Source organism: Gasterosteus aculeatus, chromosome Y (genome assembly GCF_964276395.1).
Source record: "Gasterosteus aculeatus chromosome Y, fGasAcu3.hap1.1, whole genome shotgun sequence".
NCBI lineage: Eukaryota > Metazoa > Chordata > Actinopteri > Perciformes > Gasterosteidae > Gasterosteus > Gasterosteus aculeatus.
The window spans coordinates 7681919-7752526 of NC_135709.1; the positions used below are offsets into that span (position 1 = coordinate 7681919).

Here is a 70608-nt window from a genome sequence, read left to right on the forward strand (position 1 = left end):
GCGACACCAATCAGGATCCAGGAGGCACATACACGTTGGATCAGCCCAGTGGTCCCCAACCTTTTTTACCTCACGGACCGGTTTCATGTCAGACAATATTTCGCGGACCGGTCGAGAAGGTCCGACGGGGGGGGTAGTAGTCGTTGCGGGCGGAACGACCGACGGGGGGGTGGTAGTAGTCGTTGCGGGCGGAACGTTGTGGGGGTAGTAGTCGCGCCCTCTGTGTTCGATGGTCGTGCACGGTAAAAGGACAAGAAAAACGCCTGGTGACGCGTAGATTACAAAACAAGTCAGCTCTCAACGTGAAAAAAAAACATGCTGTATAGGCTATTTATGATTGCATGGGTAGTACATGAGTGTTCCTTTAACTTATGTTGTCAGTGTAATTGACAAGCTGCTTAACTGGTTAACTCTTAAATCAACATATTTTTTCAGCCAGTGATAGGACAGGCAATGATGCAGAGAGCACAGGGAGAGGAGAAACACCAGGTCCAATAGAGAGAGGAGAAGCACAGAGGAGCCATGAACCCCAGAACGCGTGTTCTGGGGTTCATGGCTCCTCTGTGCAAGGCAGGACCTGACGTGGAGGACAAGGAGGCCCTCTGGACACTACTGTAAAAAGGAGACTCCATATGTAGATAGTTCTTAATCTGCAATTGTCTTGTTGTGTTGTGTTGACATACTTTTCTTTACTAATTTCTTAGATTTAATAAACTACAAACTACTAACACATTTATTCATTGTCATTGATTGTATATGACTTTTACTGATAACATAATGCAATATAGCCAGGACAGCCTTACAGAGTCGCAACGCTTTGTGTTGCGTTGCTTCGCATCGCGTCGAGGTCTGTATGATCACAAAATTCAGAGTTTACCCACCTCTAATTTTACCACTACAGCACTGATAACAACAATAACCTAACCTTCACCAGTTCAAATGACCAAATACATATGTAAACAAAACACAAGAACTGTCACTTGAACCCAGCTCCGCTCAAAACAATAGTTCCTTCAAAAAGTTATTTTCCGCAACAGTCCTTCCGCTCTCTCCACCAGCTCTGCCTCCCCGTCTCTCCCTCCCGACGTCCTTTTAAGCCACGGCATCCTGCAGTTGATTGGCTGTGGGTGAGGGTGATTAGTGGCTGCAGGTGGGAGCGGGCCTGCATGGTGGGTGTGTCAGAACACCTGTGGGAACACAAATCGAAACACACACACACACCCTCCCCCAAGCAGGCCGAGGCACGTAACACTCCTCCTTCTGACCAGATGTTCCCCGTGAATGTGTCTAATGCTGCTTAGTTTTATCTTGGTAATGATTGGTCATTGCAACCGAATAGCCGCTCTGAATTCAAAATCCTCAATTTCTGTTACTGTAATATCGTTGGCATTTATTTGTTTGCATCCTGAACATTTACCATAAGTGTCTATCAGGTATCCCAGCAGTTCCTGTTCCTTCTCTAATTTGGAAATGGTGTGTGACATTAGCTCAGTGTTTGTGGATTTCTTCGTTGTATGTGTGTGTCTATACTTCTCCTCCTTGATGTTCCTCTGCTGGAACATCTGTTGTTGTCAGCGGTTTGGTCAGATGACACGTAGCTGTCATCCTAGACGTGTGATTTAGCATCACGCTACCTCCTTGGACCTCGGATCACCTCAGTTCCTGTGAGCAGACTGCTCTGCAAACCGGAGGTCCCATTAGGACAAGATTCCCCAATCGGCTGTTGAATAGAGAAGCACAAGTGGTGCAGCTATGTGTGTGCGCGTGTGTGTAGGTGTGTCTAGATGTGCATGTGAGTGTGTGTGTGTGTGTGTGTGTGCTCTCCCAATTCCTGTTGCTCTTCCTTCTGGTTTACCAAACTCTTCAAGCAACCAAGTTCTACCATCTAGTGTGTATATTTAAACATAACTGGAACTCAACATTTTACCCAATTATTCCCCAGTTTTAGCTATTTCTTTTAGTAATTGTGGAGTAATGGTATCATCTGTGTGTCTCATCAGTCCTTGTGTCTGTGAATGAGAAGAGCAATGTCATTACACATTTGTTCCAGGAAGAAAAGTCAGGTTGGTTCTTCCTGCGTTGGCCATCGTCTGCTGTTATTCCAAAAATGACACTTGAGTATCTAAACTCTAACATCTGGTGTTTTCCTAAAAACATTCTAATAAATTTGGGAGTTGTTTCTATGAAAGAAAGACTGTATGTTCTTCTTAACTTTAAGGTTTAAATCAATGACATCTACACATTTCTGTTGTTTAGAACCTTATGATTGTGTCTTACACTCCATGCAATAATGTTCCCAAATCGGCAGATACTCTTGTATTCTGTTCTCTCCCAGTCCCTCATGTTGAGGTAGGTGTTAAAGCATCTCTTCACGTAGCCTTTGGTGATGCTAATCATCCCCCAGCCCACCTTCTGCCTTATCCAACAATGTTGTAAAAACCCCTCAACGCCGTTTCTACCGGGTGTCGTTGCCGATCTGGACTTTATCGCATTGGAGTCGCCGGTTCCTAATTGAAAAGCAAAACAGAGTTAACAATTGTCATGCACATGTATTTGAGGAAAAATGTGTTAGTAAATTTTATCGTAGTGGAATGATTGCTTCCATTCAAACTGTGTGTGATTCTTAGACCTGTTGGGTGACTCTGAGAGTCACCATTGTTTAGGGCTCATCAGAACTCTGTCTCCATCAACGCAAGTGGCATCTGTTGCTGTGGTCACCACATATGGGGAGGTGGAGGCTGGGGTGTGCCCATTCTCTGGTTCTGCCTGGGCTGCATTGGGTAGGGAAACCTTTCTGGAGGAGCACTGGACCGTGTGTTCCCTTCATATTTCACTGGACACGTTCTTGACCAATGTTCCACCTGTCCATATGTATAACACACATCACCCCCATACCCTCCTTGGTAGTATCCACTCCCTCGGTTATAGTCACGGCCCCTGCCTCGGCCTCTCCCTCTGTACTGTGGTGGTTGCTGGTATCCTCTCAATTGGTTTCTCACTGCTGGACCTACGGTTGGATATATGGCTTCTGGAGGAACAGGGTATTGGGGTTGTTCATCACTCACCGACTGTTGTTTCCTGACTCTCCGTTTTTCCGTTGCTTCTGCATCTGCTGCTGCCAGTTGAACCTTCAGAAGCGTTTTCCTCTGTCATCTAAAGCTGTTTTGGTAAATGAACTAATACCAGATCACCATGTTGATGTATTTTGTCTTACTGAAACGTGGTTGTTGAATGGGGAATACTTCTGTTTAAATGAAGCGACTCCTCCGAGTCATGTTAATACTCATATTCCCCAAGGCACAGGCCGAGGGGGGGTGGCGGCAGCTATTTATGACTCCTGCCTTTTAATAAACTTTAAACCTAAGGTGGATTATAACTCGTTTGAAAGCCTGGTTTTCAGTCTTTCGCAACCGACCTGGAAAATAATCCAGCCGGTTCTCTTTGTAATAGTGTACAGGGCCCCAGGTCCTTATTCAGAATTTCTTTCTGAATTTTCACAGTTCTTAACGAGTTTGGTCCTTAAAACGGACAAGGTAATTATTGTGGGTGACTTTAACATTCATGTGGATGTCGACAACGACAGCCTTAGTACTGCATTCCTTTCATTGTTAGATTCAATTGGTTTCTGTCAGTGTGTATATAAACCAACTCACTGTTTTAACCACACTCTCGACTTGGTGCTTGTGTATGGGATTGGGATTGAACATTTAACAATTTTTCCACAGAACCCTCTCCTGTCGGACCATTGTCTGATAACCTTTGAATTTCTACTATCAGAACCACCTCCTCCTGCCAAGGGTTTCTACAGTCGACGCTTATCGGATACCGCTGTAGCCTTATTTAAAGAAGCCATTCCTTCTGCTCTAAGTTCAGTGCCCTGCCTCAAGATACAAGAAGACTCCTGTGAGAACCTCAGTCCGTCCCAGATCGATAATTTTGTCGATACTGCTACAGGCTCTTTGAGAGTGGCGCTGGACGCTATTGCTCCTCTGGAAAGAAGAATAGCAACAAGAAGGAAGTCTGCTCCGTGGTATAACCCTCAAACACGGAACCTAAAGCAAACTGTGTGGAAACTTGAACGATTATGGCGTTCCACCAAATCAGAAGGATCTAGGCTAGTTTGGCAAGACAGCCTTAAAACGTATAAGAAGGCTCTCCGTAATGCAAGAGCATCTTATTACTCATCATTAATAGAGAAAAATAAAAACAACTCCAGGTTTCTCTTCAACACTGTAGCCCGACTGACAGAGAGTCACAGCTCTGTCGAGCCGTGTATTCCTTTGGAACACACTAGTAACGACTTCATGAACTTCTTCAATGATAAGATTCTGACTATCAAAGAGAAAATTGATGGTCTCCTGCCTTCAACCAGTGCCGACCTGTCCTCCGATGTAGGAACCTTGGATGCAGCAGTGGGCCCTGATGCCTGTTTGGATGCCTTCTCTTCCATCAACCTTGATCAACTGACTTCTTTATTTTCAAAGTCTAAATCTTCTACTTGTCTCTTGGATCCGATTCCGACCAAGCTGCTTAAGGAAGTTTTTCCTTTAGTTAGCACATCCTTATTGGATATTATGAATCTGTCTTTGTTGACAGGACATGTACCACAGTCCTTCAAGGTAGCTGTAATTAAACCTCTTCTTAAGAAACCTACTCTTGCTCCAGAGGTGTTGGCTAACTACAGACCTATCTCTAATCTTCCCTTCCTCTCTAAGATCCTTGAGAAATCCGTCGCAAATCAATTATGTGACTTTCTACAAAACGATGCTTTGTTCGAGGATTTCCAGTCAGGATTTCGAGTGCATCACAGTACAGAAACAGCACTGGTGAAAATTACGAATGATCTTCTACTTGCATCGGACCAAGGACTCATCTCTTTTCTTGTCTTGCTGGACCTCAGTGCCGCATTTGATACCATAGACCATTGTATCCTGTTGCAGAGACTAGAACATTTAATTGGTATCAAAGGAACTGCACTCAGCTGGTTTACATCCTACTTATCGGACCGATCCCAGTTTGTGCTTGTAAACGGTGAATCCTCAAAGACCACCAATGTTGGTCACGGAGTCCCACAAGGTTCTGTACTTGGACCGATTTTATTTACCCTCTATATGCTTCCTTTGGGCGATCTTATCAGGAAACACCGCATAAACTTCCATTGTTATGCAGACGATACTCAACTGTATCTGTCGATCAAGCCAGAAGAGACGGACCAGCTAGTTAGACTTCAAGAATGTCTTGGAGACATCAAAACTTGGATGACCGGCAACTTCCTGATGCTAAACTCAGAAAAAACGGAAGTTATCCTGATAGGCCCAGAGCGCCTTTGAAGCCAGCTGTCACGTGATACAGTTTTTATGGATGGAATTGCTCTGTACCCAGCAGCACCGTCAGGAATCTGGGAGTTCTCTTCGACCAGGATATGACCTTCAACTCGCATATAAAGAAGACTTCAAGGACTGCCTATTTTAATCTACGTAACATATCAAAAATCAGGAACTTCCTGTCTCAAAGTGATGCAGAAAAATTAGTTCATGCGTTTGTCACTTCCAGACTGGACTACTGTAATTCTTTGTTATTAGGCTGCTCTTGTAAATCTCTTAAGCCTCTCCAGTTGATTCAGAATGCTGCAGCACGTGTATTAACAAGAACTAAGAAAAGGGATCATATCACTCCTGTATTAACTTCTCTGCACTGGCTCCCTGTTAAATCAAGAATAGATTTTAAGGTACTTCTCCTCACCTACAAGGCAGCTGCGCTCCATAGATGCTGGGTTACTTGTTGTTCCTATGGTTTTAAAAAGTAGGCTGGGGGCCAGAGCCTTCAGTCATCAAGCTCCTCTTTTGTGGAACCAGGTTCCACTTTCAGTCCGGGGGGCAGATTCGTCAGCTCTTTTAAAGTAAAACTTAAAACTTTCCTCTTTGATTCTGCCTATAGTTAGGGCTGGCTCAGGTTAGCCCGGACCAGCCCTTAGTTAAGCTGCTATAGGCTTAGAATGCCGGGGGACTTCATAGGACACACCAAGCTCCTCTCTCACGCTCTCGTTCTACCATAATTCAAGTTTTATTAATGCACATGACTAATTCAGCTTCTTTCCGGGAGTTTTTTTTGTGCTTTCTCCCCTATCAGGTCTCCGTAGATCGTGGTTCCTTTGGGACCCTGGTCCTGACACCTACCGTGGCCATGCTGACGCCTGCTGCTGCCATCATCATCATCATCATCATCATCATTATTTTAGATGTTAATCATTACTGTACTCGTAAACCAACATTACCCTCTCCTAAAGTCTCTGTGCTCTCCCTCCCCACAGGCTTCTGTGGATGGTGGTTCTATCTGATGGTGGTTGCCCCTACAGTGGTCCTGCTGTGCGCCTGGCTTACTACTCACAACTACTTGAATCGTTTCTGTCATAGGAATTGCATGTATTATACATTGTTCATTCTGTACACATGGCATCCATTGTAGTCTGTCCATCCCGGGAGTGGGATCCCTCCTCTGACGTTCTCCCTAAGGTTTCTTCCCTTTTTCCCCTCTTGTAAGGGTTTTTTCATTTTTTGGGGAGTTTTTCCTGTGCCGATGGTGGGTTTCGATGCAGAGGATGTTGTATGTGTACAGACTGTAAAGACCTCTGAGGCAAATTTGTAATTTGCGATTATGGGCTATACAAAATAAAATGAATTGAATTGAATTGCTGCACAGTGTGTTGCCAGATTACTGCAGTAGATTTGTTATTGCCGTGTCTTTCTCCTGTGGCCAAATGCCATTCTGTTTCTGCTCTCCTCAGATATTGAGACATGTCTTCACCTGGTTTCAAACTCAGACCCATCAGGACCCAAAAGACTCCTCTGACCTTATCAAATGGAGCCTCATCCTCTTGGTTGGTGGTTCCCGCTCTTGCTTCTAAGACTCTTAGTGTTACGCACGTACAGCATCCTGTGAGGGGAGGGGAACGTACATCGCGCTGCCAAGAACCCCAGAAGGCCAGAGACCGGGTGTGGGCTTGTGTGGGTGCAAGTAATCACACAAACACAGATGGTTATGGTTTAAACAGGCTATTACTTGCCAGTTTAATAATAATAATAATAATAATAATAGAAGGAAATGGGAGAACGGCTGAGCTGATCCGAAACAAAGAAATTAGCAAAACCCCCACCCCTTACCTGTCCTAACGTCCTACACAAAACACTTATCTAAACTGGCGCTCGAGCAAGGCGCCTTAACCAAAAATATAGGGGGTGGATCGCTCAGATCTAACCTGGTGTGTATAACAGGAGATATTCCTACGGGTGATGTATGCCATGGGCGTCTTTCCTAACACTCGCAAGTGCTTTCCGTTCTCCCTGGGAAGGACAAAAGAAATACAAATGATTAACACTTTCAATAATCCAAAACAATCCACCATGTACAACCAATTCACAATAGCACCCACAACACAACCTTACACCTTGCCTGAGAGATCTGGACTGAACAACCAGGAACACATAAATACAGCTGATGGGACGATGCGATTGGAGGATGGGAAAACAGGAACCAGCTGTAGGAGATAACGGGAGGGCGGATGAGTAATGAAGACAATTAGCTCCACCAGAGGAGGGTTAACACACAGAGCAGAGACATGTACACACACACACACACACACCCACACACAGAACACAGACAAGACCGGTTGTTGTGACAGCAGCCTCCATGTGGGCTATTAAGGCTCTTATATCTCCAAAAGCCAACTCATCATCTATTGTGTGCCTTTCAAAGAGCAGGATCCATAGGTTAGCTCCTCCATCCAATGGCGGCAGTGCCTTCTCCAGTGTTTCCCTGTCTCGATGACTCCAGGGTAGAAATACGCTGGGCTTATAGTGTACGGATAACATAATCTGTGTCTGAAACTTTACCTTCCACCACGTACGGACCTGAGAATCGGGCGGCAAGAGCAGAGCCAGGTGTGGGCAGCAATACCAGCACTTTATCACCTGCCTTTTTGTCAAAGCGTCTCTTCATGTTGACCTGAGAGGAAGAGAGTGACTCCTTGGTTAGCCTTGTAGCCTGGTGCAGACGCTCTCTACAGCTGGTTACAAAATCAAACACATTTTCACAAGAGTTATCACCCACTAGCTTCTCTTTCAACACTTTCAACCGGCCACGCACATTGTGACCGAACACTAGTTCTGCTGGGCTAAACCCTAAGGACTCCTGCTTTGCATCACAAATAGCAAAGAGAACAAAAGGCACACCCTCATCCCAGTCATTACCAGTTCCCTCCTTTCTCATGTCCACTATCAGCTCCTTGGTCTTGTCAGTGTTGAGGGTGAGGTTGTTATCCTCACACCATGACACCAAACTGGCCACTTCCCTCCTGTATGCCGCTACGTTCCCCCCAGTGATAAGTCCTATCACTGCGGTGTCATCAGCAAACTTCAGGACGATGTTATCCTTGTGGGAGGCGACACAGTCGTGGGTGAACAGGGTGTAGAGCAGGGGTGCTCAATACGTCGATCGCGATCTACCAGTCGATCTCCAAGGTACTATTGGTAGATCGCATGACAAGGTGAGGTGACATTGTCATGAACTGACGCTATACAAATAAAGTTGAGTTGTTTTGAATAAAAAAACTAGACGTCAGCCTATCAGCCATCCCGTCACTTGATTGATACACAGGACAACCAGTCAGATGACATCTGATTTTTTTCCCCGTACAATTAGGTCACTGTGCGTGTTCAAACAACGCCCCTGAGCGCTGCAAAGCTAACAAGCTAGTCGTTAGTTACATCCTAATTTTTCGCTCGGTTTTTTCCTCTTAAACGTAAGATAGGGTATAAAAATGAGTGGATGAGTGGAGCTGGACCAAGTAAAAAGAAAAAAACCTATCACTTTCATACGGAATGGGAGGAGGACTTTTTTTTCACGATGACATTTTCAAAGTGCGTTTGTCTCGTCTGCCAGTCTACCGTCGCAATACCAAAGAAGGGAAATGTGGAGCGGCATTTTCGGACTCTTCATGGAAAATACGACACTGAATTCCCGCCGAAAAGCGAGCTGAGAAAGACAAAGGTGAAGGAGCTAAAATCCCAGTTATTGGGACAGCAGTCATTTTTCACACAAGCTACTTCTAAAGCGAAAGCTGCCACCGAAGCATCATTCCGAGTAAGTCACATCATCGTTAAAAACAAGAAGTCATTCCAAGATGGAGAGATGGTAAAAGAGGCATTCGTTGAAGCAGCGGACTCATTGTTCCGGGACTTTAAAAATAAAGCAGAAATCCTGTCTCCGATCAAAGCTCTCCAGCTGTCAAGGAGTACAGTTACATGGCGTTGTGAAGCCATGGCTGAGGACTTAACGCAGCAAATGTGGAAGGACATCGGAGATTGCGAGTGTTTCTCACTGCAGTTGGATGAATCTACGGACGTGAGTGACACAGCCCAGATGTGCGTTTTCATTCGTATGGTGTTCAGTGATATGACTGCAAGAGAGGATCTGTTAACATTACTGCCCATGAAAGAAAAGACGCGAGGAGAGGACATATTTCTGTTGTTCAAAAACTTTATTGAGAAAACCCAGCTGCCGGTGTACAAATTGGTGTCTATCACCACAGATGGCGCACCTGCAATGATTGGTCACTTGAATGGATTTATTGCCAAGTGTAGGCAGGACGATGCTTTCCCAGACTTTCTGAATTACCATTGCATAATCCACCAACAAGCATTATGTGCTAAAATGCTCAACATGAAAGAAATCATGGATGTCGCAACGAAGATCGCCTGTGCTATTCGAGCCCAGTCTCTTCAAAGACGGTTATTCCGTGCACATCTGGAGCAGGCTGACTGCGACCACGCTGACTTGTTGCTACACACTGACGTGAGGTGGCTTAGCCGAGGGAAATTCCTGCAAAGATTTCGAGAGCTCTGCCCGGAGATTAAGGAGTTTTTCCGTGCAACTGGGCATGCAGAATACAAGCAACTAACTGACGGTGAGTGGCTGTTAGACATGGCATTTTTAACTGACCTGACAAACATGTTGAACAACCTCAATCTAGAGCTGCAAGGAAAAGACAAAACAGTGATCAATATGATCAGCTCAGTTAATGCTTTCAAACGCAAACTGCAACATCTGTCCTCAAAGCTGCAGCGCCATGATTTGGAAAACTTCCAGAACCTAGCGTCAGAGCTGGAGATGCAAGGGAAGGCCTGTGTGCGACTTGACAGTGCACGCTACACAGAACAGATTGACAACTGTCTGTCAGAGTTTGAAAAACGCTTTCAAGACTTTTCTTTGCTCGAGCCAGTTGCAACATTCATGTGTTTTCCTTTTTGGGAAGATATGGAGATTGATTCACTCTCATCAAAAATTGCAACACTGTTTCACCTGAACTCTTCTGGAGTGGAAGATGAGATATTCACACTACAAGCTGACATTGAGCTGAAGTCCAGAGCTCATGGACAATTCTGGAACTTACTAGCAGAGGAAAAGTATCCCAACATGAGGAAATGTGCTACCTCCTTGACTGCATTTTTCGGCTCCACTTATTTATGTGAGTCAGCCTTTTCCTACATGAAGATAATTAAGTACAAGTACCGCTCCACTGTGACTGATGAGCATTTGGAAATGTGCTTGAGGCTGGCTGTCAGCAGCTACTGTCTGGACTATGTATCCCTGGCTGATTCAATTCAGTGCAAGTCATCAGAGTGAGCTCAGGTGATGGCAAAAAATGTACATAATTATGTTGTTCAGTCTGTTCAGTTCTGAATTATGTTGTGTTGTGCAACATATGTGGTTATACATCAACATAAGTTGTAAGAATCCTCAATATATTTCTCAATAAATATAATGGGTAGATCATTTTGACTTGGTCATTTCAAAAGTAGCTCCCATGCTGAAAAAGTGTGAGCACCCCTGGTGTAGAGGATGGGGCTGAGGACACAACCCTGTGGGGTGGCGATGTTGGTGAAGATGCTGGCTGAAGTCCTGTTTCCAATCCTGACAGACTGAGGCCTGCCAGTCAGAAAGTTGTTTGGGTTTTAAGTAGAAGTGAAAGCCTAGTCATGGAATTTATAGTACGTGTAATAATGTTTAGTGAATTGTAGTTTGTGTTATAAGATATCAGTTATTACATTAACATATCAGATGAAGTGAATGCAATTTGAATCAAACACAATGTATAGTCATGTAAATCATATAAACACTGTACACATTAACATTCTGTCACAATGTGATGTTAAAACCTGGGGACGGATGCTAATTGCCGTACTTTATGGATTTCTCCCAATTTTATCCCCAAAGAGGGTTTTTTGGGAGTTTTTTTTCCTGTCAGGTAGTAAATGAACAACTTAATGTAAGGCAGCCGACTGAGGCAAATGTCTTGAGAATTGAACCACATGAGCTGTCTTAGATCTTATGATGAAGTGTGATGAACGGTGATTATTAATGATGTGTTGTAATTAAGGTGTACTAGTTATAAGATGAAGACTTAAACAATGTATGCTTTGTTATATTCACTCATTGAGGCATAAAGCCAACTGTAGAAGGAACGTTTTAAAGGCTCACAAATCTACAGTATGTTTACACACTGAGCCCAACATCCTCTTTGAAGATCACTTCCAAAATCAACACAAAACAAAGGTCCCTCGCATCAGCTTTAAAATAAAATTGTAATCTAGAATAATGAATACAAAAAAAAATTCAATACCTAATAGATGAAACAGAAAAGATGTATTATTGAACTTCAGCATTATTCTTTATTTTGGATGAGGAGGAATTTTATCATTAAAACAAAAATAAAAATAACTTTTAACTAACCTGTAGTGAATCTACTGTAAAAGCCCAGACATGAACTGTACCACAAGTTTATGTATGTATGTGTGTGTGCTGTGGGAGGCGTGCAGGGACCCTCACAGTGGAGACACTCAGTGGTCTCAGGTCACTGACTTCCTCCCAGTGAGGCTGCTAATGTGTCTTCTCAGCCTCCTCTTGCTGCCCGTTGAGTTGATCTGATCACTTAACTTTAACTTTATTCCCTTGTTTTATACTAACCCATAGCCTTATTCTACTAACCCATTGCATTAGCATTTAATTTTACTTTATGTTATTACTTGTGCACTGCTGTCTACTGTCACGCACCAACCGGCAAGACAAATTCCTTGTATGTTTTACATATTTTGGCAATAAATGTTGATTCCTGAGTCACTCGCCAAAACGTGCCACCAGAAGGAGGCAAAGTCACATTTGCGAAACCTTTTCTTTCCCATGCTTCGAATGGTTTTACGTGAAGCACTCTGAACAAATGTGTGAACTCGCTTTGCCTACGTTCTCCAGGGCATTTGGAGAGCAGCGCTGCAGCAGCTCCTCGACCTCCGACCTCACAGCCCGGACAGGAGACGACGAACAAATCAAACCGGCGGCCTCAACGAACATCCCCAATTCCAACAGCAGCCTTCATTGGGAGGGTGAAGGCCCTAACCCTAACAGCAACGACCTGGACTCATTCTCCCCCATATCCAACTCCCCTAATCTGAATACAGCGGGTTCAGAGACTTTAACCCGCCGACGTAAACGGGAAGGTCAACCAGAAACCACCGCAGGCTAAACCCTTTTATGAATGGAATGGAATAATATCGCGTAACCCAACAATCACATGACATGAGGACCAAAAGCTGGACTTCTCAACTATCACACTTTAAAAAGAGTAATTGATCCTGATCTAAATCAAAGGTTAACAAACACACATTGAACGCAGTTCATGATATCATTCCAACTTGTTTTGAGTTGAAGAGAAGAAAATCCCACAGAAGTTTGTATCGAGAACAATCTACTACTATTTTGGTTTTATGAGTCAACAAGGTTCAACTAACACAACATTGTGTGCGATTTAACCCCGCTGTAGTTTACCTAGTTCACAATCTTGTTGTTATAGAAACATTTTCCATAGGACTATGTCAGCTGAAGGGATCATACAAAACCCCGCAATAGATGAATTTGTCATATGAAAATTATGAGAGTAACAAAATGTGTTGTGTGCTCAACCTTTGTGGGAGGTAAATTCAAAACACCTCAGCTATCTTCACATGTTTACAATGAAATGACCGAAGAGCAGTCCAATAATATAAAAAAGGCATCATCAAGACATTTTCAATGGACACGTTTCATAAAATTCCTTGTGAGTGACATTTTGATAATCATACAAAATGTAATTCTAAAATTCCTACATTCCTACAGTGCAGCGCAGTACAGTACAAAGGCTAAACAAACGTATAAATACATGACCTTCTTCAAGACAGTCGAGCATCATTGTCCCTGATTTCACGTATATAAAAAAGAGACTGCCTTGAAGATGATCATACATTAGAGCAGGACCAAAAACAACATTTAAAAAAATTAAATACACAGAATAATCTGCAAAAGTTCTACCAGAAAAGTCCATCTATGTGTGTGTATGTTCCACTCGAAGACTAAGAAAAAAAACAGAAGAGAGAAAAAAAAAGGCAAAAGATTGAAAACCAGACAAAAGTAGTCCTGTGTTTATGCGCTGGCCTCCTTTGGTGTCCCGCTGATGTCTGGAATCTGATCTGCGAAGGACTGAGTCATCCACTGTCCGTCTGGCAGCTGGCCCTCTGGTATTTGTGACGTGGTCGCCTCCTGAGCGCCTTCTGAAGGAGAAGTCAGAAACAACTTACTGACTGCCACTCAGTGGTTTTTATTCTTAGATATATTCCCTTTTCTTCCTTTAATTTGTCTATTCCTTGTCATTGCATGTACTGTGTTTTGTTATGGAGTGGTAAAAAGCATACATGGCAAATAAGGCTCATTGGGATTTAATCCACATTTTTACACATGCAGCAGCTCGGTAAATGGATTTCTCCCCTCCGACTTAACTTTAATGGGGAAGTCAGGTTTCTCTGTCCGGATTCATTTTGTTATGCTGTTTAAGAAACAAGCTCACTGCAGAAAGCCGCCTGTAATCCGGTTGTTAAAATAAATTTAATAAAACGTGCAGAGCGGAACACACTCAACTGCGTTACCCGTGTTGTCTGCACTCGAGAACGTGCAGTGGCCGTTGGTCTGGCTTGGAGCCCCGGCCCCTTCGGCCCCTCCGGCCCCTTCGGCTCCTCTCTCCGCATACACTCCACCTAAGGCATCTTCGTACCCAGGATCGTAATGCTCCTCCTTTATGGCCATCCTCTTGGCGTCCTCTATTCACGTGAACAAAAAAAACAAAGAAAGAAGGAAAAGAGTGAATGCCAAACGTCACTTAATGGGATTATGACATTAGGGTGCTGGCACCAGATCTGGGGCAATGATGTCACTGCCTATAAGCATGTAACTACTTATTTCTAAATGGTTACATGGCAGGTTTATTGTCACTTTCATCCGTAACTGTGCTTACCTTTAGCCAACAACAGGTCAAAGGAGTAATCAACCTCTTCGACCTCAGTCGGTTTCTGGACGCCCTTCAGCTGGTCTCGGAGCTCCCTCAGTTTGATGTAGAAGTGGACTTTGTCCTGAGCTCGAGGGAACTGAGCACAGCGAGCGCTGGATGAAGGCATCAGGTACAGAGCCTGTGTGGGGGAGGGGGGGTCGCGTCAATACTTCTACGAAAGGCTGTGGAGTTTCTAGAAGGTTCAATTCAATTATGAATATTTAAGGTGCATATAACTGTTTTTAAAGGACCCATCGTATGCCCATTTTTTCACAAGTTGATATGGTTCCTTGGGGTCTCAATTAAATGTTTGTAACATATTTTGGTCAAAATACCACAAGAATCATTTCAAACAGCACCCTTTTTACCCTGTCAAAAACACCTCCCCACAGATTGACCTGTTTTGAGTGCTTGTTCCTTTAAATGCTAATGAGCCAGCTCCCCCCTCTCCTCTCCCCCCTCCCCCCTGGGTCGAGTGGTGGTGGGGGGCGGTCCAAGGCCATGGAGGCAGACTCCCTACATGGGCGTGCTTCAAAATCTACTTAGTCGTTGGTGGTGATCCTATTGGACGCACTCAAGCATATCGTTTCTGACACCACAACACAATACCACACCACAACAAGCCGTGTGAGATGTTTTTTTCCAGTGTTTTTGTGTTGGGAGACATGCCAGATACCCAAATTAACGTATAGAAGCACTAAAAAAGTGGAATTTTCATAATTTGGCCCCTTTAATATTGCTTTTTATTAGAAACCTCATTATGAGACTGTCACGGATATTTGAGAATAATGAAGCAGTGAGGGACTCACCACCTCACAGTCGGGGATCTTGTGCGGCTGCAAACCAAAATTAAGTTTCTTTGGTTTCTTACCAAACATCTCTCTGCAGAACATTTCATAAATGCCTTTGGGGGATGAGAGAAGAACAGAAAATGTGACTTCAGTTAACATTCACGAATCATTTCACTGCAACTGTGGCTCTGTCGTAGAGTGCTTACATTTTCCATTAAAAACAGCAATAAGAGGCTTGAACGTCTTCAGCTTCTCTACAAGGATTTTGCCTCCTTCACGCAACTCTTTACTGTTGAGATGGAAACAAAAGAAAAATGGCATCAGAACAAAAGTCTAATTTGTGCAAACAGGAATCTCAGCTGATTTAAGATAAAGATGCCCCCTCCTGGCGCTACATATAGATCTTCAAACATTACCTTGAGAGATCTTTACTCCCTGGCGTCGCTCTGGCCACCATGTTGGTGAAGCCCATTTTGTACTTGCCAGGCAGTGTGGTGTCGTGCATGTGGTTCAGTAGCTCCTCTGTGAACCCGGACAGAAAGAGGCACTTCCCTGAAATGCAAAGTCACCTCGTCATTTCTCTCTATGGTCAACACAAGCAGATGTATAGTTAATGGTACAGCACATCCAGCTTAATTTAGAACGTAGGGGGAGGAAAGAACAAAAATATTCCGGCCATCATGTTTTCAATCTTAATTTTTAAGGTGCAGAAGTCAAACGGGGCCTCGAAAAATAGAACCACTCACGTAACAATCAAAATCATTCAGGCAATTGGTGTCTTGCATTTTGAGGAGTTTTTGTCAAGGCCAATCGACCTTTTGTCTCCTAAACGACGGTGGAGTGGTCAGCGCAGCCGACTAGAGGTTAAATTCCCCTTCTCAGGCCTGATTTTGCCAGCGTGCATCTCTTCTCCAAGGCCATCAAACATCCAGGCGACCTGAAATCGGACTAAGTTTCTTTTTCTTTAAACCAAGCTAGTCTGCTAACTTTGTTGTTGATTCTAGTGTCTTAAGTTACTTTGATTGCTGTTTGCTTTAGTTCTTGCCGTTTTACTTCCAGTTCTCTCTGTTTGAGGTTAACTTGGCTCGTAGTTTGCTTAAACTCTTTCACTTTTTTAGTCCCAGTTGGTGCTCTAGACCAGTGTTTTTCAACCAGTGTGCTGCGAGAGGCTGTCAGGTGTGCCGTGAAAAAAAATCATTTTTTACATACTGTCACTTCATTGGTGAAAAAAAAAAGAGCCAACTTGTGTGTTTGTGTCGTCCCGCTGTTGGTGGTATGAAGGCTCAATACTCCCCTCTGCCTGTGGGTGGCGGTACGCAACGTAATTAATAGGCAGATTTGCTGAGGCGACCATTTAAAAAAGTGAGATTAAGAGATGGGCATAAAGCCTGCCATCTTGGCATTATGATGATGTCACGTTTAATAAAACACAACAAATAGAACAACGCGTATCCCTGATTTCTTAGAGTATATTATGCTCATGCTGAAACTATGTTTGGTTTGATTTTCATATCATTTCCGGTTGTTGGTGTGCCGTGAGATTTTTTCTGTGTCTGAAGTGTGTCTTGACGCAAAAAAGGTTGAAAAACACTGCTCTAGACTGTACTATTAACTGCCAGTGTGCCTTCCTAACTCTGCTAGGTTTGACCTGATCTAAGTCTGTTTTGCCTTCACTTCTGAATCAAATAAGACTTACAAATAAGAAGATCCCATTTTGTCAAAACGCTACATGGTGATTGTTCACTGATTAGGGTGTCAGGCAATTGGTGTCTTGCATTTTGAGGAGTTTCTGTCGAGGCCAATCAACCTTTTGTCTCCTTAACGACGGGGGAGTGGTCAGCGCAGCCGTAGCCGACTTCCACTAACGAGGGAGTATTTAACTAGAAATAGAGTGAAGCGTTAGCTTCAGCGTTTTCTTATCCTCGCAGCACGAAGACGAGCAGGACAAAGACTAGGGAGTCTTTCGTGGAGTCTTCGAGGCGGCTGAATGCGGCGCCTTCTTCTAGTTTTAATTATGTGTTTGACCCCTTTACCCGTACCTGTCCGAACCTCTTCCCGCAGATACTACAGGCCTCATGCTAGATCTTCTCTCTATGGTAACCTTTCCTCTCTCACCTATCCCACCCGCTCCACACACGTCCAGCATCTCATCACAGGAGGCCTCTGGAACTGCCAGTCAGCTACTCGCAAGGCAGACTTCATCTCCGGCTTCGCTATCCAGCAGTCGCTTGACTTCCTCGCTCTTACCGAGACCTGGATCACACCTGAGAACACATCCACCCCAGCCGCTCTCTCCTCCGCCTTCTCCTTCAGCCACACTCCCAGGCCCACTGGTAGGGGTGGTGGCACAGGTCTACTCATTTCACCCAAATGGAGCTTTTCTCTTTACCCTCTTCTACCATCCACCCCACTGTCTTTCGAATTCCATGCTGTAACAGTTACTCACCTGGTGCAATTAACCATTGTTGTCCTTTACCGTATGTCCTTGGGTCATTTCTTGGAAGAACTGGACATTCTCCTGTCCAACTTCCCTGAAAATGCCCCCCCGCTCATCCTCCTGAGTGACTTCAACATGGAGACAGAGAAGTCATCTGACCTCTTACTCCTACTTTCTTCTTTCGCTCTGTCCCTCTCCTCCTACTCACAAAGCCGGCAATCACCTTGACTACATCTTTACTAGAAACTGCTCTACCACTAAACTCTCTGTAACTCCACTTCATGTGTCTGACCACTTCTTCATCTCTTACTCTCTCCCACTCTCTATAACTAACGACCCTGCCCCATTGACTGACCCTGTACCTGTTCGTCGCAACATTCGCTCCCTCTCTCCCTCCTCTCTGGCATCCTCTGTTCTATCTGCTCTCCCTCCTACTGACTCCTTCTCACTCTTGCATCCGAACGCTGCTGCTGAGACTCTTCTCTCAACTCTTTCCTCCTCTCTAGACTCTCTCTGTCCTCTTACGACCCGACGGACTGGCAAATCCTTTCCGGCTCCGTGTCGGTCTCAACCGGTGCCATGAGGGCCACCATGGGAGCACCGGAAAGAAGATGGCGTAAATATAAACGACCTGACGACCTGCTTGAATTTCAATCTCTTCTCTCCTCTCTTTCTGCTTCTATCTCTGCTGCCAAAAGCTCTTTCTACCAATCCAGAATGGAATCTTAATTTTCTAATCCCAAAAAACTCTTTTCGATCTTCTCCAACCGCCTCGAACCCCCTCCTCGCCTCTCCACCCTTCTTCCGGGTGACTGTGTCCACTACTTTACCAAGAAAATAGCTTCTTCCCTTTCTGTCCAAAACCCTTGAACGTGCGATCTTTAACCAACTCTCCTCCTATCTCCACCATAACAACCTCCTTGACACCCACCAGTCAGGCTTCAAGGCAGGCCATTCCACAGAGACTGCTCTCCTTGCTGTCTCAGAGCAACTCCACATGCTAGAGCCGCCTCTCTCTCCTCTGTCCTCATCCTTCTGGACCTCTCTGCTGCATTCGACACAGTCAACCACCAGATCCTTATTTCCTCCCTTCAGGAACTTGGTGTCTCAGGCTCTGCTCTCTCCCTTCTCTCGTCCTACCTCGACAGCCGCACCTACCGGGTAACCTGGCGAGGATCTGTGTCGGAACCTTGTCCTCTTACTACGGGAGTTCATCAGGGTTCCGTCCTGGGTCCCCTTCTCTTCTCGCTCTACACCAACTCTCTCGGCGCTGTCATTTGCTCGCATGGCTTCTCCTACCACAGCCATGCCGATGACACCCAACTATTTCTCTCCTTCCCTCCCATATCTGTCTGTCTGACTGACATCTCTCAGTGGATGTCCGCCCACCATCTAGAAATCAACCTCGACAAGACTGAACTACTTCTCTTTCCAGGAAAAGACTCTCCGACCCAGGACTTGACTGTCAACTTTGGCAACTCTGTGTTAACGTCCACTCTAGCCGTTAGGAACCTCGGCGTGACACTCGACAGCCGACTCTCCCTGACTCTCAACATCACTGCGACAACACGATCCTGTAGATACACGCTCTACAACATCAGGAGAATACGTCCTCTTCTCACTCAGAAGGCTGCCCGGGTACTGATTCAGGCTCTTGTCATCTCACGCCTGGACTACTGCAACTCCCTCCTGCCAGGTCTCCCTGCTACCTACATTCGACCTCTGCAGCTCATCCAGAATGAAGCAGCTCGACTGGTCTTTAATCTTCCGAAATTCTCCCACACTACTTCACTCCTCCGCTCTCTTCACTGGCTACCGGTGGCTCATCCAGTTCTAACCATTGGTGCTCACCTACCATGCTGTGAATGGATGGGGTCCAGCTTACATCCAGGACATGGTCAAACCCTACATCCCGACCTGCACTCTCCGCTCTGCATCTGCAAAACTGCTTGTTCCTCCTCACTGGGAGCAAAACACTCGACTAGATCAACACTCTTTGCTGTCCTGCTCCTAAATGGTGGAACGAGCTCTCTGAAGACATCAGGACCACAGAGAGCCTTCACATCTTCAGACTAAAGACACACCTCTTCAGACTCTACCTCCACTAAAACACTACCACTTAAATTGTACTTATAACGGCTCTTATCTATAGCAAATTGTAAATTGGCTTATTTGAGGAAATTGCACTTTCTTGTTTCTTGTTCTTCTGAGTTTGTACCCTATGGTTGAATGCACTTATTGTAAGTCGCTTTGGATAAAAGCGTCAGCTAAATGACATGTAATGTAATGTAATTCTCATCAGACAACTTACAGAAATGATTTCCAGGACCTGGAAACCACCGTCCAATGAAAGCTGCCATCAATCCTGGGTTGATACCAATCTGGTGAATAAAGCGGCGCACGTTTTTTTAAAGCGTTCAAAAACACAAATCATTTGGCTCCACTCAAACAGCTGAACAGGGAAGCTTACGATGACGTAGTCGAGATTGTACTCCAGCAGGTCCGGTAGAGTTTTTGTCATGACTTCCTCCTCCGACATTCCCTTGAAGCGGTCGATTTTCCTCTTCACCTTCTTGAAGCTCTCGTCGATCTTCTCTAGCTTGCCGTCTCCCTGAGCGCCGGCGGCCTTCTTGGGCTTAGGACCGGGTTTGGCTTTCGGGGCATTTGTGTCCTTTGGCGTCGTGGGAACTTTCTGAGTTTTTGGTGCTTTAGGAACTTTTGGAGGTTTTGGCGGTTTCGGTGCTTTGGGTTCCTTGAGTTGAGCTGGTCTGCCTCTTTTTTTGGCCGGGGCTGCAAGAAAAGTTCAGAGAGGTGACGTCAGACGGATGAACTGCCTGAATCTTAGCCATTTCCTGGTTGATTGTTGCGCACCCTCTACAAATCAAATCAAACCTCCATGCAAACCACAATACCAGTCAAAGATATTTAAAAAAGCTTATTAACAGAACCATTGGCATGACACTGTCATGCAGTATTACTAAACTTTTGTCAACACTTTATGCTTAATTAAGAATCCTGGGATCTGAGCCCAGAACCAGCCTATAAACAGTGAGGGAGTTCAAAGGCGATCATAGTACGTTTAGCCAGGTTCTCCGGTTCCTGCTGATCCATCATGGGTTCTAGATAAGACAAGTGTGCCATGGCTGCCTCTCCTGTCTGCCCCTCTGGGTAGTGAGACGGATGGTTGAAGCCTGAATATTGGGCCTGGAGAGCATGAAACTGCTGTGCAGACTGAACCCTGTGAGAAAGAATGATTTTTAAACAAACAGGGGAGGTATTAATACAACGTGTGAAGTTGCAGCGGGATGGGCTGCAGGACTCAAGCAGAGTTAGACCAGTGGGCTGTGTAACCACACAATTTGAGCACTGTGTGCTGTCTTGCTTTGTTACACAGTGATGATGCATCATTTGGTTTGATAGATTCTTAAATATAACGGATGGCAGTTTTCATTTATGATAAGGCGTGCATTGAACTTTAGCACATACGCTAACAATATCTAGCATCTTTCATGCTAGTGTAACGGGTGTTTGACTCCACTTGCCATCGCTACAAATAATGACAGGGTGTCACGTGGGTGCCCTCTAGTGCAGGGGTCTTCAACGTTTTTCAAGCCAAGGTCCCCCAAACTGATGGCGAGGTGGAGCAGGGACCCCCTATTCTACGGAGTTTGGTCCGCCATCTTTTATTTTTGAGCTTCACGCTCTTTAGACGTGAGCATAAACACGATCTGATTGGCTGGTGCCTGCGCTGTCGTATTCGCATGAAAGGAGCTGTGAGTGAACCGGTGCCCAGCTTGAGAGCCGCTGAGGGAAGCTGAATGTGTCTGTTGCGGACTGACAGATAATGTCTTCTCCATCAATTTATCCGTTCGCTTCAATATGTTGGATTCATGTTAATGTGTATGTAAAGACCATAAATAAAATTCTGATTCTGAAGACATTTACATTTGTGGGGAAAAAAATTGTTTTAAAAAATTGTCTTATCAACCAAAAATTTGTTGAAGACCTCTGCGTAGTGGGTCCCTGCGGACGTGGGTGTGACACCCTGTAGCTAAAGTTAGTCTGCTGCAACTAAGTTGGCTGTAGAAAGTCCCCTTTGCAATGCTAATTCAACCAGCTCATGTGTTTTATTTTGTTTAACAGTTATGATGCCACGAGGTACTTTATGAAGACGCTAACCTCTGTATATTCGCCAGGGTGTCCAATGTCGCAAAATAAACGGCTGATTGGAGTCGAATGTGGTCCGTGTCCTGGTAACACAACGCAAGAGAGACTACAACCGCTACACTAGCAATATTTAAGTAGTTGTAATAGTTATGCATCATGCACATTCCTTGTATGTGAACACCTGCTGAATAAACTGGATTCTGATTTTATCAATTATCAAGAGTTGATTAATCCTCATGAAGGAAATTCCTTTATGTTAACTTTATTGTTAGGTCCACATTGTCATTGCCATTTAATTTTAGATTGTGTGGCTGGTTTGATTCAGTTGGAATCAGATGGAGACAATTTAGAGAGTATTGTTTGATTTGTTATTTTATCAAATAAGATGATTTACAACTTGCTATATTCTTAAAAACGACTGCCTGTCTTCATTTTAGCGAGGATGAAGTATGAGCATCACTTTTGAAAATATGTGTGTTGCATGTTGATGATTTAAAAACAGATAACAATAAATCCCCCTGGAGAGGTGTGTCTGTTTCACACCAGATGGAGAACCTACACTGTATGAAAGCTACCGGTCAACGAAGGTTATGGAAATAAGGACACTGTAAGAAATGTTAAATCCTATTGAGCGAAAATATTCCACTGAACAGACGCTTCCCTTTACTTTGCCTCTTTTAGAATAAAGTAAAACTCCAGGTTACAACCAAGCAATACACACAGCATTGAAAATCATCATTAACGCAACGACCCAAACACAAATGGTAAAACAAAACTCAAAAAGGGGCACACATGTTTCCTTTCATTTTCATCCCACTTTGCCATTCAGAGGTCTGCAGATGTAGTTGAGTGGACCACCTTGTGGCGGAGGAAGACTCACCACTGTTGAAGATACTCCGGGGAGACAACAGGGAATCCATTCAGCTTGTCTTCCATCTTTTGGGTGGTTTGACTTTATCAAATAAATCAATAGGCAAATTGAGGAAACATAGCTGGGGGATGTACACGTTGGTTTAGCATATTGAGGGTCTGGCAGTGTATGAATCTGAATGCATGTGCCGGGGCATTTCACATAAAGGGTGGCGGTAGCAACAAAAGACAAACCACGAGATAAACAAGACCAAACAAAAGAATGACGACGGAGATAACACAACAAAACAAAGTTAAACAGCGTCACGTAGAGCGTACGAACAGTGTATATTATTCACAGCAGAATCCACTTCTTACGTCACACTCGCACCTTGTTCCACGGCAATGCTAACCAGCGAGCTAAACCCCAATGGAAACCGGTTCACGTTATTCATTTTCAAACCGCTTCAAAATGGCGTTACGCTGCTAGTAGGTAGATGTATGGGTGTGCTGGTGTCTCATTGGAATCACAGAGGTTTCATATTCCGGGAGATAATCTGAATTGTATTGTTAAAAGCAATTCAGCAGCAGTGCCACAAGTGCAGCTAATAAACAGCTAGCTGTTGAGCTAATTTAGGTTTGGTTTCAAATCGAGCGAGATTCCTCGCATAGAAATCGCTCCGACTTTACCAGTATTTAAAAACGTAGACGTACCTGTTGTGGGTAATGTTTATATGAGTATCTTCGGTACGTAAAACTGTTATTTTTCCATCTACCCTGCTATTCTATTCACAAGATATGAGGAGTAACACAGGCAACAAAGACATGACAGTCCTGCCAGTCAACTTTGACACCAGACGATCCCAAGTCTAAGACGTAGGTGTGCAAGAATAAACATAGGTTTGACTCTAGAAGAACAAATGACTAAAAGGGACCTAAACAATAGTATTTAGTTTCATACATCTATATGCAATAAAATGTTCTCAATACGGCGTTTTTTTTTACAGAAAACTACACTGTAAATGTAAAACCAAACGAAACCCTACCTCCCCTATAGAATAGTTGGTATGAGCTGTTCGGCTTTTAAAGTCTGCTGGCGAGGCTCCTACAGTGGGCGATGTTTAAAGGGTTTGTTGGCAGCTTGCAGGAATGACGATTTTCTGCATATACCCAGTGAGCACAAGACGTAATTTAAACGTTGAAATATGGTTGAAATCGGGTTGAAATGAGGTCTGAACGTCTAAGACCTCATTTAAAAGTCTTTTCAACCGTCTAAAAATGGGATGAAACATCAACGTGCCAGAAAACGTTAATTTGTTGATAAATGTGTCATATTGTAACGTAAGGTTGAAAGAGAGACGATATTAACGTTAAGATTTTCAGAATAATTAATGAACTGGTCGGCGAAATTTGGTCTACGCGAAGACGTAATTTCAACGTATTTACTATTTCGCTTAAAACGTCATAAATATGAAACTACGGACTGCGTGCTGTCAATAAGATGCGTTTAAGACATAATAATGCGGGCAGGTTCAAACATTACCTGTAAACACGTGACTCCGCTCACATCTGTAACGCGCATGCGCGAGTTCTTAGACGCCTGCAGAGCTCCGACCGGACGCAGCACGAAGCGAAGTTACGGCAGCAGAGCGACATGAACGGGCTGATAGAACCACGACTACCGGCTCCAATGCTCTGTAAGTACGGGAGTGTTTGAATGAAGCACACATGGAACTATAACCGGGTGTTTTACTTGTGCTGCCGACTCGATACAGGAAAGACGGCCCTTTTTGTTAAGCTAGTTAGCGTTAGCGCAGGTAGTTTGCTAGTTAGCATGCTAGCTTGGAGCATGCTAGCGTGCAGCATGATGACCTGGACCAAAAGTAAACATTCCAGACATTTTTGTGCGTGTTTGGTGTTACTAATGCGTTAGATTGTTGCTGTACCCATAAATATTATTGCATTTCACATTGAAAAAAATACGTTTTTAAAGCAATGGTGGCTAAGTTGCATTGCAAGGGTGAAGGGCTGAATTCAACAAGTTGTGCTCTGTAAACAAGAGGCCGAAACATTGTAAGTTACTGCTGCTTAAAGCATGATACTGTGTAATATACCTGGACATGTTACTCCAGAAATACCATAAGTTGCAGATGAATTGTTATCTTGTTTATAATGTAATAAGTAAACCATCTATAAATGAGTGTTCTAACGCACCTGCTGCTGTTATTATTATTAGTTTATTACTGTCATCATAAACCCAAATGACCAACTTTGCCTTTGTGCTTTCCCTCCTCACAGGTTTCTGCGGGTGGTGGTTGCATCTGATGGAGGTTACGTCTGATGATGGTTGTCCCTGCACTGGTCCTGCCTTACCCCTGGCTTAATAATCCACAATATTAGAATCATTTATGTTGTAGGAATCGGATGTACTGTACATCTTTTAAGTTGTTCACACCTTCTTCCCTACTGTTTTCCCCTCAGGTTTCTCCAGGTTGAAGGTTTTTTACATTTTGGGGTTTAGGGGACAGGGTGTTGCATGTTTACAGATTGCAAAGCTGAACAAAATAAAATGATTTGAATTGAATAAACACGTTGACCAGAGGAATCTGCTTTGTGCACTCTGACTCCCTTTACACAAAGAATCCTCAAGTGAGGATGAGGGAGATGCAGCTGATTTCAGGTATACTATCCCAACTCAAGTGAGGCACATCTTGTTACAGAATCTATAATGAAGTTCCAATGATTCAGAAAAATGGTCTACAAACACAGAATTGTTGAACACAGAAATGTTGTTTCTGCACTTTTAATTCCATAATTTATTTTCCTGAAAAATATATTTTATTTCTGTATTGTTTTTAATTAGCAAAAGTGCTGTTATATGTATAGTGTTATATTTATAATAAATACAAATCAATAAAATAATGTGTTTGTCCTTGTAAAGGGATGTTAACATGACAACTGTGACTAAGTATGTAACTTGTAAGTTTCCAGTGAGCAATTTATCCGTTGAAAGAACGTTTAAAAGACGTCTATGGCCCGACGTTGAAAAGAGGTTGCAAATTGGTTCAAAAGTGAAAGTTGTTTCAACGTCTATTCATAGACGTCTTTTCAACGTCTATTCATAGACGCTGAAAAGACGTTTACGTTTAGACCACATTTCAACCAGCGAGCATTTCAACGTTGAAACAACGTTTAAAAGACGTCTATGCCCGACGTTGAAAACACGTTGCAAAATGGTTTAATAGTGAAAGTTGTTTCAACGTCTATTCGTAGACGTTGAAAAGACGTTCGCGTATAGACCCGTTTTCAACGTGATTTATAATATCGGTGGTAAACTTACAAATGTGGACGTAGTTTCTTTTTAAACCTCTAAAATAATGATATAGCACACAAGAGAAGACGAAATATTACCGTATTAAAAAATCACGTTGAAATGTGGTCTAAACATAGACGTCTTTTCAACGTCTACGAATAGACGTTGAAACAACTTTCACTTTTAAACCATTTTGCAACGTCTTTTCAACGTCGGGCCATAGACGTCTTTTAAACGTCTTTTCAACGTTGAAATGCTCGCTGGTTGAAATGTGGTCTAAACGTAAACGTCTTTTCAACGTCTATGAATAGACGTTGAAACAACTTTCACTTTTGAACCAATTTGCAACGTCTTTTCAACGTCGGGCCATAGACGTCTTTTAAACGTTGTTTCAACGGATAAATTGCTCGCTGGAAACGTACAAGTTACATACTTAGTCACAGTTGTCATGTTAACAGCCTTTAACAAGGACAAACACATTATTTTATTAATTTGCATTTATTATAAATATAACACTACACATATAACACTTTTCCTAATTAAAAATACAAAAATAAAATATATATTTCAGGGAAATTAACTATGGATTTAAAAGTGCAGAAACAACATTTCTGTGTTCAACAACAACAATTCTGTGTTTGTAGACCATTTTTCTGAATCATTTGAACTTCATTTTTAGATTCTGTAACAAGATGTGGCTGTGAGTCACTTGAGTTGGGATAGTATACCTGAAATCAGCTGCATCTCCTTCATCCTCACTTGATGATTCTTTGTGTAAAGGGAGTCAGAGTGCAGAGAACAGCCCTCAATTGCAGATTTCTCTGGTCAACGTGTTTATTCAATTCAAATCATTTTATTTTGTTCAGCTTTGCAATCTGTAAACATGCAACATCCTGTCCTAAAACCCCCAAAATGTAAAAAACCTTCAACCAGGAGAAACCTGAGGAGAAAACAGCAAGGCAGTAGGTGTGTAGAGCATGAACAATTTAAAGATGTACAGTACATCCAATTCCTACGACAGAAATGATTCTAATATTGTGGATTACTAAGCCAGGGGTAAGGCAGGACCAGTGCAGGGACAACCATCATCAGACGTAACCTCCATCAGATGCAACCACCACCCACAGAAACCTGTGAGGAGGGAAAGCACAAAGGCAAAGTTGGTCATTTGGGTTTATGATGACAGTAATAAACTAGTAATAATAACAGCAGCAGGTGTGTTAGAATCCTAATTTATAGATTGTTTACTTATTACATTATCAACAAGATAACAATTCATCTGCAACTTATGGTATTTCTGGAGTAACATTTCCAGGTATATTACACAGTATCATGCTTTAAGCAGCAGTAACTTACAATGTGTTGTCCCTCTTGTTTACAGAGCACAACTTGTTGAATTCAGCCCTTCACCCTTGCAATCTGTATTTAGCCCCCATTGCTTTAAAAACGTATTTTCAATGTGAAATGCAATACCATTTATGGGTACAGCAACAACCTAACGCATTAGTAACACCAAACACACGAAAAATTTTCTGGGATGTTTACTTTTGGTCCAGGTCATCATGCTGCACGCTAGCATGCTCCAAGCTAGCATGCTAACTAGCAAACTACCTGCGCTAACGCTAACTAGCTTAACAAAAAGGGCCGTCTTTCCCGTATCGGGTGGGCAGCACAAGTAAAACACCCGGTTATAGTTCCAGGTGTGCTTCATTCAAACACTCGCGTACTTACAGAGCATTGGAGCCGGTAGTCGTGGTTCTATCAGCCCGTTCATGTCGCTCTGCTGCCGTAACTTCGCCTCGTGCTGCGTCCGGTCGGAGCTCTGCAGGCGTCTAAGAACTCGCGCATGCGCGTTACAGATGTCAGCGGAGTAACGTGTTTACAAGTAATGTTTGAACCTGCCCGCATTATTATGCCTTAAACGCATCTTATTAACAGCACGCAGTCCGTAGTTTCATATTTATAACGTTTTAAGTGAAATATTAAATACGTTGAAATTACGTCTTCGCGTAGACCAAATTTCGCCGACCAGTTCATTAATTATTATGAAAATCTTAACGTTAATATCGTCTATCTTTCAACCTTACGTTACATTATGACACATTTGTCAACAAATTGATGTTTTCTTGCACGTTGATGTTTTATCCCATTTTTAGCCGGTTGAAAAGACGTTGAAATGAGGTCTTAGACGTTCAGACCTCATTTCAACCCGATTTCAACCATATTTCAACGTTTAAATTACGTCTTGTGCTCACTGGGTTTATTCTTTCCTTCCCAGTTTGTCAATTGTGTGTGTTTGTGTGTTTCTGAGAGAGATACATTTTGACCAGATGAGTGCTGGTTACAGGTCATAAAGAGTGTTAAACTCCACTTTGCAGCTTAGCATTGCTTCTCCAGTTAGTTTCTCTAGTTGTTTCAACATGTAACATGTTATTGCAAACACTGTAAACACATTAATCAACTAACATTTGAATTGTAAGTTTAAGTATTCTTCATCTTTGTCATCATAATCATCATCACCCACAACACTGCTCACAAATATAACAAATGGGCCTGATAATACAGGCAACTAAATACCGATCAGACCATCTTAAGAAAAGAGGTAGTAAAACTCCAAACTATGGTTTACATTTGGTGCATTCATCATTTTGAGTCTTCATACTTAAACAAAACGTTGCTTGATCCCAGCAGGAGGATATAGTTCCAGGTAACAACCCTCTCCTCCCCATGTTGGCTTATTTATACCTCTGTGTTTACATCGTGGTGGGTGTTGGATCGTTGCCTGTCACTGCTCCTCTGTCTCCTGCTTGAGTCTCTGCTTGATTACAGCACTGGGAGCATTGGAGCTGGTGGATGCAAACAAAGGGCTCACAAAGGTTTGAATAATTGACTGGTACATTTGGCCTTTGGCTTTAAGAGACGCCACCGCGAGAACTGACTTTAAGATGGCGCCGTTGATGGCCGCCACGGTGCTTCGGTGCGCTTCGGTGCGCTTCGTTTTTTGTTGTTTTTGTTGTTAATTACGTTTGATGCTGCGATTCCCGGAGCTCTTTCACCAGAGATGAGCTCTTGAACATCCGTGGAACAACTCCAGCGGAGTTACTTCCAACTTTCCTGCTTTCTTCCGTGGAATTACTGGACATTCTAGTCAAAGGTGCGCTCACCTTTCGTCACGCGGTGAGACGAGAGGAAAACGGGCCGGCTCGCTGGTGAGACTTCGCAGGCGTGGTTCTCGCACTCCGCTGCCATGCATCTTTCTCTCCAACGTGCGCTCGCTGTGCAACAAACTGGACGAAATTCAGCTGCTGATGAGGAGAGACAGAGACTTCTCTACATCCTCCGTCTTGTGCTTCACGGAGACGTGGCTCTGCGGATCGATACCGGACTCCGCGCTCCAGCTGGCGGGCTTCCAGCTGCTCCGAGCGGACCGCGACACGGAGCTCTCCGGCAAGACGAAGGGTGGAGGAATCTGCTTCTACTTCAACAACAGCTGGTGCAACGACGTAACGGTGATCCTACAACACTGTTCTCCTGATCTGGAAACTTTCTTCATCAACTGCAAACCCTTTTATTCCCCCCGTGAGTTCGCTTCATTCATCCTGGTCGGTGTTTACATGCCGCCGGCGGGCAACGTTCACGAGGCACAGCGGACACTCGCCGACCAGATACGGCGTGTGGAGCGGACCAACCCGGACTCTTTAGTTATTGTCCTCGGGGACTTTAACAAAGGAAATCTCAGCCATGAACTTCCTAAATACAGACAGTTTATTAAATGCCCCACCAGAGAGGAGAACACGCTGGATCACTGTTACACCACAGTAAGCAGGGCTTATCACGCCGTCCCTCGTGCTGCACTGGGACACTCTGACCACGTCATGGTCCATCTGATTCCTGCATACAGGCAGAAACTAAAGCTCTGCAAACCTGTGGTGAGGGAATTCAAGAAGTGGACCAGTGAGGCGCTGGAGGATCTTCGGGCGTGCTTTGACTGCACAGACTGGGATGTTTTCAGGACTGCTACTGACAGTCTGGATGAGTTCACAGAGGCTGTAACTTCCTACATCGGCTTCTGTGAGGACAGCTGTGTACCATCATGCACCAGGATGAGTTACAACAATGACAAACCCTGGTTCACAGCGGAACTCAGAACACTACGCCTGCAGAAGGATCAGGCATTTAGGAGTGGGGACAAAGACTTGTACACAGAGGCAAAATACAAGTTTAGCAAGGCGGTGAGAGATGCTAAACGACTGTACTCTGAGAAACTCCAACAACAGTTCTCAGCAAGTGACTCTGCTTCGGTCTGGAGAGGCCTCAAACACCTCACCAACTACAAGCCAAAAACCCCCCACTCCATGAATGACCTCCGCCTGGCAGACGAGCTCAATGAGTTCTACTGCAGATTTGGAAGACAATGTCCTGATCCCATCCCCCACAGCTCCACCAACCTGCTGCAGTCCCCCTCCCCTCCCTCCCCCAGCCCATCAGGTGCTCACGCCTCTTCAACTATATCGCCTTCCCCTCCCCCACCAGCAACGACGCTCTCTATTCTGGAGAGAGACGTTAACCGGCTCTTTAGAAGACTAAATCCCCGTAAGGCAGCCGGTCCGGACTCCGTCTCCCCTCACTCCCTGAAGCATTGTGCTGACCAGCTGTCTCCGGTGTTCACTGACATCTTTAACACCTCCCTGGAGACATGCCACGTACCAGCCTGCTTCAAGGCCTCCACCATCATCCCTGTCCCCAAGAAGCCCAGGATCACAGGACTCAATGACTACAGGCCCGTCGCCCTGACCTCTGTAGTCATGAAGTCTTTTGAACGGCTAGTCCTGTCCCACCTGAAGTCCCTCACCGACCCCGTCCTGGACCCCCTGCAGTTCGCCTACAGAGCCAACAGGTCTGTGGACGATGCTGTCAACATGGCCCTCCACTACATCCTCCAGCATCTGGACTCCCCAGGAACCTACGCCAGGATCCTGTTTGTGGACTTCAGCTCTGCTTTCAACACCATCATCCCGTCTCTGCTGCAGGACAAACTCTCCCAGCTGCACGTGCCCGACTCCACCTGCAAGTGGATCACAGACTTCCTGTCTGACAGGAAGCAGCACGTGAAGCTGGGTAAACATGTCTCAGCCTCTCGGACCATCAGCACCGGTTCCCCCCAAGGCTGCGTTCTCTCCCCTCTGCTCTTCTCCCTGTACACCAACAGCTGCACCTCCAGCCACCAGTCCGTCAAGCTCCTGAAGTTTGCGGATGACACCACCCTCATTGGACTAATCTCTGGTGGGGACGAGTCCGCCTACAGGTGGGAGTCTGACCATCTGGTGTTGTGGTGCAGCCAGAACAACCTGGAGCTCAACGCTCTAAAGACAGTGGAGATGGTTGTGGATTTCCGGCGGAACAGAGCCCCACCCTCCCCCATCACCCTGTGTGACTCCCCCATCACTATTGTGGATTCCTTCCGTTTCCTGGGCTCCATCATCACCCAGGACCTCAAGTGGGAGCTGAACATCAGCTCCATCACCAAGAAGGCTCAGCAGAGGCTGTTCTTCCTGAGGCAGCTGAAGAAACTCAACCTGCCAAAGACGATGATGGTCCACTTCTACACGGCCATCATGGAGTCCATCCTCTGCTCCTCCATCACCGCCTGGTACGCTGCAGCCACAGCCAAGGACAAGGGCAGGCTTCAGCGTGTCATCCGCTCTGCAGAGAGGGTGATCGGCTGCAATCTGTCGTCCCTGCAGGACTTGTTTGCTTCCAGGTCTCTGAAGCGAGCTAAAAAGATCGTGGCCGACCCCTCCCACCTCGGACAAAAACTGTTTGTGCCCCTTCCATCTGGCAGGAGGCTGATGTCCATCAGGACTAAGACCTCCCGCCACACGAACAGTTTCTTCCCGTCGGCAGTCGGGCTCATCAACAGAGCCCGGTCCCCCACTGCCTGACTATAACACTCCACCGGTCACTCCCCCTCACACTGCACATGCCACTTTAACTGCAATTCATCACTTGGTCACTTGTCACTTTGTCTCTTGTCTGTTACTTGTTCGTTAGTGCACTTTATGCTTAATATTTTTCTTTTTAACTTTTTAATATTTAAATTTTTTAAACTTTATTCCCTTGTTTTATACTAACCCATAGCCTTAGCCTTATTCTACTAACCCATTGCATTAGCATTTCATTCCACTTTATTTTATTACTTGTGCACTGTTGTCTTATCTGTCTACTGTCGCGCACTAACCGCCAAGACAAATTCCTTGTATGTTTGACATATTTTGGCTAATAAATGTTTCATGATTCCTGATTCCTGAGAAAGAATCTCTTTAAGTCCCTTCAGATACGCATACGTCCGTCATTAGAGGAGCCCTCCATGACACATGGGATCACTCCAAGTTAAAATTTATGTAATCAACACCGTAGACTCAATGCTTGGAGAGATGATCTCATAGTAGATATTAATCACAGCGAATGAGTGATCTGTAAAATTCTTCCTGATGATGATAACAGGACCAAATGCAATAATGTTGGTAGTTTGCTCACTGAATGCTGGAACATCAACAAGAATAATTATTCTAGGAGAACATATTTAACCTGGCATCCCCTTTAGCTGCAAAGCACTGCAGACTGTGTATACTGTAAATCCTGATCGCTTCGCATCAGGCGGCGTCCTCGATTAATCTGCCCCGGCTCCAGGCTGGGAGATTCATTAAGCTGCACTAACCTTAAGCTTTGCACTCTTCACACTTCTTTCTGATGGCTTGTGTGTTTCCTCGGGTTGTGCGTTTGTGCTTTTGAAAATGAGACAATAAACGTAACCAGCTTTAGAAGAGAATTAATAACTCTGTAATTATTGATTGGAAACTCCCATGTACAATTTTTACAGCTGATAAATCATAACATTTCGGTCTTTCAAATTACAAAAATAAGTCACTGGACACGTGTACCATACAAAATGCAATAAATAGTGATAAAAAAAGACACCAAAAACATGGAGTCTGTTTGAGAGTTAGAAAATGTAACCGCGGCGGGCACTTCTCTTGTGCGTCTCAGCGCGAGGCCTCAGGAGGAAGGACCTCTCTTTAGTTGCGGTGTCATCAGAAGGCTTTTCGCCCTCGTTGGTGCGTCATGCTACTTGTACAGCTGATATCCGGTGTCTGCTCAGCGAACCTCTCCGGGTGCAGCGCTCCCGCGTCGTCCGCTGACCGCCCTACAAAGTCCATTTCTGCGAGACACCGCAGAGCAAACCGAGAAGATGAGCCACGCAGTTCTGGAAACCACCCAAAATATGTTTTAATTGGACCATCGGCACCTCGAGGAAGGCTAAGGTCGTTGTTTTTACAAGCGTGCTTTTAAGCAGATCAACAGACTGTTACATTTGAAAATGAGCTCAGTGTGACCCGTGCACTCCAAAATCTAACAATCAACAAGAAAGGAAATATTAGAAAAGCTTTTAGAAAGCACGTAGAAAAGCGGCTGAATCGTTCAAGGCAGCCAACATGCTCAGGGTATCTAACCAATGTGGGGTTTTTAATATTTCCGCTTTTGTCAATTCGGCGTGCATGGATTTCCCGTTTGTGAAATACGCAGACGAACCCCTTTGTGTTCGTAACTTGTTGACCATCTGATAACTTATAAAAAGGCGGTATTTTGTTTTGTACCTTCTCTTCCTGGATGGTTATGGATCTTGGAGTGCTTGGACTGCCTTCCTGGTTAGACTTCCAAATAGATGCTAGAAATCTCTCAAAGTGGGTTGCGGTAATTTTTTACTTTTACGAGTTTATGCTCCTGAAACTGCAATTCCATCCGGTTCAGTCCGACTCTGCTGAGAACGACGTGGCGACTTCACTACCTGTGTGCTACTGCAGACCGGCCCGTTCGCTCCCCTACCCTCGGCCTCTCTCAGTTGGTGGAGTTGCTGCTTTGCCTCGCGTCCCCACGCAGCTCGGCACAGCTTTCGTACTCTGGATCCACCTGCTCCTCTTTGATTGCCATCCTCTTAGCGTCCTCTGCAGAACCAAGGAAGCTTAAAGGAGTTAGATATTCCTAAGAGACGTGAACGTCGGTACAAATAGACATAAAAGAGGCTGAAATGGGCCATTCACCTTTTGCTAAGTGCAGGTCGAACGAGTAATGCGTCTCCTCCACCTCGACCTTGGGCATCAGGCCTTTCATCTGGTCCCGCAGCTCCTTCAGCTTGATGTAGAAGTGAACCTTGTCCTGCGCGCGGGGGAACTGGGCGCAGCGAGGGCTGGAGGACGGCATCAAGTAGCAGACCTGCGGGGAGTGAAGTACGCCGTGAGTGTGCTGGTCGTTCATTCTGAGAGGGACGGAGGCGCTGTTTCAACGTACCGTTTCAGTTTCTGGGATTTTGTACGGCTGCAAGCCAAAGTCGAGATTCTTTGCCTTCACCCCGAAGGTTTCTTTGCAGAAGATTTCGTAAATGCCTGAAGAAATCAACAAAATGTCAACGTGCTGCTCACCTCGCCCAATGGCTTAATGAATAAGCCTCCGAAACGCTTCAAAGTTCAGTAGTTTTGCTGCTCCAATAAATGTACCTTTTCCATTAAAAGCTGCTATTAATGGTTTGTACTTCCGCAGCTTGTCAAGTAACTGTCGACCTCCTTCTCGAATCTCCTTGCTGGGACAAAAAAACAGAACCAGAAGAACATTATCCATGTTTGTTTCCAGGGACTTTTTTGGAATTCCACTGTTGCGATGCTGCTGAATTTCTATTAACTTAGAAGTTCAATGCAATTTTCTTGATATTCACCTGGAGAGGTCCTTGCTGCCGGGCGTGGTCCTCTCCACCATGTTGGTGAAGCCGATACTATATTTCTCCGGCAGACTTTGGTCGTGCATGAAGTTGAGCTGCTCGTCAGTTAGACCGGAGAGAAACAGACATTTCCCTGGAGGGGAAAGAAGAAAGGAGTCAAACATTTAGTTTGCCAGGTCGGCTAGTCACACCCAGAACAGCGTTTTAATATTTTGAGGGGTTTTAGGTTATTGTTGCTTCGCTGACTCTACAGAATTACTTCAGCCGGTTCGTTTTCAAGCATAACTTTGTGGTAGACGGTCAGTGTTTTTTTATGTTAAAACATTGTATATCAAAAAATGTTCGCCGGCCTCATCAGAACAACAATAAATAGGGCGCAAAAAAAAAGAAGAAACAATGGTGGTCATGTTACACTTTAGAAAGGTTTATGTAAATCCTTTCAGCGGAGTCTCCTTTTGAGAAAACCTGTAAAACTGTTCTTTCTGCTCATTCTCTGCTGGTTGCAGTGAATCACTGGAGTTCAAATGCTGAAAAACATTTCCACAGCTACACACAAAACAAATAGTTTCAGAAAACGTATTTTTTAATTCAGATGCATTTAAATATCTGGACCTTTAAAATCTCATTGCGTGGATTTGAAATGATATGTCTGAACAGATCTGAGCTGTTTGTAATGATGGAAGGCGAAGAACGGGTTTAATTCTTGCATCGTGAAACAGGATTTCCACTCACAGAAATGGTTTCCCGGGTTTGGATAATGGCGTCCTTTGAAGGCTGACAATAGTCCTGGGTTAATTCCAATCTGAGGAGAAGCATGGAGGTGTTGCCATGGAAACAGACGGGAAAATGACATGTTGTTTGTGTCAAAATATTTTCTGTACAATTGAAACCCATTCGCTACTTGCAAAAATGAAAAAGTCTCACTATAAGAATGTCGAGATTGTAGGTGATGACGTCGGGGAGGGTTTTGGCCATAACCTCAGCCACCGACATGCCGTTGAAGCGGTTGAGAGCCCTCTTGGCTTTCTTCGCGGCCTCGACCTCATTCTCCCCGTCCTGCATCTTGCCGTCCTCGGCCGGCTGCTTCGGCGGTCGGCCCCTCTTCTTCTTCACCGGCATCGCAGCTAGGACAGAGAGGAGGAAAATGTAGAAATTACCCCAAAAGGATTTATGAGCCATTGAATCTTGCATTCACATTGGGTAGGATCATGTTGGCATGGTGGCCTTCTTAACCCTTTGATATTAGTTTGTACAAAAGTGTTGATTTAGGCATGAATATATCTATCAATGCTGTTTGCCACTTCCTTGCCTTACCAGGTATGTGTTATTTACGACAGGTAATAGTGACATAAGGCTGTTTTTTTATTTTAGTGCACACGAGAAAGTGGGGTTGGAAAGTGAAACTTGTTCTGACTGAAACAAGTAAAACTTGTTGTAACAATAATGGTGTAATAAACAATATATGCATTGTAATTGGTAGTGGGTCGTTCGAGATACTTGGACAGAAATCCCCTGCTGCCACGTTAAAATGTATCTTTGCTGAATACTCGGATCAATAACCTCTTCCCTACCTTGGGAGGGGGCAGCCGGCTGAGGTTGGTACTGAACACTCGGCTCTAGTTGCTGTATTGTATGTTGGTGCTGAGGGTGGTGCAGGTGAGCAGGATACTGCTGCTCCTGCTGCTGCTGCTCCCTGGCGTGCGGCTGGTAGCTCAGGTCCTGGTAGTGTATTTGGGTCGGGGGGTTATAGTTCTGGTAAAAAGGTTCCTGGTAGACGGACGGTTCCCGGTGGACAGACAGCTCGGCCATTACGAGGTCATCTCTGGGCCCTTCTGCGTAGTGGCCCATGTTGTGATAAGACATCACATACTGCGCCTCAGGGTGCTGCTGGCTGGACTGGTACCTAGAAAACAGAGGGTGCACAACCGAAGACGAGATGAGGAGGAAGGTCAAGGGAGAATCAATTAAACAGGATCCTGGACAAAGCAAGAAAGGACAAACTATGTCTGGTACTCGATGGGGTGGGGGAGGCAACCTTACAAGACACGATACTTACAAACACACATGCGCTGATATACACCTGTTTGTATTCTCTGCATTTCATTCAGCTCTGTGAGTACTTTTCCTTGCTTTTTTATTTTTTCACACGTACAACACTTATTGCATCCGGGTCGGTTCAACACCGACTTTGCTGTGCGCTCGGGGAAGACCGACCACGATGGAATGAATGTGCAAACTGTGACGGTGGAAGAAGAGGAAGTCCACTACAGGTCCAGAGCCTCTTGCATGGTTCTGTTCATCACGGCAGGAGTGTGCATGATGTCTGTGGCAGCTAGTGTAATAACTGTTCAGTAACGAGTCAGATAATAAGAAATATGATGTACATTTATCAAACTAGCTACAGAGTACAGATAATGCAATATCATCAAAGTTACTATTGCAAGTTAATCAAATAGATAGTATTGATAGTATTGTTAAATGGTTATCACCCTTAATAACTACACTGCCACTTGGTACAAGCCTAAATACAAGGAATACAAGGATGTATGGTGTCGTGTGTCAAATGTTATTTCTTTTTTTCCCTCTCCATCTCATGCATGAAAATGAAGACGTCAGGGAGATAACATGAGAAGTTTTCTACGACCTGCCACCTCCAGCACCAACTCACCACTGCTGAAAATAATCCGTGGGTACCGTCAGTGATGTATACTGGTTTTCTTCCATCTTAACTGTTGACTTATTTCAATACATTAACATTCATTCTGCTGCCAAAAAAAGCGTCAACACATACTGGAGATGTGAGTGTGGAGTTTGCAGCACATACGGTACACAAAGACGACTTGTGGACGCCGCTACAAGAAGATGGAAGGCTTAGCTAACAGTTAGCTAACAACGCTACGCGGTTCCACAGACGTCTTCAGACCGTGAGCCACCTCTGGCTTAACGAGACACTAAGGTATTTGAGGGAACTACCGTACCTGTCATACATTTTGTTCTTTGGTTTTCAAATAGGAAGACTTGGGGCTGGCAATCCTCCCAAACAAAGACCAATTAAACGCTTAATGATTCCTTTAGCGCAGGTCGAGTGAAGGCTTACCCCCGTCGTAGCCCCGCCCCCCACCGCCGCCAGCTGTATTGTCCCGCCCCTTAATATTCTCTGGCTGTTTTAACCATAGACATAATATACATAGACGCCGCATTGGCCGCTACCGCCTATTGGCACTGACGAGAAATGCAGCCGCCATCTTGGAACGGTCCTCCGCTCTGCTCAGTGTAATCTGTTTGCAGGTGCAATCAGCTGTGAGCGCATTCAATTAATCATACCTCACTGAATACCCAACTGATTTTCACGTGTTGTTTTTGCTGCAAAGGTCATACATGCAGCTATGACACAGGGCACATAGTTCGGCGTGTTTTAATATTCATTGTGGACTTAACAGTAATGTTATATTCTGATATATGATGTGATGTAGACTATGATAGGTATTTTGCAAATCATACTACTACTATAATTTTGATAGAGAAGCAGAAACAGATAGTAGTAGTAAAGTCAGACATTTAATACGTTAAAAACCAATATAGAATTAGAAATAAAATGAATTGAATATTTGCAAGCACACACAAATAACTTCAACAGAACGCCGGGTGTTTGCACCAAAGAGGGTCTAACTAACTAACTATCACACACACTGAGTGAGTTTGGCAATGTGGTGCAGCCTTAGCTTGAGAAACACAGACACAACCAATGACAACAAGTCTGAATGATGGTTGTCGATGCCAAACTGTGTCTCTTCAATGTGTTCCCCAAGCAAAAAAACATCATCCGTTCCAATCTCCTCTCGGACGATGTGTGTGACTGTCGACACCTTAGGAGCTTGTGTTGTTGAAGCTCGGCGGATCACCCTCTCTGCAGCTCTCAGCACCTTATAATAATAATTAAAAAATAACACATATTTATATAGCACTTTACACAGTGCTCAAAGACCCTTTACATAACAGACAAAACAAAGCAACTGTAATATACAAAGATTAAAATATAAAAAAAAAAAAAGATAAATCAAACCTTTACTGTGCCTTGTGATGGAATTACTAGGCCGCCGTGGTTTTTCAGGGCTAGAAGGTGGTAGTTCTTGATACGAGAGGTATCTTACTTTTGTTGAATTACATGTGAAGAATACAGTGTGTTGGGCAAGTTGCTTTCACATTGAACTCAGCTAAGCTATCAGTTACTCTGCCATGAATAAAGCTTCACTACACAAAAGCTACTACACAGTGAAATGCAGCAAGCTAAGTATCACAAACACAGCAGCTAGTTCACTACATAGCAAGCTACTTTAAGATGCGTTAATTCCACATGACAAGAAAGTTGTGTGGCCAATGTTATACCAGTAATAGGTTATATTTCTACAATAACATTATTGTGTCCGTTTGAATCTAAGTGTTATGGAATATAACTTATCAAGTCTCAGTTCATAATCATGTGAAAAACAGCCGGGGAAGTAAACATAGCCAAGCTAGCTGACTGCGATTTCACTACAGTAAGATACTTGCTCCTTCTCTACTCGATGTGGTAATATTCTTTTCAAAACACAACAAATAGGACGGTAATATTAAATCTTACTTGTGAAAGGTTATCCCCCGAGCCCTGCTGGCGATGGTCCGCCGATTAGCGCAGAAATAAGCAGCACAGTGCTGTGGCATCCTGTATCTTCTGCTGCTACGCAACTACGAGCACGACCGCTCCAAGATGGCGGCCGTATTTCTCGCGACCAGAAGCCAATGCGGCGTCTATGTATATGGTTTTAACCATAGACATAATATACATAGACGCCGCATTGGCTTCTGGTCGCGAGAAATACGGCGACAGAAATGGGAGAAGCTAAAATTAATTTTAATATATTTGCTGAAAACAGCTGAAACAAATTTGAGAAATTGCAAAAAAATACAGAAATGAATATTAAAACATTGCTGTTAATACAGGCTTAAGAAAAGCTGGAATTATTTGAAAGAACTGCTGAAAATACAGAAATGTGAAGCTAAATTTCAATACAATTTCTAAAAAAACATAAGTTGCAGGAGCTTAAATGAATTAAAAAATACAGAAATAACAAAACCTAAGATGAATAAAAAGAGGTTTTAAATTGTTTGTAGTAATATTAGTAGTTGTATTAGTTATAGTTGTAATTGTGGTATTAGTAGTACTAGCAGTAGAAGTCGGTTTAGTATCAATAGCAGTAGAAACAGCTAGAATACTAATACTATTAGCCATAGTATTTGTAATAACATTAGTAGTAGTTGTAGTATTAATAGCAGTAGAAATTCTAGTAGTATGGTAGAAGTATCAGTTGTAGTACTAGAAGTACTAGTAATATAGTGGTTGTAGTAGTATTTGAAAGAGCAATACGTATTTCAACGAAACCGCTTCATTCTGAGCTTCATGGTTAATGTACAGATAATCATTGAGGCCTCCTCACAAACATTACAGTAAAAAGTCCTTCCATGGGGCTTTTGTTTTGAAATTATTGGATTGCGTGGGGTGGAGGGGGGGAGATAGAGAGAGGGAGGGTGAGGAAGGGGGTGGGGGGGGGTAGAGAGAGGAGGAGAAATAGACAGACAGACTGACCAAAGCTATGAGCCAGAACTTCCGCATCCAGCTACAGGCCAGCTCCCACCAGATCGGACCGAGGAACTGGTAAGCAACAAATACCAGTACATTATTCCTGAGAGTCTCTGAATTCCAATCCCATAACTAATGTGTTTATACCAGCAGTAAAAGTGCTGCAGGGCAGAGAAAAGCAAAGAGAAAGAAAATACTTAATGTGATGATGTTGAAGTATCTAAAACCTGTTTGTTCTTATGTGTATTCCTGAGACAAATAGAGACACGGAGGCCCGTGGACCAGAGGCTGTGGGGGGAGGGGACAAAATGAGTGGAGCAGGGAGGAGGCCTTCAAAAGGCGTGATGGTGATTGGATGGAGGAGAGAGGGAGGAGGACAAGCGGAGGATGGTGGATCCCTTTTCAACGGACAACAGGTCATATTCAAACAAACACAAACACACAGCCATAGGATGATGGGGAACAGTAGAGAAGTAACAACGCATGAGTGACTGATGTGAAAGAGTTTAACTCAACAAGTTGTTACTACAATTTTGGTTTAACTATAAGAGGTAATAAATCTAAAGGAGCTAAAGGAAATTTATGAAGTAACTCCCTAATCGTTCTGAGAGAACATGAATTGGTGACTTGCACTGAAATGTTTCTACTGAGAGACTCAAGGTCAGAAATAAGAGATGCACAGGCATTCTTTAAAACATAGGTCACTAACTGGCGGACCGCGGTCCGGGTCCGGACCCAGAGGCCGTCCCATCCGGACCCGGACCGCCAGCCAAAACAGAAGGTTGTGATTTAAAACCTGACGGCGTTTTTATTTTTTTTACCCGGCGGCGCGGCGCGGCTTTTGCAGTATTTACGGTAGTGGTTTAGCGGATGAGGAAACGAACAGACCAATTGCATGCGAGTTAAGCCATCCCACGTGATACCACTCAGCCAATCAAATCTATGCATTCTCGGCGGTAAACATTACGTCTCAAGACAGCGCTGCGGCCACGCTGAGAGATGAGAAAGTTAGAGAAAGAAAAAGAAAGATAGCGACACATTTAGAAAACAAAGGGAGAGAAACGGACGACTGTGCCGGAGAAAGTTGAGGACAAGTCGATTGAGACAGCAAAGGGAGAGAAACGGACAACTGCGCCGGAGAAAGTTGAGGAAAAGGCGAGTGAGACAGAGAAAGGGAGAGAAACATAAAGAACAAATGTCGCTCTCCAAAAAAAGAAAAGTTGACAGCGAAAATAGAGCATTTAATCCGGAATGGACAGACTCATTTCTGTTCATACTTCCCACAGGGAGCACAAAACCAGTGTGTCTTATATGTTCAGAAACCGTGGCACTTATTAAAAGTGGCAATGTGAAACGCCATTATGAGACAAAACATAAAGGTTTTGAACAAACATACCCACTCAAATCCGAAGTGAGATCACAGAAAATAAGTGGCCTCACAGCCCAATATGAACAGTCAACCAGGATCCTGAGCCACACGTTCACTGCCCAACAACGTGCTCATGAGTGTTCCCTCAGAGTTGCTTGGATTTTGGGGCAACACAAAAAGCCATTTACTGATGGAGGGCTTGTCAAAGAATGCATGAGTGTCGTCGCTGAAACATTACTTGACGGAAAACCAAAACAAGAGCTTTGTGATAAGATAAAGCAAATACCCATGTCAGCATCATCTGCCACAAAGAAAGGTGAAATATTAACTCATGATGTGCTAACCCAGCTAAATGAAGCCATACATAAGGCACCATGTGTAGGCTTAGCTGTGGATGAGTCCACTGACATCTGTGACAATGCTCAGCTGTTAGTGTATGTCAGGTTTTTCAACACAGACCAGAAAGCATTCTGTGAAGACCTGCTAGGTGTCACTCCCCTTCAAACCAGTACAAGAGGAGAAGATATCTACCTGGCCATTAAGGAGATGTTGACGAAGAGAGGAATAGAGCCAACACAAGTGGTTTCAATAGTTCAAGTTCAAGTTCAATTTTATTTATATAGCACATTTAAAAACAACCTCAGTTGACCAAAGTGCGTAACAAGCTTGCAAAGCAGCGATACAATAAAACACAGACAGAGCACAATGTACAATACAAAATATCTGACAGTAGAGAAGAACAAAGTCAAAATATCAAAGCTCAACTTGAATTAAAAGCCAATGAATAAAAGTGGGTCTCAAGGAGGGACTTGAACTTTGCAATGGTCCGAGCTGTTCTTACATGGATAGGTAAACTATTCCAGAGGTTTGGAGCAGCCACTGAAAAGGCTCGGTCACCTCTGGTTTTTAACCGGGATCCAGGCACATTGAGGAGCATCTGATTAGACAACCTCAGTGCTTTGATAGGTGTGTGGACATGTAAGAGCTCCGACAAGTAGGAAGGCGACAACCCATTTAAAATTTTAAAAACAATTAATACAATTTTAAATTCAATCCTGAAACAAACAGGAAGCCAGTGGAGGGTGGCCAAAGCCGGTGTAATGTGGTCGCGTTTTTTTGTCCTGGTCAAAAGTCGAGCTGCTGCGTTCTGGACTAACTGCAAGCGACGAAGGGATGACTGATCCAACCCAAAATACAGTGAATTGCAGTAGTCTAAGCGGGACGTAATGAATGCATGTATGACTCTCTCAAAGTCTTTGCGTAGCAGATAGGGCTTGACTTTAGCCAGAAGTCTCAGCTGGAAGAAGCTAGTTTTGACAACAGAACTAATCTGTTTGTCAAGTTTAAAAGCACTGTCAAAAATCACTCCCAGATTTCTGGTAAAAGGACGAATTTGGGAGCCTAAAATACTGAGAGTATCTACACAGGCACTGAGATGTTCAGCACGTCCAAACACAACAACCTCGGTCTTACTGTCATTAAGACAGAGAAAATTCTGATCCATCCATACTTTGAGATCACTGAAGCAGTTTATCAGCGGCTTGATAGTGTCCTTCTTATTGCTTTTTACAGGCAAGTAAATTTGTACATCATCAGCAAAACAATGGAAAGAGATGTTGCGTTTTTTTTAAATGGACCCTAAGGGCAGCATATACAGAGAAAATAGCATTGGTCCCAAAATGGAACCTTGGGGGACCCCACAGGACAGAGGGGCAACAGATGAAGAGCAGTTACCAATGTGGACAGAAAAACTCCTATCTGTCAAGTAGGATTCAAACCATTTTAAGGCTATACCTGTAATGCCAACACTTTGCTTGAGTCGGGATAAAAGGATAGAGTGGTTGACAGTGTCAAAGGCAGCAGTCAAATCTAAGAGCACTAAAACAGCAGAATTTCCTGAATCTACAGCTAAGAGGAGGTCGTTGTAGACTCTTAGAAGGGCAGTTTCAGTGCTGTGGCGGGGCTTAAAGCCAGACTGAAACTTTTCATGAATACTAAAATCATCTAAAAATGATTGAAGTTGATTAAAAACCACCTTCTCCAAGACCTTGGATAAAAAAGGTAATTTAGAAATAGGTCTAAAGTTAGACAAAACTAACGGATCCAGATTTTTCTTTTTTAAGAGTGGTTGCACAACAGCATGTTTAAAAGCGGCTGGAACACACCCTGAGCTGAGAGATGAGTTAACCAAGGATAAAATACTGGACCCAACAGTGTTAAAAACATCTTTAAGTAAGCGTGCAGGGATACTATCCAGTAGGCAGTTAGCCAGACGAAGCTGTTTGACTATGTCAGAAAGAAGGTTTAGTGAAACTGGCTCAAACTGCTGAAAGACAGCTGGGCATGAAAAAGTAACAGAGGGGCCATCGGAAGAAACAGGGGATGAAAAGCTCAGGCCAGCAATTTTATCTATGAAATGTTTCAGGAAGTTTTCACATAACAATGTGGATGGCACAGCACAGTCATTTTCACAAGGATTAATAAGTGAGTTAAACACTTTAAAAAGAACCTGAGGCCTCTGGGTGTTACTAGCAACCAGGTGAGATAAATAATGAGTTTTAGCAGATTTAACTGCTCCCTGGTATTTATGTAATAAATCTTTTAAAATTTGAAGTGACACTTGGAGTTTGTCCTTCTTCCACTTTCTCTCAGCTGATCTGCAAGCCCGTCTGAGAGAGCGGGTATTTTCATTCAGCCAAGGTTCTTTTAGAGGTTTTATGCGTTTCTCCCTCAGTGGGGCAACAGAGTTAAGTATCTCAGTACAAGTAGAGTCAAAGATGCTGACGAGTTCCTACACATTAAGAAAATCACCAAGATTGTAAAGCACTGAGTTTTTAAAAGCAGCAGAAAACTGTGAGGCAGTTTGAGGGTTAATTGCACGGACACAGCACGCAGGGGAAACAGACAAAGTGTCCGAGCAGGGGACAACCATAGTAAATACAACGGGTAGGTGATCTGAAATGCATGTGTCGCATATTTCACTAATGGCAACATCTAAGCCATATGACAGTACAAGGTCCAACGTATGTCCTTTTTCGTGAGTCGGGCCAGTAACAGACTGCGTGAGACTGAAAGAGTCAATAAGATCGAGAAAAGTTTGATCCTCACTGGCTGGAGGCGCGGCACGATCCAGCGGGCGCAAGTTAGAAAAATCCACACCACCTTGTCGGAACCGAGCGTACCTGGGAGAAGCCAAGTGCTGGCTCGGTCCGTGGTGCCGTCAGGAGAAGGTGGGCCTCAGAGATAACCTGTGGGCCAGGGACAATGGGACGAAGCCAGCGGTCTCTCATCCCCAGCAAGCGCCCGGCAGCAGGAACGTAGCATCCATCAGGGCACGTCACAGAGGTGAGCGCCAAGTAAGTCTTGAATCTGACCAGCACACCTCCGCGCTTTCCCCGTCGACTGTAGCGTTTCTTACGGGAAAGGGCAGCATGTGAGCGGCGCAGGTGCTCAGGTATATCCGACAGCAGAGGAGGAATCCTCGAGGTCGAGTGATCTCCCAAAACATGTCTTTCAGACAATGAGTCAGCAGCTAGTCGAATGTTGATAAGTGCATGGCGATCATAAACTAGTAAAGCAGAGACATCTTGACTGAATGAACAGATAAATAGAGCGATAGCAAACAATAGACTAAGCACACGAAACGGAGACAGACGGCTTGCCATGTACACTAGCGCCATCTTGGTTCTCTGACTCATTAGGACTATCAGTATGAAGCCACAGATGGAGCCCCTGCTATGATAGGGATAGAGAAAGGAGCTGTAGCAAGACTGAAAGAGGACAATCCAGAGCTCATAGCTTCCATTGCATCATTCACCAATCTGTCCTCTGTGCCTTCCTGTCAGATGAGCATGCTGAAGTGATGAATACAATGATGAAAATGATCAATTTTCTCAGGGCATCCTCTTCCACCCAGCATCGCATGCTGAGGGAATTCCTCAGAGAAGTTGATGCCAATGCTGATGATCTTTTGCTGCACAATAATGTGAGACGGCTCAGCAAAGGGAAGGTCTTAGCGCGCTTTTGGTCCATCAGCAGGGAAGTAGCATCTTTTTTGGCAGAGCTAAGACATCAGAAGGCAACGCAGTTTTCTCTCTTTTTAAGAAATGAGAAACAGATGGATAATGTGGCCTTTTTGGTTGATATCACTACACATCTGAATGAACTGAATTTGAGGCTACAGGGCAAGGACAATTCAATTTGTGAACTGATGACCGCTGTCCGCTCCTTTCAAAAGAAACTTGAGTTGTTCAAGGAAGACCTGCAGGGAGACTGTGCACACTTCCCAGCAGTGCAGTGATAATCAAAAGTTATTTTCATGGGCTTAGTTGGGGGTTCGCTGTCTTGTCTTGATTTAAGAGTTAGGTAAGGAGCAGGCAGACACGAGTCTGACAGGATGGGGAGTCAGTTTATGTCCTGGCTGAGGAATGTAAGGTCTGCGGGTCAACTAGAAGATTTACCAGCCAAAGGGGGGTTAGAGACACACCAACACTATTCAACATACACACTCTGTTTACGATGTTTACGTTAAGTCAGGAGTCTGGACATTGGATGTGACCGGATCTTAGATGCGGGAGGTGGAAGGTCCTCCTCTACGCCAGTTTAGGGCCAATAGAAATATTTCCTTCTCTGTCTTTCAAGGGTTATAAAACATGATGTTCTTGCTGATGTTAGTTAGTTGTTCTTCCGGCCTGTGTGCTGCCTGAACTGGTCCTGCCTTTGCAAACGCAGCGCTGATACTTGACCTGTGATCTGACAAATAAATTTCCCAGAACGAGAGAAGTCATTCGGCTGAATTTTTGATAACCCCGACCAGGCTCCAAATCTTGAACACGTATTCTTACAGCAGGAACAGGTACAGGGACAGAGAGATGTGTCTTCTTTTGTTGACTTCATTGATAAGCTGATCGTAAACTTCAGCAACCGTTTTGACAGCTTCAGCTTTGGACAGCAGCTCACCATGTTCATTCAGAACCCATTTATCGTCACGGATGTCAGGGGGTTCTCAGAGGAAGTCACACAGCACTTTAAATGGGTAAATCCTGGGCCTCTCCAGATGCAACTGGTTGATATCCAAGCAGATGTGTCCCTGAGAGAGCAGTTTCTAAGAACTGACCCTTCCACTTTCTGTCTCCAAACGGTCGGACAGCTTTTCCAGGTCTGAGGAAAGTTGCCATATACATCTTGACCATGTTTGGCTCCACCTACAACTGCAAGGCAGCTTTCTCCACGATGAATATCATCAAAAATAAATATTGTTCGAGGCTTACCAATGAGCACCTCCACATGTGCATGCGGATGGCCCTGACTCCATTCAAGCCCAGGTTTAAAGTCCTGGCAGGACAAGCTAGAGCTCAATTCTCCCACTGACCAACAAAGTGGGGAAGTGGGATGCAAGACTCATGCTCTAAAACTGTTAAATTGTTAAGATGTGTTAAGATTTATTATCTGTAAAATCGTTTGAGACTGAAAGAGAAACTGGGACATTTAAGCTCTTCCTCCCTTTATTTATTTTTTCTGAAGTTAAGCACTTTATTTGATTATTATTATTTATTATTACATGCACCATTTTCATTTAGCATTTATTTTATTTTAAAAATGCAGCCCTACTTTTATTTAGTTCATGAGAGAGCATTATACATATCTGCAGTCACACATAAGTCCAGTTCTATGTTACATGATAATAAATATTGTTAAAAAGTGTTTTAATCGTACCGAATTCCTTTGATTTGAAAGGTATTGATTATATGCAGATGTTTATACAACTACCAGGCTACTTAAATATATATCACACTAAATAGTTAGACATTATGATCTTCTGGACCTTTGCTTCAAAAAAAAAAAAAAAATTTCTCTAACTGGACCTCTTAACATTTTAGTTGAATACCCCTGTCATAGACGCTTCAAAACAAAGGACTTCTGTTCATGGCCTTGGTTCATATCTTATTCGGTACGAAAGTTCCGGATCCACGTTTTTGCTTTATGTCAATTTATTATGATTTGCACCGGCCACTGAGGAGGATCTTGTGTGTGTGTGTGTGTGTGTGTGCTACCCTCAGCTTCACCTGGGTTCTTATCTCAACCTGCTTTGCAGCTTCTCGTAGCTGGCACGGAGAATGTCCTTCACATGTGTATAAAAACTCAGCGTTTTTACTGCTCGGAGACGTCATTACACCGAGCGCTGAGATACGTGCTGGTGTGTTGGACCTCCTGCTTGCAAGCAATAATTAGAGCCAGATATCTGCGGAGAATTGCTCATGTAATCTTTTTCTCTTATAAATAAATGTTAACTTTTTGACTTTAATTGATCAACCTGCTGCGATTCTTCTCATCAACCAACTCGGGGGGATCGGAGATCCTGACAATTGATAGATACTAAATGTTGTTATCGCAGCATGTACAGGGAAGAGTAGAATAAAAAGATACACATTATATACAATATAATAAGATACATACAATATAATAAGATAAAAATATTAAATTATTAAATAAAATAAATTAAGTAAACTAAACTGAAACAAAAGAATAACCTTCAAGAATAGATAGCAATAATTAATAATTTGTAAAATGAGAAGAGGAAGAGCAGCAACATCACACCAGTACAGGGTTATTATTGTCATTATTTAGCCAGGGATGATTTATTGTAGAGTGTTATTTTGCACTGGGCAGGAATGATCTCCTGTATTGGTCCTTGTGACGGCGGAGCTGAAGGAGTCTGTTGGAGAACGTGCTCCGCTGTCCCTGTAGCAGGTGGTGGAGGGGGTAGTCAGGATTATCCAATATGGATAACAGTTTCTTCAGTGACCTCCCCTCCAACACCTTTCCCAAGCTGTCCTGTTTGCAGCCAATGATGGAGCCGGCCTTCTTAACAAGTTTGTTAAGTCTGTTGGTGTCACCGGCTCCAATGCTGCAGTCTGAAAAGGGTCATTTGGGCAATGTTTTGATAACCGACCACAGCCAGTGGAGAGAGAGCACCAGCGGACTGACAGCAGCCCCGCCGCCCCATGTTTAAAGACATACAACAGTAGATAAGTATATAGATAAATTGTTTGACTAATACTACACACTAAAAAAGGTTGGGTTAAAAATAACCCAATTTGGGTTGTTTTATAACTCAACCGCTGGGTCACTATTGCACCAACCCAGCAGTAGTTAATTTTACCCAGCACTATGGGTTGGTCATTTTAACCCAACAGATGAGTTAAATATTCTACCCAAATGCTGGGTCAAATTAACTACAATTCTGGGTTGTTTCAGCTACATATAGTGGTTATATATTCTACCCAAATGCTGGGTCAAATTAACTACAATTCTGGGTTCATTCAACTACACACTATTTGTTGTCTATAAAACTGTTCAACTACAAACCTGTAACAAAATACATGCTAGATTTGTTCATGCAAAGGATATATCATAATTAACACTTGACAATATTGGAATTCTAAAATTAATATATCATAAAATATCCACAATATAAAATTAATTGTAAGTTTAAATCACTATCAACAAAATGGGGCTGCAACTAATGATTATTTACATTATCGATTAATCTGTCCATTTTGTAAATGATTAATCAATTAGTTATCAAAAAATGTTGAAAAAGATGACATCCTCAAATCTCTTGTTGTGTCCACAAAGAGACACTCAGTTTATTATCGTAAAAAAACAAGTCTAACAAGTGTTCATTTTTACTAATAAGCTGTCCTTGAGGCTCTACTTGCAAGTAATCGACTTTGGAGGAACTTGACTAACTTGGAACCCGCTCCTGGCATTTTATAAACAACAGTCTGCAGGAATTCCCACACATGTTCACATTGCTTCGGGTATTTGATATCCAACACAAAGAATGCCTTGAAGCAGACATCGATTGCCTGAAGCAGTGTGTCGTGTACCAGAGCCTGTCCAGCAATGATGACAAAGGCCTGGGATGCTTGATGTTTGTCGTTTCCCAGTGTCAGTACATACGGGTGCGGTCTGGATACCTTGGCCTCGAACCATGTTCGTTCCAGGCTAAAAAAGAAGATAAAATAAGATGGAGCTGTATTACTTGTGCAGTTTAAAAAGAGTATAAACTATTGAACCGAACAGTTTTTGTATTTTTCATTTTGTATTGCAGGTTTATTGATCACTAGATAGCAATGACTTGGAATGAAGTCCTTTATTATTTTGTGTCTGATCTACCGTTAAACAAAATGGTGGAAAAACAGTGGTCTGGTGTAGTTTCTGACTGTGAAACCTGTAGCTTGGTGAACACAGGTGTGTCTGATTGTGTGGATGAGAGGAGACTGTTTGATCGGACAGGTGTGTTAATGAGGGAGACTGGTGATGAAGGTTATTACAGTTAATACCGATGTTAACGGATCACTGCTGTATGTGCGTGTGTGTGGTTGTGAACGATCCTCGGTGTGTGACTGAAGGTTTCAGCCTCCCAGCGGTGACTGATGTTTATCATGGTGTGAATACAGTCGGAGGAGAAAGGGCTGCAGGCAGCGAAACTGAAAACTGACGGAAAACATTGTAGTCGGTTGATCAGGTGAATGTTCAATTTCCCAAATCAAAGTTTTCCTCTGGATGTAAACATGCTGTAAAAAGGAGCACACGGTTCTTGGAGCCGGAGATCAGCAGAGGAGCTAACTCTGTTTTCAGCTTCTGCTAGTCGTCTTGCGGCTCCTTTTTAGCAGTAGTTAATGAAAACAGTCAGTTTTTTTAACACTGTAAAACTTGTGTTACATAAAGGAATAATACAGCATTAGTCGCCCCTGTGTCTGTTCTAATTCTGCCTCTGTCCTGAACTTTCACTGTCTGCCGCTGCCTGTCCCAAAGTATAGTGAAACAAACCTGGGTAATGTGTGTGTGGGTGTGCTCAAATTCCTACACCCAGGAACGTTATTAACACAGCTGGGGTACTTACAGGCTTATGGTCAATGAATGCAATGCTGCATTCCTCAGTTGTGTGGCGAACCATTTTTGCACCGCGGCCACGGCCAACTTTGTAAGACAAAGGAGGAAGCAAGGCTGGTAATTGCCTCAAGGCAAGTTCACCAACAGCATCTGTAGGAAGACATTTTAGGTATCAATATGATGTGGAATGCCACCTGTGATTTTGTCATTCAGTATCCAACTAAAATAAAACCTATGCTGTTACATGCAGCCAATTCCCTCCCTGCAGAATCCACACACACACACACAGCACATACTGTTAGACCAGAGACATGTCAGTACACACTGAGAGCCAAAGCCTACTGAGGCCCCCCTACTGAGAATAAGACCCTGTCTTAGTCCAGTTGTTTGAGTTGTTACCTCGGTCAATAGTTCAGGGCAGAGTAACGTGTTCCCCAGCTAGGCTAGTGTCCCCGTTGAAAGCTTTCTCCCCTGGTTGGACAAGTGTAGCCTAGTGAGCGAGACCGGCTTCTCTGGGGGAAACCTTACATTGACACAAACCAACATTGACATTTGCAAGGTCTGCAAACAAGAATATATTACCTGTAGTTAATCCATCCAGGGGCAATGCCAACTTCCTCTCCAGTCTTGCCAGGTGCAAGATCTTCTCAACATAAATGGGTAGTCAGGTTTCAAACAACTTTGATGCAGCCCCGATCGATGGTCCAGTCGTTGTCCCTAATGCACTTGGCCCTGTAGACTGCCGTGTCCCGCATGTAGGCTCTACCTGACTGAGGGGCTGAGAATTGTTTCTCAACCATTCTTTAAATTGTGACGCACGTTCCTCTGATATGTTACATTCTGTAAAAAATAACACAAGAATGTTGTCAGTCACTAAAATATGGATGTTTTGCTTCATCAAAGGATTTTAAAGTTTTATAACTACCTGGTATGAGAGCCCTTTCAAGAGTGCAATCGTCTGGCATTTGAGTCTGTGCTGCCCTTGGAGACCTGCCGATTGATCTCAGTCTCTTTCGTATGTTCCGCAGCCTTTCCTCCAGGAATCCAGTAGCTGGCCGGTGGTTCCGTTCTGGGGTGTACCATATTTCCTGCCAAAAAATCAAAATCTTTGATGAATGGGATTAGGCACATTTTGATCTTGATAGCGTGTGCAATGGTTAGAACAGGGTTTGACCTTTTTCAAAAAACACTCACGCTGCCACTGTTTGAGGAGTCTCTCAAGCTGGGAAATGATTGAACCAAACTGGATGCCATGGCCTTTTTACTCTCTTTCGTAGGACTGTAAAATAGAAAAAACATCATCACACAGGTGAAAAGAGAAACGTACTATTGAATTTTTTGGCATATTTAACAGGAACCATATTCAACATAAAAAAACTGAATACAAAAATCTGTTTAAGTACTTCTCTCCACTCTAACATGTTTATAATTTATTATCTGGACAGTAGTTTTATTAGTTTGATTTTATAGATGTGTCTTCTCTATATCATTATGTTTAGGAAGAAAGTACAAACCAATAGTCCGCTTCGCCATTGACCATTGTTTACAGGAGACACCGCTATGTACAATCTGTGGATTCCCGATAACCCCGAAGACCCGCCTCTTTTCACACATTAGCCTATCATCCGTGGTGATCCACCCCTTATCTTATCACAAAGCTCTTGTTTTGGTTTTCTGTCAAGTAATGTTTCAGCGACGACACTCATGCATTCTTTGACAAGCCCTCCATCAGTAAATGGCTTTTTGTGTTGCCCCAAAATCCAAGCAACTCTGAGGGAACACTCATGAGCACGTTGTTGGGCAGTGAACGTGTGGCTCAGGATCCTGGTTGACTGTTCATATTGGGCTGTGAGGCCACTTATTTTCTGTGATCTCACTTCGGATTTGAGTGGGTATGTTTGTTCAAAACCTTTATGTTTTGTCTCATAATGGCGTTTCACATTGCCACTTTTAATAAGTGCCACGGTTTCTGAACATATAAGACACACTGGTTTTGTGCTCCCTGTGGGAAGTATGAACAGAAATGAGTCTGTCCATTCCGGATTAAATGCTCTATTTTCGCTGTCAACTTTTCTTTTTTTGGAGAGCGACATTTGTTCCTTATGTTTCTCTCCCTTTCTCTGTCTCACTCGCCTTTTCCTCAACTTTCTCCGGCACAGTCGTCCGTTTCTCTCCCTTTGTTTTCTAAATGTATCGCTATCTTTCTTTTTCTTTCTCTAACGTTCTCATCTCTCAGCGCGGCCGCAGCGCTGTCTTGAGACGTAATGTTTACCGCCGAGAATTCATAGATTTGATTGGCTGAGTGGTATCACGTGGGATGGCTTAACTCGCATGCAATTGGTCTGTTCGTTTCCTCATCCGCTAAACCACTACCGTAAATACTGCAAAAGCCGCGCCGCGCCGCCGGGTAAAAAAAATAAAAACGCCGTCAGGTTTTAAATCACAACCTTCTGTTTTGGCTGGCGGTCCGGGTCTGGATGGGACGGCCTTCTTTTTTCTTTTTAAAGAATTGCTCAGGTATTAATTTGGCTCGTACACCACCAATCCACAACGTACTCCTTACTTTATCTTATTCAAAATGCAGAATTAGATACAACAGGTTTCTGCTTACCTTATTTTGAGGCCGACCTGGGAGTACGTCGCGTTCAGCAGGTGTTAGATCGAATCCGCCTGTGCAGGAAAACCTCTCATCCCGGACGAGCCCCCAAATTGTCAGGATCTCCAATCCCCCCGAGTTGGTTGATGAGAAGAATCGCAGCACGTTGATCAATTAAAGTCAAAAAGTTAACATTTATTTATAAGAGAAAAAGATTACATGAGCAATTCTCCGCAGATATCTGGCTCTAACTATTACTTGCAAGCAGGAGGTCCAACACACCGGACGTATCTCAGCGCTCGGTGTAATGACGTCTCCGAGCAGTAAAAACGCTGAGTTTTTATACACATGTGAAGGACATTCTCCGTGCCAGTTACGAGAAGCTGCAAAGCAGGTTGAGATAAGAACCCAGGTGAAGCTGAGGGTAGCACACACACACACACAAGATTCTCCTCAGTGGCCGGTGCAAATCATAATAAATTGACATAAAGCAAAAACGTGGATCCGGAACTTTCGTACCGAATAAGATATGAACCAAGGCCATGAACAGAAGTACTTTGTTTTGAAGCGTCTATGAGCTCGTGTTGACCGCCCTCCCTTCTCAGGACACAGCTGCAAAGCAACATTTTGTATAATGCTGCTCTTTGCACATCAGGGTCAAATACAGGACACTTGAGACACGGCTTTAGCACAAAACAATGTTATAATATATTTTACCAGTACATGCATCTCACACTATCTATCTATCTTCATGAACAAATACAGAAGCCGTGTGCAAAAGAAGGCTGGCTAAGGGACGTGAGTGTTGACATAATGGAAGACATCGGTGGGTCCCCGAGGTAGCATGCTAGCATTAGCAGATCAAATCGATCAACATGGGTTTTCTGCAGATACGATTTTGACACATATTGAGGGTTTTGGGGAAATACTAGGGCGGATAAGTGCTCTTTTGCACACGGCTCTGTTGTCTGTTCTGAATGTCAGATGTAGCCACGCCACCTGATTTGCATATAAGAACGTGAAATGTAAAACGGCATTATGAAATAAGTCTCTGGAAATGAAAAACAGAATTATGAAATAAAAGACTCTGGAAATGAAAAGTGGCATTATGAAATAAACGTACTGTGGAAGTTGCGTTTTGAATTAAAGGCAATTCCGCGAGTTGAGAACAGCAGCGTGTATCTCGTTTATTTTTACCACAACAACAAACTCTAAAGATGGCGCAGCCCTGTAACCTCACAAGCAAGGGTCTCTACGTCACAAAATAACAAAACATTTAAAGGGACCGTGATCCCGGAACAGTCGCAATTGCGTGTACAACAAAAACGAGAACAAAGGTGAATTATGCAGTCACATTCACTACACACGTCCCCCCAGAATTCACCATACAAGAAAAATAATCAGTTGGGAGGTGGCCGTATCAACCGACCAGAACGGCTGTTTCAGAGGGGGTCGAGGAGCCCCAACCGTGGCAGGTGTACCACCGCGACACGGGCGTGGGGCGTTGAGTGTGGGAGTCCCGGGAGGGAGGGACACAGGGGGTGGGCACAGAGCTGGAGGACGCCCGCGTCGTGGGGGCTGGGCCGATTCAATGGGCCTAGCAACGTCCAAATGAGCTGGTTTGAGGCGGTCGATGGAGAATTGCTCCGGTTTACCACCCATGTTCACCACAAAATGTTTGTCTCCAGTCTCCAAAACCCGGAATGGGCCCTCGTAGGGCGGGCGTAGCGGTCCCCTGTGAGCGTCGTGGCGAATAAAGACATATTCAGCCGTCTGAAGCCCAGCGGGGACGTGCGACTGAGGGAGGCCGTGACGGGAAGTAGGGACAGGTGGAGAAAAGCTTTGCATTGTCCAGTAGTGCGGCCCGCTGTAAGGTCGCAGACCAGGGAACAGTGGAAGTAGGGACAAAATCCCCTGGAACCCTCAGTGGCTGGCCATAGACAAGCTCCGCGGACGAGGACTGCAGGTCTTCCTTCGGTGCAGTCCTGATGCCAAGCATCACCCACGGGAGATTGTCGACCCAGTTGCCGTCTTTGAGGCCGGCGCGAAGAGAAGCCTTCATCGACCTGTGAAATCGCTCACAGAGCCCGTTAGCCTGCGGGTGGTATGCAGTCGTGCGGTGGTGTTTCGTTCCGAGGCTCTGGGCCACCGCGTTCCACAGCTCGGACGTGAACTGCGCGCCCCGGTCAGAGGATATGTCCGAAGGGGTGCCAAAACGGGCAACGCAGGTGCCGATAAATGCCCGGGTCATCTCGACAGCGGTCAACAATGTCAGTGGTACAGCCTCGGGCCAACGGGTGGTCCTGTCAACCATGGTCAACAGGTAATTGAAACCATGAGAGGAAGGCAGAGGGCCCACTAGATCCACGTTGACATGGTCAAACCGCCTCTCTGGCACTGGGAACAACTCTAACGGAGCTTTGGCATCAAAGACGCGTCGTCTCCACCCCGTGGGAACGATCGGCCGAGGACTGCCTGTGGAGACGTCGCACACGAGCGTGGTTTTGGCTTCACCAAAAACCACATCCTCTAGTCTCAAACCTGTAGTCGAGGTTCTCAGGGTGTGCACGTCCGGGTCTGTGGTCTGATCCGCTGCCATGCGGCTGTAATCCAGACAGAAATGGACTGCTCCTGCCACAGCCCGTGACAGGCAGTCAGCCACCTGGTTGTCCTTACCGACCACGTGCTGTAAATTCGTGGTGAACTCGGAAATGTAGGACAGATGACGTTGCTGGCGGGCGGACCATGGCTCGGCCACCTTGGCCATGGCGAAAACCAGCGACTTGTGGTCGACAAAGGCGGTGAAGTGTCGACCTTCCAGCAGGAAACGAAAGTGCCTGATGGCGAGGTAGAGACCGAGAAAGTGCTGTACTTACGCTCGCTAGCGCGCAGCTAGCGGCTAAAGAAAGCAAACGGCTGCCAGGCCCCGCCTACCCACTGCTCGTAGACGGCACCGACAGCGTAGTCCGAGGCATCCGAGGTGATGGCGACAGAGGCTGTGGCTGAAGGATGTGCCAGCATGGTGGCCCGCGCCAGGGCTGCCTTAGTGTCCACGAATGCTTTGTCCCTGCCCTCAGTCCAGTCCACGGCGTGCGTGGGCTTACCCTTCAAGGCCTCATGCAATGGCTGCATGAGCTGAGCGGCTCGAGGGATGAAATGGTGGTAAAAGTTCACCATGCCAAGGAACTCCTGCAGGGCTTTCACGGGGAACTGTGTGACCGCCTCCACCTTTGATGGGAGCGGGACTGCACCATCCTTGGTGACTCTATGTCCTAGGAAGTCAATGGTGGAGAGACCAAACTGGCACTTAGCAGGATTAACAATAAGGCCATGTTGGTTGAGCCGCTCGAAAAGTGCTCGGAGGTGCGACAGGTGCTGAGCTTTGGACGTGCTCGCTACAAGAATGTCGTCCAAATACACAAAAAGAAAAGGCAGGTCGCGTAAAAGTCCATGAGGCGCTGAAAAGATTGGGCTGAGTTTTTAAGGCCGAACGGCATCCTTAGGAACTCAAAAAGGCTGAACGGTGTAATCACTGCTGTTTTTGGAATGTCCAGTGAGTGCATGGGAACCTGATGATAGCCCCAGACGAGGTCCACCTTAGAAAAAATCACCATACCAGCCAGGTGTGCTGAAAAATCCTGTATGTTCGGGACTGGGTATCGGTCAGGCGTTGTTGCCTCATTAAGCCGCCGGTAGTCGCCGCATGGGCGCCAGCCGCCACCAGGTTTGGGGACGATGTGAAGAGGTGGCGCCCACGGGCTGGCGGACCGGCAAACTATTCCAAGGCGTTCCATGTTAGAAAACTCGGCCTTAGCAACGGCAAGCTTGGTCGGGTCGGGGCGCTGAGCACGGGCGTTCCACACCATGCTTCACGGCAGATGCAGAGAAAGTGGGCTGGGTGAGTTCTGGAAAACCAGCCAGTAGACGGTGGAAGTCGTCTGATGGGGAGAGCATGCTAGACAATCGTATGGAGTCAGCCCCACTCAGCGTGCACGTGTAAGAGCAGAACGTGACAGCGTCGATCAAACGGCGGTTCTTCACATCCACCAACAGTCCATGCGCACACAAAAAATCAGCGCCAAGGAGGGGAACAGCGACTTTAGCCGTGACAAAATCCCAGCCGAACCGAAGCACAACTCAATGTACCTTGTTCCATACGTGCGGATGGGGGTCCCATTAGCAGCTTCCATCGGGGGGCCATGGCTGTTGGTTACCATGTCCAAACGGGATGCAGGCAGAACACTCCTCTGTGCACCCGTGTCGCACAGGAAACGTCGTCCGGAGATGCTGTCACGGATAAAAAGCAGCCTGCCTACGCGGCCAACACTCATGGCCACTAATGAGCGCCGGCCCCGGCGTTTCCCAGACCGCCGAAACTGCATGGCGAGCGGCATTTAAGGGCCTTCGGTCCAAACTTCTCGTGATAGAAGCACAAGCCTGAAGAAGACTGCTGGGGGCCTGAAGCTTGCTGACGCCCTGAAGATGGCTGCTGACGAGAAGAGGTTGCTGCGACAAGGGTGGAATCCTCCAATCCATTGTCACAGGAGCGACGTGTGGGAAGAAACGCAGCCGTGACACAGTGTCCTTGGCTTGCCAGGAAAAATTTATCAGCCTCTTCAGCCAGTTTTCGACAGTCAGTGATTGTGGTGTTGGCCAATGCAGCTCTGACTTGGGAAGGCAGCTGACGCAGGAAAAGCTGAATGAAAAGAAAATCGGGTGTGTGCTCACCCAGAAGATCCAGCATACGGTCCATGAGCTCAGACGGTTTGCTGTCACCCAGTCCTTGGAGGGAGAAAAGCCTGCTAGCTCTCTCGGCGTCGGACAGTTCAAAAGTCTTTAACAGGTGCGCTTTCAGCGCTGCATATTTCTCCGTATCTGGAGGACGTTTAAGGAGGCTCACCACTCGGGCCGCTGTTGAGCTACCGAGAGCCGACACAACGTAGTAGTACCGCGTTGTATCAGCGGTGATCTCCCGCACCGCGAACTGCGCTTCAGTCTGGGCAAACCATGCCGACGCTGACGATTCCCAGAACTCGGGGAGCTTGAGGGTGACAGCGTTCGCGGTAATGGTCGAGTCGTGTTTGCGAATACTTCAGGCAAACGAACGTCGGGACCACTGCCACCACCAGTGTGGAAGTTGCGTTTGGAAAGAAAGGCAATTCCGCGAGTTGAGAACAGCAGCGTGTGTCTCGTTTATTTTTACCACAACAACAAACTCTAAAGATGGCGCAGCCCTGTAACCTCACAAGCAAGGGTCTCTACGTCATAAATAACAAAACGTTTAAAGGGACCGTGATCCCGGAACAGTCGCAATTGCGTGTACAACAAAACGAGAACAAAGGTGAATTATGCAGTCACATTCACTACAGTACCATGAAATAATTAAATGTATTTAATATTTATGTATTTATTGCCTCATTTATTTATTTCATGATGTATTTCAAATGCATATTTCATGTATTTACGTATTTATTCATTTATTTAATTTAGACTAAAACGGCATTCTATATTAGGCAGCTACGAACCATATCAGCACATGTTTAGAGCGGGATGAGACAGCTGCTGTAGAAAAACTGTATGTGGCACAGAAAGGAAGAATAGAATAGCCGAATCAAAGCTACTGATTGTGCAGAATTTCTTCCAAGTGGCTGTTGATTTTTATGCCTGATCACAAACATCAACATGGCAATTTCAAGTTATTGACCTACTAGCCGATGATCAAATATTAAATTACTTTCTTTCTAGTTAGAGATGTAAATATTTATATTAATAAATGTACACTCTGGTGAGGTTGGTTTTTGTGTTTTCTCTGTTCAGGTATATCTTCAACAGCTAAAAACGGGCCTTTATAAAGAGTTTCTCAGTCTTGCGTACCGTCTCAGTTGTCGGTGAGGCCGGCGGGGCGGATCCCACATTCGAGTCAAAGAGAAAATAAAGCAACACCATAACAATAATAACAATTCGGCCGATTCGTACAATTCGCTAGCAAGCTCCCCCGTGGATACATACCATTAAGGTAGGTGAATCCGTAGTCGTGCTATCAAGGCAACGCCGCTCCGTCCGGCTGCTGTTTAGCACGCGTCGCTGTAGCTACCGGACAACCAAGCTAGCATGCGTGAAGATGCTACCTAACGTTAAGTCTGTGCTAACGGTTGTGCAGCAAGGGCCGTTTTTTACCAAACCTCCAAGATTACAACGCCGTGTTTTCCGCACTGTTAAATGGAATCTTAGCCACACGCCGGCTGTTGAAGATACTGCTTCGTGGCTGCAGTTGTTAGTGGAAATACTGTTTAAAAAAACGGAGAAATTCGGATTTCAAATCCGTCCTCCCAGACCGAAGTTAGCTAACGTTAGTAGCCACGATGAAAGGGGGTTTGAGATTTAGGGAATGTAGTGACTACTGGTTGACATATTTCGTCATGAAGCTATCGTTTCAACCTAACTTACAGTTGTGCAACATAATTAGTTGTTACACTAATTAGGGGTTAGGTGTCTTGCGCAGGGACACTTCGACTTGAGAAATGTGGCAGTCGGGACTCGAACCACCAAACTGGCGGTTCCCAGCACACCCGCTCTACCCCCTGCGCCACGACGACCTTCAGTTCTATATCATTTCCCACTTCAGACTCTTACACAACTTTCCTTATTCTGCAGATTACGATGTTTTCATTTAATCAATGAGATGTTATCTTTGAAATTCGATTCTTGTGACATTCATCTTTTCCCACTGCAATCTGCGTCATCTCGTCTATAGATCGGATGGTTCAGAAATTTACCAATTAACTGTAAGACTTTGTTTTGAAAAGACTACTCTTCATGTTTTGGACATTTTGGCATTTTGCTTATTTTTAGTGATACAAAGATCCTACATCCTCTCTCCTGATATTGACAATGATACCGAACACAGAGTAACAAGAAAAACAATTGCTCATCCAAACATCTTTTACTTTATATTTCCTAAATTTGATATCAACATTTTTCCACTGCATGAAGTTACTTGTTTTGACATACAGATGACTGAGTTGTGGGCTTGACTGTAGTAGCCACACGCCAGCTGTTGAAAAACATTTGTCTCCAGATTTAGACGGTTTTATTTCTTTTTAATTTTCTATGGTAGAGTAAACTGGATCACTATCAAGTCAAGAAGGATAAAGGGGAGCTTCTCAACCAGGACCAGCTGGTGGGTAGTAATGATATGTAATGAAGAACAATATCGACAAAGATAAAGAGTAGAGCGAGTATTTGCATTCTCCACTATCATTGAGCGTTTACAGAGCAAGTGATTTTTTCAACTGAGAAAAATATTGACATAATAATCCATATAGAGTAATCGGAATCTGCATCGCTAATTTCATGATATTGTCCACAATCGTGATCATGTAGCGTGTAGTGAATTAAATTCAGCCATAGTTTTGACATATTTCAACTGATTCTGACATTTCTTCTCTTTTAATCATTTGTGTATATACAATATATATCAAGACATTTTATTACCACCAGAAGTTAACCGTTCACACTTTACTTTCTAGATGCCCTCAGCGATGAACGCAAACCGAACAGTGCAGTCTGCCAGCCCAGATGTGGGATCTGCTCCAGGGTCAATGGGCAATTTTGCACTTGGTGGACAGGCTGAAGTTTTGAAGCAAGTGCTGTGTGTCCTCGACAAGAAGGTTCGCAACTTGGAGAAAAAAAAGGTGAGTTGGTTCGAGAGCAATTTGATCCGGATCCTTTCTGATAACTACATTCCTATGTGTCTGTTGTGTACATTAAGAGGATTTTGCAAAAACGTCTGTCTCCAGATTTAGACGGTTTTATTCATTTTTAATTTTCTGTGGTAGAGTAAACTGGATGACTATCAAGTCAAGAAGGATAAAGGGGAGCTTCTCAACCAGGACCAGCTGGTGGGTGCATTGAAACAAAGAACAAATACTCTTGTAATTTTTTTAACTACATTTACAACCTTGCATACTCATGTGCCTTTTGCCTTCCTAGGACGCACTCAACAAATTCCAGGAAATCACCTATAACTTGGAATTTGGCCGAGAGCTGCAGAAGACGTTCATCACACTGGGACAAGATGTAAGGATGACTGTCTCTTGTGTGAAACTGTTCCCTCAGAGGTTTTTTTCACCCTAACTTTTAGTAACTTGACTTTATGTGGTTAAATCATTAGATCCAGAAGGTGGTGAAGAAGTCTGCACGGCGGGAGCAGCTGCAGCGGGAGGAGGCAGGGCAAAGGAGGCTGAAGACCATTTTGCAGCTGCAGTTCCTTCTGGACCGGCTGGGAGAGGACAATGTGCGGCGGGACCTGAAGCAGGGAGTTGGGGGCTCACCAATGCTGACGGACGTGCACCTTGCAGCTTTTGATGAGTTCTACAAGTTAGTGGTACCAGACTGTGACCAAAGTGTCAGGTGGGTCAGAGTAATTGATATCTTGAGTGCAGTTGAGATGCCAAAGCATTGTTCCTTTTTCACCAATGCGAAGGCATACATCTTGTATCTACACACGCAGGTTGGTTGACCGGTATGAAGAAGCATCTGTGCACCTCTGGGACCTACTGGAAGGGAAGAACAGGGCTGTGGTCGGGACAACATGTAAGTGACATTTCACATGGAGCCTAGGAATGATTGAGAGCAGTAGAGCTCAATTTTTTTGTAACAATTGCTTTAACTTTTTATTTTTGGCACAGTTTATTTTGCAGCGAAATTGTTTGTTGATTTTGCAGATTTAGACTAAACAAGCCATTTGAAGACAATAACTCAAAAAAAACTTGTGATGGGCACGTCAAAGACCAATGATTAATCAATTCATGGACAAAGCAACTGCAGATCAATGTTGAATTGAATTATTTGTGGAAAATCACTAATTCATTGCAAAGACTAAGTTGACATGTAAGGGGATTTATTGTTTAAACAAAATTGACTTTTATATTGATTCTCAAATAGTTGAAAAATTAGTTTGTAGGACATTTTATTGGATGGTTGCTGCCACGGCGCATTATTGTGACAGGGGAGCATAAGTAACTAGAAAATGTTTTTTTTTTCCTGCTGAAAATGCGTTGGAATGCAAAAAGCTGAAATGAACTTGAGAAAATTGCTGAAATTACAGAAAGTTGAAGGGAATTTTAATACATTTGCTGAAATTACAGATATTAGAAAAGCTGAAATTAATTTGAAATTGCTGAAAATACAGAAATGGGAGAAGCTGAAAGGAATTTCAATAGATTTGCTGAAAAAGAAGAAATGAAAACAGCTGGAATGAATTTGAAAAATTGCAAAAAATACAGAAATGAATATTAAAACATTGCAGCTAATACAGCCATAAGAGAGGCTGAAATGATTTTAAAGAACTGGAAATACAGAAATGAGAGAAACTCCACAGTCCAGTGTTAATTTTGGCAGCTATTTTTGATTTAGTCTTAGTCTTTAGACGAAAATGGATATTAGTTTTAGTCACATTTAGTCATTTTTTTCCTTCTTAGTTTTAGTCTAGTTTTTGTCGACAAAAACTCAGAACATTTTAGTCTAGTTTTAGTCAACGAAAACTAGACTAAAATGTAATTAGTTTTAGTCTAGTTTTAGTCACACTTAATAGCCATATTAAACTCCTTTTCTTCCCTTCTCAGGCCCAGGGACCCCCTGTGTTGTGTCTACAACTGCATAATAGTCTAGCTTGCAGTACTTGGTTGTCCATCAGATGTCCCTCCTAGGACAGGTCTATAACAGGGGTCGGCAGACTTTTTGACTCGTGGGCCACAATGGGTTGTAAAATGTGACGGAGGAGCCGGGCCAAGAACAAAGGGTCGAAGTGTTTGTGTGAGCGAATATAAATGACATGTGAAAAATCATTACATGAAAGGATTTGGATTTTAAGCATTTATTTGCAAGGCAATTTAACAAATTGATTGATTGATTCTTTGTCTCTTTGTTTATTTGTTGCTTTCATGACCTGTTCTTCTCTCTTGTGTCCTGCGGGTTTTCCTCCACCTGCTCTGTGCCGCCACATCCTCCACCTGCACTGCGCAGTTCTATCAAAAGGATCCACCTGTCACGTGTGTGCGTGCCTCTATGTTGCTTAGTAACTAACGTACGGTGGCCGAGACGGTTTAACAGTTTTCTCACGATGTGGCGCGTGAACTATAGTTGAAATGCGTGAGGCTTCAGAACCTGCAATGAGTTTATTATGTTAGACGTGTTTTTAACGAAGCGCCTCATCCACCGAGGAAACGCTGCCTGCCGTCGCCAGAGAACAGAGCAGAAAGGTCCGACATTCTGTTAAACGGGTCTTCATGTTTCTGTGAAGCAGCGCGGCTTCAGCCTGCTAACAGTCAGCTAAACTAACGAAGCCACGTTCAAACTCGCCGAAGCGTAAAATAGTCGTCGCGGTCCGTAGTCGGTGCACAAGAACCACCGCTGCACCGCTGCGAGCGTTCTGGGTTCGTGGATGACGTCATCATGACGTGTTAATATCCGCCGTACTTTGCCTGCCTGTTGTCTGTCAGCTGCGTGCGAATTTAGGGTATTTAAAAAGTATTGTGACTTCGTCAACCACAAACATTTTCGTCTCGTCTCGTTAACGAAAGTTAGAATAGATTTAGTCATAGTTTTTATTTTTTAAGATCGTTTTCGTCACGTCTTAGTCTCGTCTTAGTCATGGAAAAAAGGTTTGTTAGTTTTCGTCGACGAAATTAACACTGCCACAGTCAGTGCCACAAAGGCAATCAAAGACAGCCTAGCTAGCTATCTAAAGAGATGAGAGATTTTCACTGGCCACTTGTCACTGTTATTGATGGTGCAATGCTAGCTAGCGCCGTGTTAGCGCTATGCTAGCTAGCGCCATGTTCCCTCCCACGTAGGCCTGTGTGTCTTTCAGACTGTAGGGGAGGGAGAGTGAGTGCTGGCACGCTGTTTTAGCCACTTGTCAGCCGTTTGGATCTGTTAATGCTGGTGAAACGCTAGCTAGCGCCATGTTAGCTAACATAGGGTCATGTTCAGGTGTGCAAACTTGTCACCTTTCGGCGAAATTCGCCGTTTTTGTTTCAAAATAGGTCATTTGTGTGATTCATGTAGATCTGCAATAAAAATGTTTTTTTGGGGGGGGGGGGGGGGTCCGGTCCGGTCTGGCGCGTTTCCACCGAGCGGTACGGGTCATAAATAATGGGAAATCAACGGAGAAATCAAAGGCTCACTCTGATATCAATGTAATGTTAGCGAATGAAGGGTGAGAAGCCCCCTGCCTCCCTCTTGCTAATATTTTTTCTGTTCGTCCAAACCAAAATCTTTTCTTGAGGTTCCAAACATTTCCAAAGCAATTTGTCTTTGAATGTGAGTAGTCGATCGAGTTATCTTATGTCCCGTCGTTAAAAGCAAACCTTTTAGCCCTGGCATTGGTCTCCCATTATTTATTTATAACGTCACTGGAATGGAAGTCCATTTTCCAGGCTCTTCATTGAGGCAGAAGTTAGGTTTGCCTTTCATATGTGCTTATTATTGGCGAGCTAAATAGCCGCAGCTTATTTGTGTTTTTCTGGAATAACATTGAAGCATATGCAAAAATATATATATATATATATATTCCCCGAGGGGGGGGTTCGGATCTTTGTCACCTTTTTCATCCCTGATGAGTTTGCACCCCTGCATGTTAGCGCCATGTTAGCTAGCGCCGTGTTCTCCCCGTAGACCGTCTGTGTGTCTGTCAGACTACGTAGGGGAGGGAGAGAGTGCTGGCATGAGCCTGTGTGGTCGTCATGGAGACGGCGCAGCTGCTGTTTTCACGGGCTGATCACAGACCGCGCAGAGTAAACGGATTTTACCAAGAAACCACACCTCAAACAAGTGTCCTCTAGGGCGACCCGGTGGTCCCCAACCACCGGGTCGCAGACCGTTTGGTACCGGGCCGCACCACAGAAAGCTTATATATTTTTTTTTTTCTGAAAAATGTTTTATTTTGAAAATTGACTGGATTTTCTCCTAATTATGTGCGCTCGTCCCTCCGACATATTCCCCGCGCGTCACCAGGCGTTTTTCTTCACGTTTACAATTGTTCTCTTACAGTGCACGGCAGTTTCTCCCACCAGCGAACACAGAGCGCGCGACTACTACACCGAGTTTAAATGGTGTCTGTAGCTGAAAGATTGGCGAAGCTGAAAAATCTGAAAGTTGAAGAAGTTTAAGAGGATTTGAAAACGGTCTGCATTGGAAAACCATGTGAATAATTATTCATGATTTATATAAATGCTTAATGCATTCCAACAACTTAACAGCCACGGCCGCAGATCTCTTGCTCGCACTCACACACGCACTCACTCGCTCTTTCTCTCTTGCACCGTTGTGCTCTCTGCGCAAAGCGGTTTAGATAAACGACAACAATAAACAAATGCTGAGTTTTGTGCAATCAATTTGAGGTTGCGATTCTTGTCCCAAAGATGGCAGGCGTCATTCAGTGATTATAGAATATTTGTTGACAGCCCTACTGCGTGTAGTGCATTCTCAGCGATCCCGCCTCACAACTCGCCTGGAGCCACATTAGAATACAGGTGAACCAGTTCACTGCGGTGACAACGGCCAACACGTTCCCCTCAGTACAGAGGTCTCACTCGGTAACTCACGGTGATTCTTATTCAGGCATCAGACTTGTTGGCTTGAAGCCTGAGGCAGAGGCTCTTGTAGTATTTTCTAGTAAATCAATCAAGTCCTTATTGTTTTACTATCATATTTATTATCTATCTACTTTTTAGCCCATACTAGGCATTGCTTTTCCTACAATTATGGACCAATGTGAATGCTGCCATAGTTTTACGGTCCTTATCAGTTGTGCCTGCCAAAAGAGTGCAGTGCAGAGAGGCAGCAGTCCGTTTATCCAGATAGACTCAACCAAGAGCCCAGCTGTTATAACGGTAGGGGAGACTTTGATCTGTATTCTTCTCACAGTGGTGAATAAATGCCCTCTATTTAGTTTGCTGAACGGAAACAACCTTGTGCTTTCATTCACTTTGCTTCTCTTTGTACGAGGTGATGTTTCCACTTAAGTAATCTATAGTTGTTGGAATGCATTAAGCATTCCAAGTATTGTTCTTCAAATCTTTATTTCTTCATCTTCTATTTCTTCCGCCGGCACCTTTCAACTCCTTCACAATTTCAGCTATTAAAACCGTTCAAATATTAAATGCTTCACAGAAACATGAAGACCCGTTTAACAGACTGTCGGACCTTTCTGCTCTGTTCTCTGCCGACGGCAGGCAGCGTTTCCTCGGTGGATGAGACGCTCCGTTACAAACGCGTCTAATGTAATAAACTCATTGCAGGTTCTGAAGCCTCACGCATTTCAACTATAGTTCACACGCCAGATCGTGAGAAGACGGTGTTAAACCGTCTCGGCCACCGTATGTTGGTTACTAAGCAACATAGAGGCGCGCGCACACACGTGACAGGTGGATCCTTTTGATAGAACTGAGAAAGAAAAGACTGTTGAATGAAAAGTGGGGGTCCAGTTTAGAATGGCTGGTTTATGATGCAGCCAAGAAAATAATGTATTGCAAAGATTGTAGGACGTTGAGGTCTCTTTTGTTGGGACAGTGGAAACAATAAAGGACCATGAAGTTTCAAAAGCATTGCAAGTAAACAGACAAAGACAACAAAGTGTTGTGTTTAGATCCCTGGTCCTCATGAAGTTGACTTTACACACTTGCCAATTTGTTAAATTGCCTTGCAAATAAATGCTTAAAATCCAAATCCTTTCATGTAATGATTTTTCACATGTCATTTATATTCGCTCACACAAACACTTCAACCCTTTGTTCTTGGCCCGGCTCCTCCGTCACATTTTACAACCCATTGTGGCCCACGAGTCAAAAAGTCTGCCGACCCCTGTTATAGACCTGTCCTAGGAGGGAAATCTGATGGACAACCAAGTACTGCAAGCTAGACTATTATGCAGTTGTAGACACAATACAGGGGGTCCCTGGGCCTGAGAAGGGAAGAAAAGGAGTTTAATATGGCTATTAAGTGTGACTAAAACTAATTACATTTTAGTCTAGTTTTTGTCGACTAAAACTAGACTAAAATGTTCTGAGTTTTCGTCGACGAAAACTAGACTAAAACTAAGAAGGAAAAAAATGACTAAATGTGACTAAAACTAATATCCATTTTCATCTAAAGACTAAGACTAAATCAAAAATAGCTGCCAACATTAACACTGGACTGTGGAGTTTCTCTCATTTCTGTATTTCCAGTTCTTTGAAATAATTTCAGCCTCTCTTACTGTTGTATTAGCTGCAATGTTTTAATGTTCATTTTTTTGCAATTTTTCAAATTCATTCCAGCTGTTTTCATTTCTTCTTTTTCGGCAAATCTATTGAAATTCCTTTCAGCTTCTCCCATTTCTGTATTTTCAGCAATTTCAAATTAATTTCAGCTTTTCTAATATCTGTAATTTCAGCAAACATATTCAAATTCCCTTCAACTTTCTGTATTTTCAGCTATTTTTAAAAATTCATTTCAGCTTCGTGCATTCCAACGCATTTTCAGCAGGAAATGCATTTTCTAGTTGAGTGTGGCCAGCGAAGCTGAGCCAAACTCCTTGTAATCTCCCATACTTATTATTATTGAGTGTGGCCAACGAAGCTGAGCCAAACTGTAATCTCACATACTTAACATGCTATATTATTCTCCTTCCGTACAAAAGTTTGGCATACATCTGCACCGGCACCTTGGTCGGAATTGTCTCAAAATAGTCTCAAACTGTCAGTACAGATCGGGAATCGTGTGCTATTATCTGAATAAGAGAATAGACTAAGAAAAGTCTCCATAGCGCCCCCTAGAATGTTGAAAAGTACCACACTAGGCCAGTTTTTTCCCCTAATGCCCGATTGACTTGAAATGTGGCACACATGTGCTCTTGGACATGCTCTAATAAAAAGTCAATCACTGTATTCAAATGTGCCTAGCTAGACTTTCCGCCATTTTGAATTTTGTGAAAAACACATTTTTGGCCATTTCTCCTAATGGCCATGTCCGATTGTCACAACATTTTCTGTAGATCATTATTGGGTCAATGCCCCCCTGTCCCCCGTTAGGATCGCGTTGATATCTCATTGTTTTGAGAAGTTATGGGCTAATGAACTTCGCAACGGGTGTGTCTTAATGTTAAGCACTAGCAACAGGACCCAACTGCTGACACGTGGCTAAAACAGCCAGAGAAAATTGGTTCACCTCCTTAGTTTGCTAGCTAGCCTTTGTGGCTAGCCTTCACTTTTCTGCTTGGCCGTTTAATGTACAGGCACCTGCGGGCAGTCTAGGCCACACTCTGCTCACACACTGCAGAATTTTCCAGTTTCTGATTCTTGTTTATTTTTTTAAGCTGCTTTAGTGGAGCCAGGATGGGTGAAATTGTCATTCACCATTGATACCCATTACCTGGGGAAGGAGTTATGCTCTGAAAATGTTTTTTTGTATTGACTGTTAAAACTAAGTGACCTAACATGAGTAGAGAAGGTTAGTACAACCTTAACTAGCATTAGCACAAGGCCCCGCTAACTACTGAGGGTTTACTGAACACAAACTGCATTTAAATGATTAATAAACAGTAAACTAAACTGTTTTGACTCAATCCCCAGCTGTAGGTGGGATTCACCTACGCTGGGGTTTGTCAGCTTTTACACTTCTAGTTTTCACTGCTGAATCAGACGTATCCTCCAAATGCATATTGTAGATTATTCTGTCTGCTCCACACTAAAAGTGTGTATGTTATACAAATATTAGATATTTCTTAGTGATAGTTGGTGACGTTCCATGCCTGACTGAGAATTAGAAGAAGCAGCCAACTACATTGTTTGATTTGTGATTTTGTGGCTTGCTTTCAATTTTAATTGCTCATTCTATTCTTCCTCTACTAGACAAGGCACTGAGACATACTTTGGACCAGGTTATGCTGAGTGGGTACTTTGACCAGGTGCAATCTCACCAAAACGGAGTGTGTGAGGAGGAAGAGGCGGAGGAACAAGCCCCAGCGGCGGCGGCGGTGGCTGAAGCAGCTGCAGCATCTGCAGATGTCGTAGCTGAGTCGTCAAAAGCAGAAGAGCAGAGTCAGACTGCTGATCCAGGTCCTGACCACACTCTAAAAACATGCTCTTTTATACTTATACTGTCTTTTAAATACTCACACAATGAATCTTCAATGATGTTGGTGCTGCTTTCTCTAAATGAATAGTTCTTCTCTTTACAGAACTGGAAGTAGTTGAGGAGTTCACAGATTCCATTGCGGTGGAAAAAACAGAGGTGAGATTAATTTTCCCGTTTCTAATAGTGTTTTGGGTTGGTGTTGTAATCTTTTTGCAGAGTGCTTATTTTTGTTTTTTCTTTCCTCCCACTAGTTTCCAGACGGCACATACAGCGGCAGCGAGAAGGAGCGGGGGGATGAGTGGGCCACGGAAACAGAGGTAGGTTGCAGGGATGCAACAATGTTGATCAATGTTTCTCCTGCTTTAGATGCATACACAAAAATAACCATTAAACCACACGTGTACCGTGTTTTACAAGGCAGCAAACCGTATGTTATTGTGAACCGTGTGTCATTAACATTTGCAAGTAGTATACTGTAAGTAGTCAGTGTACGTCCGTGATTATTGCATTAATGCATTAAGCATTCCAAGTATTGTTCTTCGAATCTTTATTCCGCCTTCTTCTTCTTTTTCTTCCTCTATTTCTTCCGTCGCACCTTTCAACTCCTTTACACTTTTTGCTATTAAAACCATTCAAATATTAAAATATTCAGCTCCCACCCCACCCAGTCCAATAATTTCAAAATAAAACCCCCACGGAGGGTATTTTTACTGTAATGTTTGTGATGAGGCCTATTAATTAAAAACTTCTTAGTTTGAATAACAAACATTCTGTCTCCCAACCCCCCCTCACCCAATTCCATCATATCAAAATAAAAGCCTCAATGATTATCTGTACCTTAACCATAAAGCTCAGAATGAAGCGGTTTCGTTGAAATACGTATTGCTCTTTAAATACTACTACAACCACTACGAATATTACTAATACTACAACCGATTCTTCTACCATACTACTAGTATTTCTACTTCTCTTAATACTATGACTACTACTAATGATATTACAAATACTACTATGGCTAATAGTATTAGTAGTACAGCTGTTTCTACTGCTATTGATACTAAACCTACTTCTACAGCTAGTACTACTAATACCACAATTAACACTATAACTAATACTACTACTAATATTACTAAAAACAATTTTAAACCTCTTTTTAGTCATCTCAGCTTTTGTTATTTCTGTAACTCCTGCAAATTCTGTATTTTTTAGAAAATCTATTGAAATTCAGCTTCCCCACTTCCTGTATTATCAGCAGTTCTTTAAAATAATTTCAGC

At 44.0% G+C, this 70608-nt stretch overlaps 3 protein-coding genes and 2 long non-coding RNA genes across 35 annotated transcripts in view; 2 read left to right on the forward strand and 3 right to left on the reverse strand.

Moving 5' to 3' along the window:
• Positions 1–11706: 11706 nt before the first annotated feature.
• On the reverse strand, positions 11707–24234 carry LOC120812634 (G/T mismatch-specific thymine DNA glycosylase-like). Of its 9 annotated transcripts, none has more exons than XM_078097460.1 (11): positions 24192–24234; positions 22680–22751; positions 20710–20870; positions 20103–20422; positions 19944–20013; positions 15612–15747; positions 15402–15484; positions 15214–15308; positions 14372–14543; positions 14007–14177; positions 11707–13634 (listed from the first exon to the last, which is right to left on the reverse strand). In XM_078097460.1, exons 2-11 carry the CDS (start codon positions 22733–22735, stop codon positions 13507–13509), a joined length of 1392 nt encoding a protein of 463 aa, XP_077953586.1. In that variant the 5' UTR covers positions 22736–22751; positions 24192–24234; the 3' UTR covers positions 11707–13506. The 9 variants fall into 9 exon arrangements, with proteins under 9 accessions (XP_077953586.1, XP_040024699.2, XP_040024702.1 ...); XM_040168765.2 differs by lacking the exon at positions 24192–24234 and adding an exon at positions 23363–23513 and having other exon boundaries at positions 11707–13631; XM_040168768.2 differs by lacking the exon at positions 24192–24234 and adding an exon at positions 23363–23513.
• On the forward strand, positions 23761–25567 carry LOC144390964 (uncharacterized). Its single transcript, XR_013454812.1, has 3 exons — positions 23761–23821; positions 24255–24345; positions 24947–25567. It is a non-coding gene; the product is annotated as an uncharacterized LOC144390964 (long non-coding RNA).
• A 1210-nt stretch (positions 25568–26777) lies between these two features.
• LOC144390967 (uncharacterized) lies at positions 26778–27816 on the reverse strand. Its single transcript, XR_013454814.1, has 2 exons — positions 27693–27816; positions 26778–27092 (listed from the first exon to the last, which is right to left on the reverse strand). It is a non-coding gene; the product is annotated as an uncharacterized LOC144390967 (long non-coding RNA).
• Positions 27817–32778: 4962 nt separating this feature from the next.
• On the reverse strand, positions 32779–39474 carry LOC120812636 (G/T mismatch-specific thymine DNA glycosylase-like). 13 transcript variants are annotated; one of them, XR_013454804.1, is made up of 10 exons: positions 39353–39474; positions 36303–36634; positions 35656–35855; positions 35464–35533; positions 34729–34864; positions 34514–34596; positions 34308–34402; positions 34061–34232; positions 33808–33964; positions 32779–33225 (listed from the first exon to the last, which is right to left on the reverse strand). XR_013454804.1 is itself a non-coding variant. In XM_078097463.1 (9 exons), exons 1-9 carry the CDS (start codon positions 39430–39432, stop codon positions 33858–33860), a joined length of 1275 nt encoding a protein of 424 aa, XP_077953589.1. In that variant the 5' UTR covers positions 39433–39473; the 3' UTR covers positions 32779–33857. The 13 variants fall into 13 exon arrangements, 5 of the variants coding, with proteins under 5 accessions (XP_077953589.1, XP_077953591.1, XP_077953592.1 ...); XR_013454803.1 differs by having other exon boundaries at positions 32779–33180; positions 39353–39473; XR_013454808.1 differs by lacking the exon at positions 39353–39474 and adding an exon at positions 37710–37866 and having other exon boundaries at positions 32779–33180.
• A 19553-nt stretch (positions 39475–59027) lies between these two features.
• LOC120812691 (caprin-1-like) overlaps positions 59028–70608 on the forward strand; it is a 16356-nt gene continuing 4775 nt past the window's right edge. For 7 of the 11 annotated variants that reach the window (XM_040168857.2, XM_040168859.2, XM_078097468.1 and 4 more), the window contains exons 1-9: positions 59028–59230; positions 60744–60908; positions 61053–61115; positions 61207–61293; positions 61388–61626; positions 61727–61809; positions 69108–69314; positions 69437–69489; positions 69585–69650. In XM_040168857.2, the coding sequence (XP_040024791.1) occupies positions 60744–60908; positions 61053–61115; positions 61207–61293; positions 61388–61626; positions 61727–61809; positions 69108–69314; positions 69437–69489; positions 69585–69650 (963 nt within the window). In that variant the 5' untranslated portion in view covers positions 59028–59230. Of the gene's footprint in view, positions 59231–60331; positions 60395–60743; positions 60909–61052; positions 61116–61206; positions 61294–61387; positions 61627–61726; positions 61810–69107; positions 69315–69436; positions 69490–69584; positions 69651–70608 lie in introns of all 11 variants that reach the window. The other 4 variants (XM_040168858.2, XM_078097470.1, XM_078097472.1 and 1 more) reach the window with 1 other exon arrangement.

Bases quoted from the DNA above. Each gene is read 5' to 3' on its own strand.
- LOC120812634 (XM_078097460.1), bottom strand. From the start codon at position 22,735: ATGGAAGACAAGCTGAATGGATTCCCTGTTGTCTCCCCGGAGTATCTT. The intron at 20,871-22,679 runs GTGAGTCTTCCT...TCTTTCTCACAG, and splicing joins CCGGAGTATCTTCAACAGTG to GGTTCAGTCTGCACAGCAGT. The intron at 20,423-20,709 runs GTACTATGATCG...CTTTTCTTGCAG, and splicing joins ACCGGAGAACCTGGCTAAAC to CCCCGGCCAAAAAAAGAGGC.
- LOC120812636 (XM_078097463.1), bottom strand. From the start codon at position 39,432: ATGCCACAGCACTGTGCTGCTTATTTCTGCGCTAATCGGCGGACCATC. The intron at 35,534-35,655 runs GTGAGACTTTTT...GCTTCTCCTCAG, and splicing joins ACAATCTCGACATTCTTATA to ATTGGAATTAACCCAGGACT. The intron at 34,597-34,728 runs GTGAATATCAAG...TTTTTGTCCCAG, and splicing joins GGCAGCAAGGACCTCTCCAG to CAAGGAGATTCGAGAAGGAG.